This window comes from Lolium perenne, chromosome 1 (assembly GCF_019359855.2).
Source record: "Lolium perenne isolate Kyuss_39 chromosome 1, Kyuss_2.0, whole genome shotgun sequence".
Taxonomy (NCBI): domain Eukaryota; kingdom Viridiplantae; phylum Streptophyta; class Magnoliopsida; order Poales; family Poaceae; genus Lolium; species Lolium perenne.
The window spans coordinates 134,151,962-134,222,074 of NC_067244.2; the positions used below are offsets into that span (position 1 = coordinate 134,151,962).

Genomic DNA, 70,113 nt, shown 5'->3' on the forward strand with positions numbered 1-70,113 from the left:
GCACTAACCTATTAACGCGATGCCGAAGAGCCAGTTGCTGTTTTCTGCTGTTTTTGGTTTCAGAAATCCTAGTAAGGAAATATTCTCGGAATTGGACGAAATCAACGCCCAGGATCTTATTTTTCCACGAAGCTTCCAGAACACCGGGGGAGATACGAAGTGGGGCGACGAGGCGACGCCACACTAGGGCGGCGCGGCCCAGCCCCTGGCCACGCGGCCCTGTGGTGTGGGCCCCTCGTGGCGCCCCCTGACCTACCCTTCCGCCTACTTAAGCCTTCGTCGAGAATAACTCCAGTACCGAGAGCCACGATACGGAAAACCTTCCAGAGACGCCGCCGCCGCCAATCCCATCTCGGGGGATTCAGGAGATCGCCTCCGGCACCCTGCCGGAGAGGGGAATCATCTCCCGGAGGACTCTTCACCGCCATGGTCGCCTCCGGAGTGATGTGTGAGTAGTTCACCCCTGGACTATGGGTCCATAGCAGTAGCTAGATGGTCGTCTTCTCCTAATTGTGCTATCATTGTTGAATCTTGTGAGCTGCCTAACATGATCAAGATCATCTATCTGTAATGCTACATGTTGCGTTTGTTGGGATCTGATGAATAATGAATGCTATGTTATGTTGATTATCAATCTATTATCTATGTGTTGTTTATGATCTTGCATGCTCTCCGTTGCTAGTAGAGGCTCTGGCCAAGTTTTTGCTTGTAACTCCAAGAGGGAGTATTTATGCTCGATAGTGGGTTCATGCCTCCATTAAATCTGGGACGGATGAGAAAGTTCTAAGGTTGTGGATGTCTGTTGCCACTAGGGATAAAACATCAATGCTATGTCTAAGGATATATTTGTTGATTACATTACGCACCATACTTAATGCAATTGTCTGTTGTTTGCAACTTAATACCGGAGGGGGTTCGGATGATAACTTTGAAGGTGGACTTTTTAGGCATAGATGCATGCTGGATAGCGGTCTATGTACTTTGTCGTAATGCCCAATTAAATCTCACAATACTCATCATAACATGTATGTGCATGGTCATGCCCTCTTTATTTGTCAATTGCCCAACTGTAATTTGTTCACCCAACATGCTATTTATCTTATGGGAGAGACACCTCTAGTGAACTGTGGACCCCGGTCCATTCTTTTACATCGAATACACCCATCTGCAATACTCGTTCTACTGTTCTCTGCAAACATCATCATCCACACTATACATCTAATCCTTTGTTACAGCAAGCCGGTGAGATTGACAACCTCACTGTCACGTTGGGGCAAAGTAATTTGGTTGTGTTGTGCAGGTTCCACGTTGGAGCCAGAATCCCTGGTGTTGCGCCGCACTACACTCCGCCGCCATCAACCTTCAACGTGCTTCTTGGCTCCTACTGGTTCGATAAACCTTGGTTTCTTACTGAGGGAAAACTTGCCGCTGTACGCATCACACCTTCCTCTTGGGGTTCCCAACGGACGCGTGCTGTACGCGTATCAGTGCCCTACACATGTTATTTTTTCAATATGTTTTCATTCATCAATTGAAAAGCATAATTTAAATAAGCAATAAACGGAAAATAAGAGGAAACAAATACAATACTAAAATGAAAACGACTAGGCCCCTAGACTACCTGTCGCCCCTCGGGGCGGTTGACGATCTGGCCCCATCGTTGTCTCCCTCTCTCCTCTGCTTCTCCGACGCTGCCCGCTGCTCCATCCACTGCGCGCTCGCCAGAGCTCGGTGGCCCCCCGCGTCCTCTAGTAGTTGTTGTTGCAACGCCTCGTTGGCATTATCTTGGGCCTTCTTGAGCATCTCGAAGGACGCGAATAAAGCCCTCTTCTCTATCGCTTTCTCCTCTGGGTCAGGCCCGCTCTAGTCGTTGTCGTCTTCGTCCCTGTCAGACTCCTCCCCTACGGTCGCCGCCTCCCGGCAGTGTTGCTGCTTCGCGTCGAATTCCGCGTGGGCCGCCCGCTCCTCCTTTGCCTCCTGCTCCGCGTCAGCCATGAACTTCGCGTTCATCGCTGCGTCAATAACGTCGTCCACGCTATCTTCGTTCTCGTCGTCGAACTCGTCGGTGTCGGTGTTGTCGAACGGGGGAGGTGGAGATGGAGGTGGAGGCGGAGTAGCCTGGCCGCCGCCGGCGCTGCTCATCATGGCAAATGTGGTGGCAGAGGAGAGGTTGTGCGGTGGCTAGGATTCAGGAGTCGATGAGATAGCCGAGCGCACACCCCTCTTTATATAGGCCGAAGAAAGCCGAGGGGCGCGACACGCTTGGCAACGACATTAAATTCATTGGTAGAGGTGGTCGCCGCTGCTCAGCAGGCGAGACATCGCCATTAACGTGGCGCAGACTGCCGAAACGATGTCTCGTCGTCAGTACTAGCGCGTTTGAGAATACGCATCGACCTTGGTCACTGTCAGGCGGACCCGTGGGAGAAGCGAGCGGTCACGTGGCGCGACTGCGCAGCGTCCATCGAGACGCATCCGAGGCACATATTTGGACCGCGACTGCATCTCCACGGACGGCCCAATCACTATGTGTTGGGCCCGCTGAACCTAGGTGCGGGCATATTTTTCGATCACGTGGTGGAAAACGATAGCTCCATCTCCGTTTACATCGGGCCCTTAGACTAGTCCCAATAGGAGTATCATAAGTAGTATCATGCATGTCATGTTGGCAAAAATCTGATGTGGCGCACCAATTAATGAGGTGAGAGATGAGAGTGGTATCATAATATGATACGTATCATAGCACGTAAAACTAGAAAACTTAGTGGTAAACACATCATGTACACAAATTTGCATTGAGATTCTACAAAACATTAAATATGATGATACTATGATACTATGTTATGATCCTATGCATTGTGGAGGTAGTATCATAAACTAGTATCATGCGTATAATACTAGTGTATGATACTTCCCATTGTGACTAATCTTAGACCGCATAACAGGTAGGGTCGCGGCGATACCGAGTCAACAATCATTGATCAGCAGCTAACGCCTACTCTCTTTTTTTTGACGTGCGCCTACTCTTATTATTGGAAATACTTATAGTGTGTGTTACAATTTCACATTTCCAAAAAGCTCTGGTGCTACATTTTCCAGCTATTTTAATTGGTCCAACAATTCGCCACAGAAAATAAGTACATGGTTCAACGGTTGACTTATTTATATCCTATAAAATAATGTGACATTTTGACAATCTAGGCTAAACTTTTAGGTATCCTTAGTTCATGCTTAAGCTAGCGGTAAACATGGTTCATCAAAATAATCTACATTTTACTAGCATGTTTTTATAAATATGAAAATATGCAAGCAAGTGACTCCAACAACTCTTGCTAGGCGAATGATGAAATGGCTATATGTATGAGCATTTAGGACCTTGCAAGTAAATATAAGCCAGATCAGAATGCCCTTAATACCGAGTTGGGTGAGGGAAGACCCAATTATCCACCAGCAAAACTCAGGAAGAAGCGATAACTTTCAAGATGTTAGAAGTAAAATTGTATGACAAACTCTAACCGTCCTAGTTGTAACAATGACTTGCTAAGGCTCCACAAATTTTTATCGCCAAAAAAAAAGGCTCCACAAATTTGTTGGTTCCGCCACTGATTTCAGGCATAGTCCTCCTAGGAATAGAGAGTTGTGGATGCTCCTCTAGTTAGATGTCCCCACTTTGCAGTGACTAAGGTCCATGCTAATGTCTATCCCCTGCGCCGAAGGGAAATTTCTTCATCCAGAAAACCTATTTTTATTTTTCAGTGACTTGCTCTTCTAGAGTTGTTCAAGGTGGTTCCTTGGTCTGAGGAAGATAAAGATCCACAAGAGGTCTAGAGGGCAGGGGGGATGAAAGATGGTGGCGACAAGAAGCTATGTTCCAGGCCGCATGACACCCTGACCAATGCTCAACGTTGGTAGAAAATAAATGTCGATGTGAGAAATGCGAAAACCGACCTCAAGCATGTACCATTGGATGGTACAAATCTCACATTATGTGAGATGAGGTGACTCCTGAGTGGCTGATGGGAAATGACAAAACCGACCTCTAACACATAAGTTATCACGAAATGGTATTTTGTAGAAAACAACTTTCGATTTGATCCCTTTTTCTCGATACCATGTATCAAGAACGTTGGGGTTGCACTATTGAACACCCGAAATCAAGATGTTGTGGTGTCTCTCCTTGGTGTGACGACATGGACATATTGCAGGCCCTCAAATCGGGGAATCTAGCAACCCACGCCATGACCCGTGACATTGAGGCCGTCGAGGTCAACACCCTAGGTTGGGCGTTAAGCTTGGGAACCTCAACACCACTGCCGGACTGCCGCGCTTGTCCGTGTTGGATCTACACGCATAGTCGCTCAACGTCTCAACGCCTTGACCTAGAGCATTGAATAGGACAATTTCAACATCTCCCTTGTAGGGAATTGGGAAGAATGGTCAGATTCTATATTATTTTTCAGAAAGAACGAGTGGGCCACCGAATCAAGGCTGGTTGGATGAAGTGGCGTCAAGCTTCTGGCGTACTCTGTGACAAGAGAGTGCCACAAAAGCTAAAAGGCAGGTTTTATAGGACAGCTATCCGACCTGCTATGTTGTATGACGCTGAGTGTTGGCCAATGAAGAGACGACATATCCAACAGTTAAGTGTAGCAGAGATGCGCATGTTAAGTTGGATATGTGGCCACACAAAAAAGGATCAGGTACGAAACGACGATATACGGGAGAGACTTGGGGTAGCACCGATTGAAGAGAAGCTGGTCCAACATTGTCTCAGATGGTTTGGACATATCCAACTGACATGGGCATACCCTTCGGGTACCCATTATTAGTATACCCGGCTCGGCCCAATATGGAGAAGACTCAATATGGAGAAGGCCCAACAAAGCAACCCGAAGAAGTAGTCGACTAGGACTCTTGTAAAACCCTAGGCTGGTTGCATATATAAAGCTAGCCAGGGCACCCGAAATATGGGGAACAGATAGACAGAATATAGACAACATAGCTCCGCCGATGGCGACACCATGTAAACATACTGTGATCATATAGTGGATTGCTAGCAGCACGTAGGGATCCTCCACCGAGGGGACCCGAAGCTGGGTACGTCGTGTGCCTAATCTCGACCCCGGAATCTCCATCGTCGCTCTTCCCGAAAACCCTAGTCTACAATATGTAGGCATTGCCGAGGTATTCCCTCGTCAATTGGCGCCGTCTGTGGGAACTGGCGACGTTTGGATTTTGTTATTCGGGCGGGATCATCAAGTTCTTCATCGACATCAAGATTGAAGACAAAAAAAAAAAAAAAAAAAAAAAAAAAAAAAAAATTATATCGCATCTACTTCGCGAGCTACCACCACGGTGCAATCAGCAACTTGATCGGAACTCTGCTGGTTCCGTCCGTGTTCTTCAAGGACAAGGCAATCAAACGTGAAGACAACCTGTGGCCAAAACAGCACTCCACATAAGAAGAAAAGGAGAGAAGTTTGTTTGGCGCACCCGCATCAATACCATCAAACAACCACTTCGTGAAGAAAAATAGAGCTAAGTATTCTCACATGTATTTAGACTAGTACTACTGCGTAGATCTTTTGACTTGTCTGCATTATACTTAGGCAAAGATATAGCTAGATGCTCGGTCAACAAGATGGAACTCATGGCATGAAACGGTGCAGTCTAGATGTGCCGACGAAATCCCAATATAAATTGCTCAGATCGGAACAAGCTCCAGTTATCTCGGCTACGCGGACCCGACAAAGCATGGACTCGACATACTCGGCTGTTCACCGTCATGGATCCGCCACCTCGACTGTGTCATCTTCATCGAATACTTTCGGCCAGGCGCCGCGCGACTACATCGACTGTCTTTTTGTTGCGCAATTATTTCGACATCGTCATCTAAATCGACCAAGTCGGTTAGGATCCGCGCGACTACATCAACAATGTCAGCCAGACGTCGCGTGCCTACATCGACTTTGTTCGTTGCACGACACTGCCAGCAAAAGCGACTCCGTCCGCACCCGATCAACGAAGCTAAGTGTTCCTTTTTCAAGAGTCAATTATTATTTACTTTCGCTACACCCAAAATACCTGGGGGCTGTGCCATTACTTCTTTACCGCAAATATATTCGGGTACTTGGTGAATTTCTTTTCTTCGGCTTAGTGGAATTATCTTCTCCGGAATATATCATTCTTCGCTTCGATGGAATATATCATTCTTCGGTTCAGTGGATATATCTTCTTCACTCTGGATACATCTTTCTCGGCTCATTGGATTTATTTTTCTTCGCTTAGCGAATTTATCTTCTTCGGCTCAATGGATTTATTTTCTTCAGCTTACTCGGATTTGGCTACTTCGGATTCCTCTTATAAAGTTATCATTGGTTTCTTCTAATATTATACTATCCAATGAGTTTCCGGGTCAAGAGAGTCATCTTCTACGATTATTACTGGAACTATTTTCTTCGGGTCAATGGATTCATCTTGTATGGTTATTACTAGATTCTTCGGATCAATGGATTCATCTTCTATGATAATCAGCGAATTCATCTTCTATGGGTATTCTTTGGATTCTTCGGGTCAATGGGTTCATCCTCTGTGATATAGATGGATTTATCTTCAATATATGCTCTATATTTAATGGCGTAATCTTCAATATGGATTCATCTCAAATATTTCATCTGGGATTCATCTTCATATATTATTGTCTATGGCTTCATCTTAAATGGCGTCACCATATATGACGTCGCAACTCCGTCAAATTCTTTCGACATCATGGCTAAACACTCGGGGGCTCGACCATGACTTCGCCTCGGGTCGCAACTGCGACACAACATCTAAGTAACAATCATAACGTCACCTCACAGCTCGGAGGCTCGGCTATTTCTTCATCAACAATTTGGCGGCATCTATTATCGCTATTTGGTGGTTTCTACTTCGGTTCGACTTCCTCTATGCAGTCGAAGATTTCATCGCGCGTCGACTCCATCGTACCCAATAAAGCTAAGTGTTCCTTTATCTTACACAAAGTTGATTATCATTTACTTTTGCCGCACCTGATGCTCGGGGGCTGCGCGGCGTATATTCACTTTACATATCATTGAATCTAAGCATCTGACACCGCATGTGAAAAAGAGAGTCAAGGAAAAGATAGAAAAAGTTTGTTCATTTGTGCAGGAGAAAGCAAATTTCAAAGTATGTAAAAGAGAACCCGACGAAATTGTCTACAGTGAGAACTCGACAAAATTGTCTTCAAGAAAGGACAGAACCCGACGAAATCAAAATAGCACCCGATGGAATTTTCTTCAAAAGAGAACCCGACGAAATTTTACTCAAAGAGAACCCGACGAAATTGTCCTTAAGGAGGTTCCGAAGAATTATCTTCAACAAGGTCACGAAGAATTATCTTGAAGGAGGTCCCGAAAAATTATCTTCAAGCAGGACCCGAAGAATTGTCCTCAAGGAGGACCCGAAGAAATTTTCCTGAAGGAGGAACTCGACGAAATTATCATCAAGGAGGAACCAAAAAAAAAAAGAGAGAGAAAAAAAGGGACGGACAAATCTTCGGGTCTATTGACTCGTCATTTGTTCCGAGCAAGAGTATCGGCGATGTACCCGACAATATAGAAGAATCCAATATATGCGGCTGTCTCATCACGCCCGAGAAAAATATAGAAGAACCCGCAAAATGGGTCATTGCATCAGCCGAACAAGGCACTCGACAATATATTCTCAGAACGCCAAAGTTGCGATCAATTTCTGAATGCCGCAAATTTGCGAAGGTAAGACCCCAGAATCCGTTCTGCTGGGCGTGGCATCGCCGAAGACTGCGCTCTGCTACTTTTATCCGTATCAACAGATACGAAGAAAAATCCTAACGGACGCGTTAGGTACCCGATAAATATGACTGGGACTCGACAGAATGGTAAGACCTTAAGCGGCACCTGTCGAGTTAACACCAGTATCCCGAGATCATGTCCAGGGACGTGATCTTGAAGTAGGTTTTTGCGGATTGCCACAAGAGCAGTTAACTAGTACCTGATCCGTCAGATGAACTAGCCCCAATTACCATTATCCCTGTACAATATAGATATGGATGTCAAATAAAAATAGCAACGGCCTGGAGTTGATAAAAAGAGGGGCTGCGTCAAGTTCTTTGTCGAGTAGTACAACTCGAGCCTATGCCTAGGTGCAAGCACCTGCCCATAGGCTCGGGGGCTACTCTTATCGAGAGAATTGTTCACTCTCCCGATAAGATACAAGAAAGAGGAAAAATTGTGGTGTCGACTAAAAGCAAGTTGAGCCTACACCCAAGTGCAAACACTTGGTTGTAGCCTCGGGGGCTACTCCCATCGGGAGCGCTGGTCGCGCACCCGATAAATGTGAAAAGCTCAAGAAAGAATGACAATATAGCGGCATAAAGCGTTGAGCCTACAACCAAGCACAAACACTTGGCTGTAGCCTCGGGGGCTACTCCCATCGGGAGCGCTGGTCGCGCACCCGATAGAAAAATAACTTCGGCAGCATCTACGACAATCAAGGTTTGTAGACTCAACTCGATTCTATGACTCGAGTGGAGCCTACTCCCATCGGGAGCACATGGATTTCATCAAATCCTCCAGAAATATAGTTAAATTCTTTATCGAGTAGTACAACTTGAGTCTATGCCCAAGTGCAAGCACTTGCCCATAGACTCGGGGGCTACTCCCATCGGGAGCGCTGCCGCGCACCCGATAATTTCTGGAATCGTCGACATCATCTACGCTACACATGATCTACGACATGGACCTCGCCTTGTATGTCTTCGACTCCGGAAATGATAATGCTTGGAGTTTCTACGCAAGTCTTCGACTTCCCTATAAACTCGGGGGCTACTGACATGGGCATACCCTTCGGGTACCCATTATTAGTATACCCGGCTCGGCCCAATATGGAGAAGACTCAATATGGAGAAGGCCCAACAAAGCAACCCGAAGAAGTAGTCGACTAGGACTCTTGTAAAACCCTAGGCTGGTTGCATATATAAAGCTAGCCAGGGCACCCGAAATATGGGGAACAGATAGACAGAATATAGACAACATAGCTCCGCCGATGGCGACACCATGTAAACATACTGTGATCATATAGTGGATTGCTAGCAGCACGTAGGGATCCTCCACCGAGGGGACCCGAAGCTGGGTACGTCGTGTGCCTAATCTCGACCCCGGAATCTCCATCGTCGCTCTTCCCGAAAACCCTAGTCTACAATATGTAGGCATTGCCGAGGTATTCCCTCGTCACCAACGGAGGCCTCCGGAAGCGCCAGTGCATAGCATACGGATAAAGCGTGATGAGAATGTTAAGAGGGGTCGTGGTATACCAAACTTGACATGGGAGGAGTCCGTTAAGAAAGACCTGAAGGTTTGGAATATCGACAAAGATTTAGCCATAGATAGGGGTGCGTGAAAGTTAGCTATCCACGTTTCGGAACCATGACTTGGCTTCGAGATCTTATGGTTTCAACTCTAGCCTAACCCAACTTATTTGGAACTGAAAGACTTGGTTGTTGTTGTTGTAAAGAACGTGTCATTTCCGTCTAAACATTTTTTTCCTATAAAAAGACCAGATTTGTCATTTTTCAGGGGTGCGCTCAGCAAATCCTAATGCGCCAAGCCGACGCAAACGACCGACAGATCCCCCGCGTGTGCTCAGCAAATTCCTCTTTCTCGTTGCCGGTTGGGCCCCGAGTGACCCGACAGCGCCTTCACTAGTGGAGCCGCGTCCGCTGCTCCGCCCGCATCTCTCACCGCCCCAAAACCACACCCAGCTGGCGTGGCATCACACTCTATCCCACCGCACCCTGTCCTCACCGCGAGTGCCCGCACCGCCCGGCGACTCATTCCTCCCCCTTCAAATCGGATTCCCTTTTCTCTCTCTACTATTCCCCGTCTGCCAGGAGCTCCGTCTCGCGCACCGCCACCGCCACCACCGCCATTGGACCGGCCCCCGAGCGCCGCAGCGGCTGACCCTCGCGCGATGTTGCGCCACGCGGCGGCCCGGCGGTCGGCGCAGATCCGCCGCCTCCTCTCCACGTCCGCCCCCGCCGCGGGCGCCGGCTCCGCCCTCCGCGGCCCCTGCATCGTCCACAAGCGCGGCACCGACATCCTCCACGACCCATGGTACAACAAGGTACCCGACCTCTCCTCCCCGACCTCCCGATCCGCCCGCTCGCGCACCCGCCCGCGGTTCTCATGTTCGATTTCGTGTTCGCGCAGGACACGGCGTTCCCGCTCACGGAGCGCGACCGCCTGGGCCTGCGGGGCCTGCTCCCGCCGCGGGTCATGTCCTTCGAGCAGCAGTACGAGCGATTCAGTGAGTCCCCTCCCCCACTCTATCACTAGCGCCCCCACGCCCCACGGGCCGAATCTCCCGCCCGTCGTCGCCCGCTAACGCCCTGAACCCTTACCCGTGCTGTTACGCAGTAAACTCGTACCACTCGCTGGAGCACAACACCAAGGGGGAGCCCGAGTCGGTGGTCTCGCTCGCCAAGTGGAGGATCCTCAACAGGCTGCACGACCGCAACGAGACGCTCTACTACAGGGTGAGCCACCCGCTCCTCTGCTACAAATGGTGGACTAGGAGGCTTCTTTTTTTATCGTGAGCAGTGATGAATTGGGTGTTTGATCACGCGTTATGTTCCTGTAGGTGCTGATTGACAACATCAAGGATTTTGCGCCCATCATATACACTCCCACGGTCGGCTTGGTCTGCGAGAACTACAGCGGTCTCTTCAGGCGCCCCCGTGGGATGTACTTCAGCGCGAAGGACAAGGGGGAGATGATGTCCATGATTTACAACTGGCCAGCAGAAACGGTACACTTTCCAACAAAGTGATAGTAATACTTTTTGGTCACTGATGTAGCTGGCAGAGAAGGTTGAGATTTAAATGTTGCATCAATTTGATATCATATTGCGTTCATCAAATTGCAAATTGATGCTAACAGGGACTGCAGAGTAATTCACTTTTAAATCTATTGTCAGTTTCCATATGTATGCTTCATGCTTTATACTCCCTCCGTTCACTAATGTAACACCTTTTCAGCTTTTTTCGTAAATGCATGTATCTAGATGTGTGTTAGTGTGCATGCTCACTTATTTTGGTCCGTATCTAGTCCACTTTGAAATATCTAAAAGGTCTTACATTGCTGAGCATAGGGAGTACTATATATTTCTATCTAATAAAATATAGAAGTGTAATATAATTGCTCCCACTTCTGCTTGCTTGTCTTGACTTCTTCATGGGGTTGGCCGTTTCTTATTTCAGGTTGACATGATAGTTGTGACTGACGGTAGTCGCATTCTAGGCCTAGGTGATCTTGGTGTTCAGGGCATAGGTATACCTATTGGTAAACTTGATGTTTATGTTGCAGCTGCTGGTATCAATCCACAGAAGGTATATTAATGTGTTCCTTTCTGCTTGGATCATAAAAACAAATTGCTTCCATTATCTACAGGTTGTGTATGGCATTTCCCCCATTTTATATGTTTCCCTCCTGTAGGTTCTCCCAATAATGCTTGACGTGGGAACAAATAACCAAAAGCTCCTTGACGACAAGCTATGTGCGTAAGCTACATTAAATGTAACTTCTGAAGCAGTTCATATAAATGTTTTTATCCACTTTCGTGGCAAACACAGATGGGCATTCTCTGATTAAATCAAAAGTCTAACCATACTAGTTCTCTAGAACAAAAGGGTAGAAACTGATTTGCTGTTTGGAATAAATTCCTACATCATAGCATAGCTTATTAAGTGAGTATTTTCTTAGATTTAGGATTGAGGCAACCTAGGTTGGAAGGAGAGGAATACTTAGCTGTTGTAGATGAATTCATGGAAGCCGTTCATGCACGGTGGCCTAAAGCAATTGTGCAGGTATGTCTGTATGTGTGGTGTGGTCATACTTTGCTTGCTTACTCAATCATGCTCCGTTGCTAAAGTGGTAAATCCTCAGTTTGAAGACTTCCAAATGAAATGGGCATTTGAAACTCTTCAGAGGTATCGGAACCGATTTTGCATGTTCAATGATGATGTACAGGTAAGATGATTCCCCAACTTTGCTGTTGTGTAGTCTATTAGCACTGTTCCTTTCCTTCCAGTTATATATTATAATTTGTTGGTCTCTTCCTATTTGATAGGGGACGGCAGGAGTTGCTCTAGCTGGTCTACTTGGAGCTGTTAGAGCACAGGGTCGACCCCTAACAGACTTTACTAAGCAGAAAATAGTTGTGGTGGGAGCTGGAAGGTATGTGATACGTTTGACATGATTGCACATTTTCCTCAGTATATTTCATATAATCTGTTGCTTGTCAAAATTTTGTTTCGTCAATTCTAACACCTCTTCAGAATTCAGTGCTGGGTTAGGTGTGCTTAACATGGCTAAGCATGCAATGTTAAGGATGCCAGGGATCCATAAAGTTGGAGAACTGGGCGAAGGACACAATCAGTTCTGGGTCCTTGACAAGGATGTAAGTTTAATCTGTGCAAGCAAATACATGTTTAATGCTTTCCCGCTAGGCATCTTCTGTCATATGTGTTCAGCTGACATTTTAGCACTAAGTCATCATTTGTAAGTGTGTAATAGGTTGAGTACTTACGTGCCACTGTTGTGATGTACCATGCAGGGTCTTATTACCAAAGGTAGAAAGTGCCTGGATCCAGCAGTTGCTCGTTTTGCCAGAGGTTTTGGTCCTGAAGAGGTTGAAGATCTCCATGAGGGGGCTAGTCTTGTTGAAGTGGTATTTAAATTTTGTTAATATTTCTTTAATCTTGAGCTAAATCAATGTTATTAGCATGAAAGATTTCGAACTGGTTTTGTAGTTTCACTGATTCAGCTCATCATCAGGTCAAGAAAGTAAAGCCTCATGTGCTTTTAGGACTATCTGGAGTTGGTGGTATTTTTACCGAAGAGGTGCAATCTCTTATCTCATGAGTAATGACTGCTGGAAGCTGATGTCTATTCTTTTATTTGTTTCCCCTATTTACCAGTCCACTCATACCAACCTCAGACCAGAGGCTTGGCTATAGCTGCAAGTAGTCCATTTAACCTTACTATTTATTTCACCATTGTTACATATCTGCTCTTTAGCATGCTTCAGCATGGTTCAGAATTGTCTCATGAACAACGACAGCCTCAAATATGTGTATCTCCTGTTAGGTTCCCAAAACTGTCTACTTTCTGAACTTATAACATTAAATTGGCTAATATCATCTTAACAAGTGCTTAATTATACTCCTATATGATATTCTCATGTCCTACTCTTATCATTTTCAGAAATTGAGTTTTAACTTCAGGATTTTTTCATACTTCCAGGTTCTCAAGGCTATGAAAGAATCTGATTCCCCCTGCCCTGCAATATTTGCAATGTCAAACCCAACTACAAAAGGTTTACCCCTAATATTTAGCTTTTAAATACTCCCTCCGTTCACTAATATAAGATGTTTTGGGTTTTAGTAGATTCATCTAGTTTGGTATGTATCTAGTCTACTTTTAGTGTGGAGATTCACTCACTATGGTGTGTATGTAGTTCACTTTGAAGTGTCTAAAACATCTTATATTTGTAAACAGATTGAGTACTTGTAATAAGGACCTGACTAACATTGGCCTTTTCTCGTACAGCCGAGTGTACACCTGAAGATGTATTCAAGCATGTTGGAGAAAATGCAGTATTTGCTAGCGGAAGCCCTTTCAGTAACGTTGCTTTAAGTGAGTCATGTCTAACCTCCTTTGTATTGTTTGTGCTAAATTTCCTGTTGGTGACTGCTAATGGTATGATTTGAATGTCCTAGGCAATGGTAGAAAAGGGTATGCTAATCAAGCAAACAACATGTATCTGTTTCCTGGGTATGACAATCTTCTGTTTTTTTCTGGCCATTCTTTGGTTTTCGTTTTCACCTGATGTAAATTTGTGTGAAATACAGGATTGGTTTAGGAGCCCTTCTTTCAGGTGCTCGGCATATTTCGGATGGCATGCTCCATGCTGCATCTGAGTGGTAAGTCCTGTTTCATTGGATCATGTCATTAGTTTAACTGATGATATTCCCTTGCTTTACCTCATTTAAGTATCATTTGCGCAAGATGCAAACAAACTTGTAGGTGCTATTGCCATTTGGAGGCAAAGTGCTAAACATTTAGGTTTGCAGGCTTCAATTATAAGGCTGTTCACAAAGTGGACCCATGATTATTGATTTTTCAATTTACATTGCACAATGTTTGTAGTTGATTGTCACAATTGAGCTAAGTATTAAACTGATAATTGCTGGTGCAGCCTTGCTTCATACATCACTGATGATGCAATTCGAAAAGGAATCCTCTTTCCTTCAATATCAAGGTTAGCTCCTCACCCAGCTGTTGCCATTGCACTCTGTAACCACATGCCTTGTATTCTACCGCTGCTAACTACCACCCACCCACATTGCAGTATCAGGCACATCACCGCACGTGTCGGCGCTGCAGTCGCCCGTGCCGCTGTTGACGAAGATCTGGCTGAAGGATGTGCTGATGTGGATCCTAGAGAGCTCAGGAGCATGTCAGAGGTATGACATACCAAATCTCACATCCGTAAAGTTGCTTGCCGTTGTGCCTGATTTTCTTTATGTGCTCACAGTCGGACACAGTGGACTACGTGGCTCGGAAGATGTGGTACCCTGTTTACAGCCCCCTTGTGAATGACAAATAGAGTTCAGTGAACCACACCTGAAGAGATGTATCAGGCACATATATTTCTTCTGAGTAGTTACCAATTTGCTATCTTGATTTAGCCGCTCCACGTGAGAGTATTTCAGCAGATACTGCTGCCCAGCCTACGGAATGCTGTTGAGCCATTTATTTACATTGATAGGTCCGGCAAACATTGCTCAATTTTGAGACCCGTTGAACCATATAAGTTCATGTCTCGCCTTAAGGACTTCAATAAATATCAGATGCTGGGTTTGTTTCTGCATCTTCATTGTTAAACTAAATGAACTTCGCAAATTTGTTTATGAAATCGTTCAGCAGGTGTATTTTCTGAAACTTCTTCATGCTTATACTGAGCGCAAGTATCTAAAACACTTGGTTCATCGTATGCCTGAAACTCTCAGAGTGACAAGGACTTGCCGATATCTCAGCATGCATCAAGTGGTCAAATTGACCCAGCTTCAAGATTATTCAGTATCTGGGCCAACAAAATTATGCTTTGGCGTATTGTAAAATTTCAGTAATATCTCACCTAGTTCGAAATTATGGGATGAAACAAGATTATCCAGACTCTTCCTTGCAGCGTACGTGTGCCAGAAGTTTTGAAGATTAAAATATAGTGCCTACTGTGAATTGGAATGTGCTCCAGGCTTCCAGCTGGCCTAATTCGTGATAAGAGTTAGGGTGATCCTCACAATCAGTGACAACAAGGAAGAGATCGTTTGACATTGTCCTAATCCCATATTCTCAAATTTGCGACAATCGTCAAAAGTTTTATTTATATGTCGCAGTTGAAGTACAGACTTCACAGGTTCACTCCGGATAGGACGCTTCCGATTACCGAGTGGAGTAGACTGATTGAAGCACTTCCTTGCTGTTATCGCAAAGAGATTAATGGCCTTCCTAGTGGCTAGCTGCCTATGGTTGGAGTGAAACAGTAGGGTTTTCGACAAGTTGGCTACCTTGCGAGTGGAAGTCTGTCGTAAAATCTGGGTGGAGTTTGACCTTTGGAAGAAATCCAAGTTGTGTGAAGTGTTAGCTGAGGTAGAGTAAGAGGAATGGTGAGTGAAGCCGAACCTGATCGTCCGGGATCACGGCTGGCAGGGTGTCGGAAATCTTGTAAACTTTGAAGACACACAACTTGTGTGTTCTTGAAAATGTCGCTGTTGTCTTCAGAAAAGCAATGATCATGAAACCCTACAGATGGAAACTTTGTAACTCATCTTTGGACTATTGTCCGAGTTCATTCACATGACACCATTGAACTCTAAAATCATATAACTATATATAAATCTCATATACTAGTATTTCAGAAGCAACTCAAATATCACTGTAACATGTTGACCACTTCTAAAGATATGTATAACGGTGATATCTTAGCAGTGCCACTTCTAAAGATATGTATAGCGGTGATCAGTGGCGGAGCGTGGCGCAAAACAAAGGGTGGGCCAGTTGCATGTAATGTCGAACAATCGAATAAAAGTCTTGCGAAAAATGTAACTGTTAAATAACACATAATTTTCATCTACTTGTAATATATAATCTAATCATATTGAGCACATATTCAGATTTATTACTCTAAAGCGGAAGTATAAATACAAAACTCTAAGGTCTTGTTTGATACTAGAGGTTTTGTGGATATTAGTCGGGATAATTTTCTATAGGAATGGGTGAACCTTCACTGAATTTCTTAAAATCCTCAATCCACTAGATAGAGGTAGAGTATGAAGAATTGGGAAAAATACACTATACTTTAAAAAAATGTGAGAATAAATAGAGATTAAATGGCTCAGTAGTAAAACCAAACGTGATTTTGAAAGTAAGTGAAAGTTTAACATTTGGTGAGGATAATCCGCACAAATAATAGGCTAGTACTAGTATATGAAAGAATGGCTAATGTGTTTTTGTGTTTCATATTGTAAGGGTATATTGCCCCTATGTGTGGTTTTGGTAATTAATGACAACCCCTATGGACTAATGTTTTCATTGAGTTTATATGAAGGAATATTCCATAGGTACTACTGGTATTCCATGTGTTGGATTCAAGTATGGATGCCATGTAAATAAAGATACATCTTGTGTATTGGCATCAAGATCATCGATTTGAAGACATATATGTGATATGATCAAGAAGAAGAAATGGAGATGGAGTTCTTATGTGGAACTCAATATTAGCCATGCTCTATCTTAAGTGAGTATGTGAAGATACAAGGTTGAGTTGGGCAAGTTCAAGATGAGCATCTCAAGTGAATCACATGCTTGAAGCTTGCCATCCATTTGGTGATAATGGACTTGTGAAGATGTGCATCAATGAAGCTTTCCCATCATAGTGTATGGGGGAGCATTTGTGAGTCTTCACTAAGCAACATTGATCAAGTGAGGCATTCCGGTTTGAGTAGAGCTTGAAGAGTTATCATCAAGATCAAGCGGGATGCGCAAGGCAAAGGTATGGCCTTGCTAGGTTTTCCTTTTACCGGTCTCAAGATGGTTGTTGGGAGACCGGATTATAGGATAGATAGCCGCACTATCAAGAGGGGCTTTCGGTTGGGTAACTTGATCATATCGTCTTAGGGAGCTCAATCCTTTGCATACTTTGCATATCCTTATTGCTTCTTGGTGTTTCTCTGTGTGAGGTTCTTGAGCTTGTTGCTAGCTTTACAACAAGCCCAAGTTCATCGAAAACGGAATCCGCATGCATCTTCTATTGCGTTTTCGAGTTTGGACGTCTTCACCGTTTCCTGACGGTGGGAGACTCCCTCTCTAAAATCATCTAAAATGTTCTATGAGGAGTCTCCATATTTCCAGTTTTATTCGTCGTTTCTTGAGGGGTTCTATTCGTCGTTATCTTTTCAACAAAATTGGTTTCATGTCAATCGGAGTTCGGGAGCATTAGTTATCACAGTTTTTGTATAAACATGTTTTCCTGCTCACCCGGTCAGGGACCCGGTCGGACCGGCCCATGCGCCGGTCGGTTCCGGTCAGCCGCCCGGTCAGCCGGCCTCCCAACCGGCCTGCCCGGCGTGCCGACCGGTCAACCGAGCGCCAACCGGGCGCCAACCGGATGACCTCCTGGATGACACAAAGTGACCCCGGTCGGGGTCCGGCCTACCGACCGGTTTGGACTGGCTGGTCCGGTCTGTGGCCCGGTCTGACCGGGCCCTGGACCGGACGGCCCGGCCCCAGGCCCGGTTGACCGGCCTCCTCGACGGTTGACTCAGCCCAACCTTTCACCAACGGTTATATTTGCTCTTGGGCTATAAATAGCCCTTCTTCCACCTTGGGCTGAGTTAGTTCTTCCTATTCTCTCTCCTCCATTGTTGCATTTGAAGAACTTGCTCTCTCTCTTGTTCCCCCCCCCATGATTCTTGCTCATTCTTGAGGGATCTAAGAGAGGAGATCTAGATCTACACTTCCACCAATCCATTTCTCCTCTAAGTGAGGGAAACTCTTGGGATCTAGATCTTGGAGTCTTTTGTTGACTTTCCCCATTGTTCTTCCTCTCCAATCTCATCTTAGCATTTTTTGCTTGGGTGGGATTTGAGAGTGAAGGATTTGAACACCTCTAGTGTTATTGCTTTGCATCATTGCATAGTGTTGAGCTCTCCACCACGATTAGTTCGAGTGAGAGACCGTGAGCTTGTTACTCTTGGAGGAAGACCTCCTAGTTGGCTTGGCGGTTGGTGCTCCGGTGATCTCTTCAAGAAGATTGTGAAGAGGCCCGGGCTTCTCCTTTGTGGAGCTTGTGAAGTGGTTGTGGAGCTTGCCATCTCCGGAGCGGAGGAAAAGCTAACCATAAGGAAAGGGCCATTATCCTTCATGGGTGTGGTTCGGAGAATAGGGTGAGCCTTCGTGGCGCGGGGAATCCTTCGTGGGACCTCCACTCCTCCAAACGTGACATACCTTCTTGCAAAGGAAGGGAACACGGGAATACATCCTCGTCTCTGCGTGCCTCGGTTATTTCTATACGCGAGCTCTCTTTCCTTGTGATAGCCATCGTGCTTGAAGTACATATATCTTGCTATCACTTGTGCTACATATATCTTGTGCCTATCTTGCTTAGCTCTAGTTGCTATTGTTACACTTAGTTGAGCTTAGCATATTTAGGGTTTGTGCTTGTAAACTAAACGATAGTTTAATTCCGCATTATTACAAGACAAATCCGTAAGAGTTTTTAATTGCCTATTCACCCCCCCCCCCCCCCCCCCCCTCTAGGCGACATCTCGATCTTTCACATATCACTCTCGCTCGATTGGATGATGCAGTTCCAGCTTCGATGGCACCCAACGGCGCCATCACCATAGAAAATGTCCACCACGGTTTAAAATTGCTGCAACTTTTTTTTGCTGGATTGAACAGCGGGAGAAGAAATAGAGAGCTAGGGCATGAGGATTGGAGGAAAGAAGGGACCGGGAACTGTCAATCGTAGAACTCATCACATGGCCGGACGGGCCTGGCAAAAAGCTGAAGTGAATAAAATTTGCACCGTGAGAAGACCGGGCCGGAGCCCGGGATGGCCTCCACGACGCTCCGCCCGTGGCGGTGATATCTTAGCAGTGTCACGTAGGATAAACGTTGAGGTGGAGAAAAGAGAATGTTAAAAAAATGGTTTGCCTTCTATTAATTAAGAGAAGATCTCTTAGCATAATCCCTCTCACCATAAATTTAGAATATCTAATTACTAAAGATAATACTAAAAAATAACCCATTATACATCATGCTTTGTTGTTATATTCAAATTACCGGCGACGTTAAGATAACACGGCCTTATCAACCATTGTACATGCCCTATGGGTTTTAAATGGCGCCTATACGTGTGCCATATCATTCCCACATCAGTTAAGCTAGAAAAAATATGATGAAATTTGGAAAAATAAGCCATTTTCAGGAATATATTTTAAGGTATTTTCAAAATCAAAATCACGACCTCTTTATTCTGAAGACATTTGAGAGAAAAGGTTGGGAGAAAATTTAGTAATACAAATATAATATTTTATAATATCTTTATTATAAACAAAGTTTAAAATAGCACATTATTTCTTCGCTAATAGCGCACTATAGCACATTTTAACCGGCCATGCTAAATTTTAGTAATTTTGCTCGTTATGACGTTACTTACAAAATAGCATGTTATATCGCGCTAAAACGTTATAGCGTTAGCTTGCTATTTTTGCAGCCTATTGATACAAGGATTTTTGAGTTTTCTTTGTTAAGAAAAAAAAAAGAAATTTTCTTTTGTTTGTTGTGGTGATGAACGGTCAATCTGTTAATTCTTCTTCTGAATCGGAAGATAATATCGGTAATACTAATCATTCTTAATAAATAATTTATATTATATCATTGCCTCGTGAAATATTGCTGTTAGGTTTCTAAAAAAATTGAGGAACTATTTTTTGTGTGTGATTATGTATGTATAAATCTCACTTTTGGACTGAAATTCTTTATTTTTAAACTTTATCCGGTGCTATTTTCAAAATGCTATTTGGAATATAGCACGTTATAGTATGCATAGCATTTGGAGGATGGCGCCACTATTTATTTTAGCACGCTGTTCTAAACCTTGTTATAATACCAGAATACCAATAAGGTTTGACCAAATTTATGCTATGGTTTTTTTAAAAAATACGCCATCTAAATCTATACCTAATCTATACCTAATAATAAAGGAGCTAAGGTTTCTGCCAAAAAATTTCGTCAACGCTTTTTATTGGACCGTTTTGCCCTCGCACCAAAATACATAATACTGCAGTTGCCCTTACCGGTTCGCTAACTTGCAGGCAAACGTTTTCTCGTTCCACTGATCCGTCAAAGTTGGGCCGTGGGCGTGGTGGAATAAAAAGTCGGCCCAGTCTTTATTATGGTTGTCTCTCACGTTCTAGGCTGGGATCCACGTACCGTTCTGGGCTTAAATTCCTTGGGAGGCTATCAAGCTTCTCAACAACTCCAGTCTGACTGGGGCTCGATCGTAGACTCATGTTTAGTCCCACCCTGCTTCGCTACATCTATTTCCACATGTTTATATACGTTGAAAAATTGCAGAGTATCACGAAGCTGACCAAAGAAATCATGAAGCATCCCTAAAAAGGGGAATCATCAAGCAAATCGATGGGATTGTCGGCTGTGAGCTAATCAAATGGGGGCGGGATTGTCGGTTGTACAGTGCATCTGTAATTAAATTGGATGGAGGTGAGCTGATGCTTGCATGTCATTTAAACGGGAACAGGAGTAGGAGATACAACCAAAGGACTAGGATTTGTCGAGCTCCATGGAACAACCTCCTCGCCTCCTCATTGTCGATTTGGACGCGGGAGGATGTGCACCAACGAGATGATAGCGCCTCCACCTAACAGCGGGGATCATGGTATTTAAACTCAAAAAAGCTGCGCCGTGCGGGACTGTGGCCTCACGGGAGCCTAGGTACTGATGCCGTTGTGCTGCTGGTCTGGCCTAGATTTATTGGACTTAATATAACACGATTTTTTCTGTCAAAAAACAATGGGTATTCAGCTGAATACACATATGCCCGTCGGTGCCGGGGATGCATCTTCAAAACAGTAAAAGAAAATATTACTCGCTACGATCGACTAATCTGCATCAAAATAAGACAAGCTGATGGAATTTAGTGAGTGTGAGTTAGTTCAAAATAAATATGTATTTTTTTAAGAGAGTTATCCAAGTTGATATAAAAAGAGTAAAATTTGATGCTTTCGTTTGACTTCCAATGAATGGTCGATTTTTGCACAAAAAAAGGTCCTTCGTCGATTGTTCATCCAAAGTTAATTTGATCGATATATGGGTGCGCCCCTACTGCGTTCTTCGCGCTGTGTGGGGAAGGGCACGCTGTCCATAAGACGATAGAGAGAAGAGGCGGCATCGAGTGTCTTCAGTGCTTGAGCGCTGGAGGTTGCGTGACGAAGAGAGGAGACACGTTGCGTTGGGTCGATACGGGTGAGAGAGAGGCACCGGGCTAGCGGCATGAGTGTGTCGAAGAAAGTGGTAAGGACAAAGAGGATTAGGATTAGTGGAGAGCTTGACCGACTGGGCCTTGGGCCTTTGCTAGGGCAGGTGGGCCGCAAGGAAAAATGAAATGGAGAGGATTACGATGACAGGCTGCTGCATCGTGGGATGCATACCGGTGGGACATGAAAAATATATTTTCCGAGAATGGATAATAAGTTTACCGAGCAGGCAATGTCAGCTCTTACACATGGCCTACTACGGAGAGGGAAAAATAATGTGAAGGCTTGCCTCGAGAGAAACGACGTGGGTGATTGTGATTGCCATCGGCTAGGTGTTCACCAGTGTCACACATGATGTCAAAATATTTATTGAATAACAACCCGGTGCATCGCACGGGCACTTTTCCTATACCTAATAATAAAGGGAGAAGTGTTTCCTTGGTATGGTCCGTTTGTTTCCGTCGGTGAGCCTCAGCCAATGTTTTCGTCCGTCATCCTGGACTCCAGGCTTCATACGTTCTTGGCTGAATTTGTCGCGCAGAAGTTTCTGGAGACCGCGAGCACCACCAACCCGTGTGTGCCGTAACAGCTCCAATCTCATCCCTCTGCGGCTCTGCCCCACGCCACCCCTCCTCTATTTGTATAAGCGCTCTCGCGGATATTTTCCCTCAGTACTCCGTACTTTCCTGCTCTCGATTTCGATCCGCGCAGCTGATCAGCCAAGCCGTAGCCAGCCTCAAGGGCTCGCCAGGCGATGGCTACCTCCCACAACCGACTACTTGGAAAGCCTGGCAGAGATTTTCACGGCCGAGTTGATCAACGAAAGGACACGGCGACTCGAAGCCGAGGCTGAGCTTTTCATTAATCAGCAAGACGGAGGAGGAATCAGAAGTATTCCGCCAGCTGGTTAGATCGTGCGTGACAATGGTAATTTCGAGGTCGACAAAGTCCACCGAATCCCTCGCGGCACCTCGCCATTGTACGCGGCCTTGGCAGCTCCTAGCACCGCTGGAGGTCGACGTGCTGCCTCTCGCTGGCCAGAGGGAAGCTCGCCAGAAGCTGCGCCGTGCAAGCACATCATGTTTGTCGCGTCCTCGGCCTGTGGCTAGACAAGGCCTACGTTTGGAGGCAGGCCCTGCAGCCGTGTCGTGGAACGGCTCGTCGGCTCGCCCACGTACCCCAGATATGCTCGCCACACCAATGTCGATCAGCTCCGGCAGAGGCCTGTGCGTCGTCGGCGAGACGGTCGACGGCCCAGCCTGTTCCCGGTGTGCCCCGAGGAGACGGCGCCTCCGCCGGTGGACTCGCGGGGAGGGGCGGCCGCAGCGCATACGGACATACGGTGCCGCTGCTGACGTGCGGCACATGCCGGAGTGCCAGAACTCGGTACACTGTCCACCTTGAGTTTCGCACGATGGAAGGGCAGCCGCGCGGGGCAGCGAAGAAGTGTGTCGGGCCCGGTGGCGGAAGACGAGCCGGAATCTGGAGCAGTACATGAACATATCCTCTTACAGGAGCCTCTGTGATAAATTACCTGGTATATGATATTTCATATGGACAAGGGATAAGGTATAATCATGAGTACCTGTAACATACGATCAGATACCTAATGAATCTCCAGTTATTCTCCAAAGAGAGGCAGTACCGCAATAGGTTGTCGCGCCTGCGCCTGCGTCTGCGTGCAGTTTTTGCTGATGCATGCAGTAGATTTCCAGGCTTCCTTCATGGAGATTTGCTTTGCCAAAAGGGAAAAGAACCGAGCTGCCCTGTTTATATCCGTCAAACGGGTGTAGATGCATGCTGACGAGAATTGTTTCCTTCAAAAACAGATAGCTCGTGTGGTTATGTCTCAATGAAGCCAATGGGATATAACGAATGACTGAAATCTCTTTTGGCCTTAAAAAAAGCTATAGAGTAACTGTTTTATTAAGGGTTCTTTTTCCGAAACATATCCAGCTAAACCCTGGATTTCATGAATTATCAGGGGTAATATGTAGAGTACATATGGAGGTCGAAAAACGAAAGGTAAGGAAACAGAAAACAAGAGAGAAATAAGTGAGAAGAAAATAATGGTCAAACAAGGTGTTTAATGTGGCTTGATCATGATTTCACAATGCACGTCACTGACCGAAGCAAGTCAATCACAAGAATGAAAAGGAGGGATGGTATGAGGGTCTCCCTAGCGTAGACACCGGCGGTGAACAATAAGGATTCCACAAGCGTTTCTTAGAAGGATAGGAAATGACATCAGATAGGAGGGAGATCCAGTCGTACAAGTATACATCAAAACCCATATGCTCGAGGAGCACAAACAAATATCCCATAATATGACATCAAAGGCCTTGGTGAGTCTAGCCTTAAAAAGAGAGCTTGTTTATTAACCAAGATAATAATAAATGGACAAATTTTCAATGGTTTTAAAAATATCTATGAAAAATAACCCGTAGCAACGCACGGGTTTTGTCCTAGTACTAATATAAAACCCTTCTCTGATCGAAACCTGCATAATCACCATAACCGGCCTCCCCGCCAGCCCTCTTGCTCACAGCAGCCTGCAAAACGCCGCGGCGTCCCGGAACAGCAGCGGCTACACCGTCGACCCGCCGGCCGACCCCGTTCCGCGCTGGATGTCCGGGTCCCGATCCATCGTCCACCATACGTATGTCCCGATTTGTTTTCTGTTTCCAATCTACTCGTCGTCGTCGAAAAGGGGCGTTGATAGAATTAGTTACCGATGGGGAATCCTTGGGAACGAGAGGGTTCTGGTATGCAGATATCCATGTATTCTTCTGGATTTTCTAGCCTTTATCTGCTTTTGGCCTTTTGCACTCTTTGTTTTGAAGAAAGAAAACAGAAAATTGATCATAGCACGAGCTGCACGACGAGGACGCCTACATGAATTACTCGTTTCCCAAGGTTAATTGTTGTTCTACTCGTATATCGACCTTGTTCTGCTGCAGGTATGACGAGGAATGTGTTTCTAAGCTTACATCTGCACAAACTCTGCAAGTACCAGATGAATCATCCTGGAAGGAGTTCCTCAACTCTATAGCAACGAAGGAATCCGATACTTTCTGGTCTCGCCGGGCAGTTGCTGGTCACACTGCTGTGTTCTTGCCAGTATCGCGAAGCTACATTTCCACGTCTCCCGGGTCGTCCCTTTTGGTCCGGTTACGTCGTGATTGGAATTCGACGTTTTACATCAGGGTTGATCAGAATGGATCTTTCCACACATATCCTCCTGTGGGTGGACAGTTTCAGAGCTTACAAGAAGCGGACAATGCCATCGACCGCTATCTTCGTGACCGTCGGAGTCCAATGATGTAATATTTCTCAATTTTGTTCTAGATTTTTATCGTCTTCATTATCCCAATTTATGTTCATAATTGCAAAGTTGCAACCGATCATATTCAAACAGGGGTACACGTCCACATGCCTCTATGATGTAATTCAGAAAATATAAGCACAATTATATAGCATAACTATGGAAAAATATAGATGCCGCTAAGTTTGTCTGTAGGAAAGTTGACAAGTTCATAAAGAATATATTCATGGGCGGGCCCATGTATATTCATGGGTATTCAGGTGAATACCCAAAAAACTTGGCAAAATTTTCATATTATATGATACAGCCATAAACTAAGGTATACCATGTATCGAAACCATTTTTATGGTTGACACTGTAACGCAGATGGCTACAGGTGAGTACCGTCAGTAGCATGTCTTGGGTTCAATCTCCCATACGTTCACCTTTTTTGCTATTTCTCTTGGTAATTTCTTTTATTTTGAATACCCATTAAATAAATCCTAGGCCCGCCCATGAATATATTCCTAAGCTAATTTTAAATGTTCCAGTTCTTAAAGTAAAGGGTGCATTATTTTGTATCTAGCCTAGTTATGTGAGCTGTAATTTCTATAATTGTTTAGCCTTTAAGTTTTAACTATGTGCACATATGTAACTATCTTTTCTAATACTAAACAATGGTGGCAACCAGAGCATTAAGTCAAAAACAGTGTATAAGAGCACACTGAGCTGGGATCTAAAATGAAAGATGGGTTCTGTCTTTAAAAATGAAAAAGAATTAATCCCTTCGTTCACTAATATAAGATGTTTTGGCATGCTGATTTAGCTTGGCAGAACGTCTTATATTAGTGAACAGCGGAAGTACATGTTTTTAACTTGGCATGTAAGCACTTCATTTTGGTTCATTTTAGACGATTGCTAGCTTGATATATGTTAGGTGCAACTTGGGAGCTGTTCGATCCGCACTAACATCCTTCCATACAAACTAATCACCCTAGCTCTTTGTCAGGCTGATAACTTTAGCATAGTTTCACATATTCCCTACTTCTGAGAAAGTACAATGTACTGACCTCATAGAATGCTCCTTTATAAATTAGGTGCAAGGAGCTAGCTGGGGTTTCTCAAAAGGAGATGGCTATACGACGATGCCTTTACTGGCCTGACGGGACAAGGAAGAAACGTACAAAATCACAAGTGATTGAGAAAACTCTTGATCCGATGCGCTCATTGGTTCAAGCTTTAATGGACCAGTATAACGAGAATCACCAACCTGTGGGGTTTTGCTCTCCCTTCCTCCTGTCCTTATTACCTATGCCACTTCCAGTATTGGACTATGTCTTATTGTCTTATGCATGTAAAAATTGCTAATACGATTCATGTTCCTTGGTTTCAGGATCTTCCATATGAACTCAAAGAATTTCTTCACTGCCAGTATATTTCTGAGAGTAGTATCGGTAGCTACTATCATTTGAATTTCACTGCAAATAGGAATGGAGCTGAGGATATTGACCGTAGCAAAGACAGTATGTTCTTTGTTGAAGTCAAATTTATGAAAGGAGAACAATTAGAATTGGTGGTTAACTGTTTCTGCATGGTTGAACATAATGACAATGGTAATCTACGCTCTTATCTAAGATGGAGTAATTTTCAGCTATAATTTGTGGGTTGCACTAACTCGAACTTATCTGTTGCTGTTAGATATTGACATTTTCTAAGTCCACCTGTTTTTTTTTTTTTTTTTTTTTTTTTTTGCCTGTGTCTGTTTCCCTTCATGACATTTGTAATACCTCAAAACTGCTTCATGCTGTCATGTGTAATGGATGTATATACACATGTTCATTATTATATGTTTATGCCTGGCTGGGCATTTGACAGTCATACTAATTCCCTCTGTTATTTTTTTCGGTTGAAAATAGGTCACTGCTATGGTTGTATAAATAATGGAAGTGCTTACATGAAGCACCCCAGCAAGGATGATGCATACACTGGTGGTCACTTGGACACATATTCGTCATTTGGATATGATAGGAGTGACGCTGATAATTCTGATAACGTATGATGATCTATCTCCTAGTGAACATTTAATATTGTGTTTCTTCGTTGTTAATTACAATTGTTTCCCCCTCTTTTCAAAGGAGGAGGCTGAGGAGACTAGGATAAGACGTATGTACGCGGTAATGCCATATCTTGTTTTTGGTTTATTACCATTTGCAGCTGCATGATGTTGATTGCTCGATTTCTTAATCTTTTCTTGTGTATTTTCTTTAGGACTATGATGTTGAAGAACGTATTGTGGCTGAACTGGGCCTCGACAAAGACCCTCCACCTAACATAACTGAAGAAGATCTGAGGAGGGTGTTTGGGCGTGAAACATGACATCACCTTGCACTTTCTGGGACTCAATGTAGGAGTATGTATATTCGGATCAGCAGGTCTGTTAGTGTTTATCTTCCCAAGTTGTAGACCAAAGCGGCGTATTTCATGTTATTTAGGCGCAAGAAGAAAAGGATGCCCTAAAGTTGCATTGGGAGATTATTTGGTTTGCGACGGATTTTTGTTTATAACAATTTGTATTTAATTAAGAGAACAGACATGGGTGTGGAAGCTATCATTGACGTTCGTTAGCTTTGAGATTCGGAAAAAGTTAGAGCCTTCCATAGTCTCGTGCTCTGAGAGGAGAATCATAGTCCATAGATGTGCTGATGTGATGTGACCTGAAGACGTTGCTAGGTCCCCACACTGCCACTGTCGAGCGAGAACTATAGCTCCCAGGAAGTCTGAGCTCCCAGGAACTGTCGCTAGGTTCCCACACTGCCACTGCTGATGTGATGAGTATGCCAATGCTTGTCGCCAAAAATCTGGAACTGCACTTACCCCATGCTTTGCTCTCGTTCAGACTTCAGAGTTCAGATCGACCACGGCGGACGTACTTATCGCTCAACTACTTCGTTAGCCTGCAGCTGGACCGCCGCGTCGGCCGCGATGGCGGCACATATACCTACACGTACCTGGACTTCACGTCGCCGGCCGATACTCACCGTCGACGGCCGCACGCACCCGCAATCTGAATTTCATGTTAGCGGCCGATCGAGCTGCTTGCCCTCGACGGCCACACACCTGGACTTCATCTTCATGTCAGTGGCCAGGCTGACGGCCGTTGACAGCCACACGCTGCGCACCTGACTTGACGTCAGCGCCGAGCTGCTCGCCGTTGACGGCCGCACGCGTGCGTACGTGAACTCCACGTCGCCGGCCAATATCCTGCTGCTCCTTCGAAAATTCACATATTGACACAAATGAGTCTCTCCCGCATCACCACGTGCTACAGTCACAAATAAGAGGCTGATTTACTTGAATTGAGAACAGGTTGTGCTCACAAGCTACTTGATTTGAGAACAGGCTGTCCTCTACAATCTGTCGCATTTTGATTGTAAACTCTTGAATGGTACAGTTTGAGCTGAGAAGTCTTTATAACGACTGACTCCGTTGCCAAAAACATCTGCCTGCTGCAAATTGCAAACTTACTAATTGCTAACTGACGACTAATGAAATTGAAGAACTCGCACGGTCAGTACCCGAAGCTGAAATTTGATTTCTAATCTATTACACGCGCCAAGCGCGGACCCGGTGCTGCGTGATGTTTCGGCCACCATGTCGCTGGAACATCACCAGTGGCTCAGCACCTCGTCATCATCCTCGTCGACAGCTCGGTAGCCAGAATCTGAAGAAGAGTCGCCATTCTTCAAGTGAAACCAGCACAGCTGCAAACCTGTAGCCACCAGCGATCATTTTCTCTGCTACATGCTCCACCGCCCCGCCATGAAGAGAGTACAGTACCTAGAGGAGCGAGGCTTCGGGACACGTATGCAGCCACCAGCGACGTAGGTGGATGAGTGGATCCCTCCCAGGGGACGGTGGCGGCGGCGGCGTTGGCAGAGCCAGCTAGGATGGCGTAAGAGGAGGAGATGGGGTCGACGTGGAGGAGCTCTACCCGACAACGGTGGGGAAGGCAAATCCGGCTCCGCTGTGACATTCGATCTGACGTACATTGTTCCCAGCGTTTGGAGAAGGGAGACAAACGAACTGGAGATTGCAGGCTTTTGCCCGCCGTAGTTGCCCTCAAAAAAACGAACTGGAGATTGCACTGGCTGCGGAGAGCCAAGTGACGGAAGAAGTGCTAGTGAGGAAAGAGAATGGAGAGTTGGAGACGAAACTTTTTAAAAAATACACATAGCTCCAACGGGGCGATCCAAACCGCGCCCGCGCGTCCGGATGGGTCGAGCCGGACAAAAACGCGGCCCAACGCGGGGACGCACCGCAAAAGCGGACGGCCGCGGCGTCCGGAACGACGCAAACCCGGCCCAAATCTGGGCTAGGTTTGCGTGGCCGCGGATGGCACGCGCCATCCGCTCGCGTCCGGGCGCTGGGCGCCTCGTCTCCCTGGGGCCCACCTGTCGATGACCAGGGAGTCTATTAAATGGGGACTGGAGGGGATCTTGCCCTCCACTCCAGTCCCCACTCCACTCCCCGCAGCGAAACCGCCGCCATGGCCAAGCGACGGTTCGCTTCCGCCAACGACGACGAGGCGAGCGGCCCGCCGGCGGCTGCGGGCTGCGGGAAGAAACCGAGGCGGCCTCCACATCGGAGAGGCCGCCCGCGGCGGCGCGACATTGCCGCAACCGCCGCCTCTCTGCTCGAGCCGGCCCGAGTCCTCGGAGGAGGACCGGACCTCCGCGCCGCGCCGATGATCTCGGCGGCGGAGGAGGAGGCGAAATGGCCGCACCTCCATGCGGCCATTCGCACCTCCGAGATGGAGGAGGCGGCCCGGCGGGAGGTCGAGGAGGCGGAGGGTCGGGAGCTCTACGCCCAGGCCCGCCGGGCGCGACGGGAGGAGGAGGAGGCGGCGCGGCGGGAGGAGGCCGGGCGCCGCGCACGGCAGAGAGGCAGCGACGCCTCGGGAGGAGGCGGCGCTGCTCCGTGCGCCGCCGCAGCCTCGGGTGGCTCCGGACCCCCACTCGGCCTGGGAGGAGGCCTTGTGGTCTCCGTGGCCGGAGTCCCTGGCGCGGTCCAGCCACAACAGCGCGTCGCCGACGACGCCCACAGGGGCTAGGCGGCGCACCGGCGGCCACCGCGCCGCCGACCAAACCCTAATAGAGGGTTTTTTATATTAGTTTAAATTTAAAAGCCCATATAGGGGCTTCTTTTGTTAGTTTTATTTGCCCAAAATAGGGCTATGTACAAATTTGCCCAAAATAGGGCATATGTTCAATTAAATTTCGTTTAAATTCGCATTTTTTTTCAAATGTTTTTCTATTTCCTTGATTATGCGCTGCGTCCGCGCGTTGAGCGCAGCGCGCGACCCAAACGGACACGCGGACTCGGGCCGCTGTCCGCGTGTCCACTTGGCCACCCAAACGGCCCAAACCGAACGGCCCAACGCGTCCATTTGGGTCGCGTGGTTGGAGATGCCCTTACATCATCTCTGTCCAGGAACATGATGGTATGAACAACGGAGAGAGCACAGTGTCTACTCTAGTATCTAGGCTCTAGAGATGGAACAGAGTGATGGCAGGAAAAGGCCAGGTGCTCTTTACTTTGCTCTAAATTGCACGAATCTTTACGTAAATTTTAGACGGTAAGATAACTCGTGTACCCATCCTCGTGTGTACAAAATCCATTCACGTAGGAAAAGTAAAGATTACTAAGCTTATTTACGAAGGTTCTAGCTGATTTCTCCTTACTGTGCTCAAAAGTCACAACTAAAGTTACTGAATTCTTGGACGTGTAATCGTGTATACTGAAGAGTCGGAAGCGCAGGTATCCCAGGGGAAAGAGATGCGGGCTCATTTCTTTAGCCCGCATTAGCCTTGGGCTTTCTTCTCAGCCCAGTCCGTTGGCCCATACAAGTTAAGCCTCCTTTCTATTAAGAATTTCGGTCGAGCAGGTTGCGCCGTGCTGTGCTCTCGCGTTTAGTCCCACACCGCTGAGCGGGAGCGCACGGGAGGTGGAGAACCAGTATATAAGCAGACCCAGGGCAACGATTCAAAGCATACCTTTCTCGGCCTTTTGGCTAAGATCAAGTGTAGTATCTGTTCTTATCAGTTTAATATCTGATATGTGGGCCATGTGCCCACAACGATATTAAATTTATTTTTTGTGGGGAAGGGTCCACCACAGTAGCTTGCTGCTGGGGCCCTTGGGTGTCGCCCAGGCGTTGCACTGCTGCCTGGGCCGGCGCACCCCAACCAAATCAACTTAAGTTTCAACCTTTATGCTTAAACCATGATATTTGCTCTCACAGTGTGCTAACTTTGGGCATAAAGACTAGAAGAAATGGCTTTGTCTTACTAGATATGGACGTGCATATTGCTGTGGCAACATAAACAGAGACAGAGGTACACAAAGCCATAATTGTTGTGAGACTGCCAAGGTTGCAGTATTTCAGAAGGGGCTCGCCATTCTTCCTCATTTGTGTACACAGCACACCAAGCAACACATAATAAAAGCCTCGGCATTGCATTTCATTAACTAAACTTGAATGAACAATGTTATCACAAGGGACGTCAAATCTAACTCTTGCTTTGACACAAGTCACATAGGAAGATTCACTTCAAAGGACGGCTGTCATCTTCCAGGGAGTTTAGAATCGCTACCTCCAGCATGTCGACGTGCGCAGCACCCAACAAAGTACACCAATGACTAGCAAAAAAGCAAAGCGCATACAACTATTAGAAAGTCATGATAAGAGATAAACGTGGGCAATTTACTGTGTTGAGAAAGAGCATATACTATATCACATTTGAGGGAAAATTGAGCTTACCAGAATAACAAACAATATCACATTGAATATGGCAACCACCCGCCACTCTGTTTTCATATATTGCGCAACGCCAGCTCTGAAGCAAAACTTCACATAAGCACTGAGATTGCAATAAGGTTTGGCATTTCGAAGGTCGAATAGGAGATGAACAGCTTACTTGCAAGAATTGCAGTCATAACACCTTAGGGACTTGTCATTTTTGTACAGTTTGCAGTCGACGTTTGTGCTCACCGGATGGAAGCTCAGATCAAAGTTGGAAGCATTCAAAGCTGGATATCCACACCTGGCAATGTTTAGAGAAATACCGCAACCATGTCACACTCTGATGACAAACAATTACAGGTCCAGAATAGAATGTGCAAGGTACAGGGGGGGCATACTCAGCCGGTGGGCGGCAACAGCCAGATTCAATGGGAGTCAGATCAGCAAGCTTGTATTGTTTTAGAGTCTGCATCAAGTAAAAAAGATTCTGTATCAAGTAAAATGGTATAACTAAAATCACCGCAATAGGAATGGTAGAAACTTTGAGACATCACATCAGGTAAAATAAGGTATGCAGAAAAGGAGAGACCTTGTATCTTTTTGACAGGCTACTGCAATCATCCGATTTCACAAGGCAACTTCTAAGATGGGTCCATTTTTCAGTGTCGTTGAGCTTTAAAATAAAAAAGTCAAGTTATACCGTTGCCAGCATAGAATAAATTGCATACTGGAAAAAATGGAGGGAAACAAACTTCCCCACATACCTGTTTGATGAACCAAGAGCTATAGTCCTGAAGACGATACTCTTTATATCTGTATAGAACATGAGAAATGGCAACTGAGAACCCTATGCATGCAATGTGTTCTTTGCAGAAAGCAATTTTGTTCACAGTTCATGTAGTGACAAGCAGACAGAAAATCGACAAAATTGGCCACATAGTGCAAGTTTTGAACTTTTCATATGATAAGTGATACATTTCTTCAACTTGTCATTTGGCATTTGAATCATTCTATTAACATATAGTCAGATACCTAGCCCCAGCAACAGCATGTCCAGATCCAGTATTTGTAATGATAAACCTGCAACATTAGAAAGCAAGATGAGTTAAGAAAACATGCTACCACTAAAGTGGGCTACTGATTTACTAAGTCAAATGATAATAAAGCTCTATAATTAAATCCCATCAACTAATCAATGCACACTCAAGCAAAATTACAAATAAATAGTACAACCATGATTGCCACCAACTAAAAGTTTTGCTCGCGAATGAATCAGAGCAACTTACGCAAGCACAGTGAACACCATGATTGCCACCAGGACCACGAATAGCATTGTTAGATACTAGATACCCACATGTCAAGGCAACAAGTAACTCCAAAAGTACCAAGACAGCAACCAACATCAGTGGCACTGATGTGGCTGCAAGTTTATGCATCAAATGTCACGATAAGGATACTGTCCAGAGCAAGCACGAAATGTTCTTCCAAGCACCCACGAATCCCGCAAGCGACCTGCGGCATCGGCACTAAACCAGGTTAATAATGTGAAGCAGTATTGTTCACTGACGCGGTGGCCGGTGGGGATACAATTGGAGATAGGCATACATGAGAAAAATGACTCCTCCGAGAGCCATGACAGGGATGGTGAGGGACCGTCTGCATTCGTCGTTGTGGGTGCTCATCCAGAACCCAAAACCCACCACCAGTATCGCCAGCATCTGTTCAACAAAGAGCAATTGAAGAGCATCATAATGCGCGCCGAACAGGAAAAAGGAAGCCATCCTTTCTAGAGGGCCCGGCATTAAACTGTGTGGAGCACTATCCTTAACATTAAGTTATAGAGATTAATAATTCCAAAAGAAAGATGTTAACAATTGGCAAGGATGGATCATTGCGAGATGACAGGATAAGGATGCAATACAACTAAAAAATAATAATGGACAGAGACACACCAGATGGGAACAAACATGAGGCAAAAACAAGGGGAAGAGAAATGCTACGATTGTCGGTTGAAATTCAGAAACCAACCAGGCAGTTCAACTGGCTAGTACTCGAAATGTGCCGCGCCAAAATAATTTGGAACCCAATTCCGGAAAAAGCTAAGCATCCGAGAAAACAATGTGCAGTAAGCCGCTCGGGAGCCTCGGAAGCAGCGGCAGTTGGAAGCGGCTCGGCCGCCCATCGGGGAGCGAGAAGCACCGGAGCGGAGCAGGTAGGAAAAGGGAGGCGAGGAAGGGGGCTGACTGACCATGGTGAAGAAGTTGATCCACCTGATGACGAAGGTGCTGGTGCTGCTGCCCATCCCGACCCGAAGTCACTGGATTCCGGACGGGACAGAGACGGAGTTAGGACTGACGAGTGGAGATCTGCGAGTGCGCCGCCGGAGACAGCGAGACCCGGGTCGCGGCGGTGCGGCACCTTCCTGACGGACCTGCCCCTGCCTGCCCGTGTCAGCGAGTGCGTGCAGTTAAGCTTGGCACACGGGCAGAGAGAGAGAGTGAGAGATGGGGAAGCAGCAGAGTGGTCGCATCCTTGTAGGAACGATGACGTGTGGGGCAGAGGTGTCAGCCGGTGAGGGCAGAGGAAAGGGTCCTACTTTTGGTCGGGTTTGAACGGCGGCCGCGGCCCCTTTTGCCATTTCCCCTTTCGCACACAGCACAAAGTTATGAAAAATTCAGCGACGAATCCTGAGAAATTTGACCCGCAACATGTATGCCACGAATTTTGGGACTAAATTTAAAACAAGGAAGTTCACTTCTGGTCCTTAAATTGTAGTAAGAGTTCACTTTTATTCCCACAACTTCTCTTCGGTTTAAAATGAACCTTCAACTCACAAAACCATTCACTTTTGGTCCTTGCCCCACTTGAGCCGGACAAGTATTTGCCACGCTTCCTCCACTCCCGGGGTGGCTGGTCGCCTTGGTGCCGGTGGTCGTTGTTCCTCGCGCCCATGGCCGGTGGTTGGCGGCTGGCTCCTGGTCCTACCTAGCCTCATGTTGCGGCAGATCTCGCACGGTAGATCTGTTCCTAGGCCGGGCCGCTGCCCTTCTTCCATGGGAAAGGACCTCTGCTTCTCGTCCTTGGCGCTGCGGATGTGGTGAGGACGGATCGTTCCGATACTGCGTGGGTTGCACACCTGTGTTGCTCCTGTGAGCGCTCCAGGAGAAATCTCAGACTCGAACCTCTCGGCATCGTCTTCGTTCCGCTGATCCTCTCTGGAGGCATCACCTTGGAGCCTTACATGTGCCAAGCGGCATCGCCTCGGGTCTTCTCGCCGGCCTTTGGATTGTTTCCTTGCGGACGAGGTTTTGGTCAGGGTGGCCCAGGCAGTGCTTCAAGATGTCCCGGGGTGGCCTCGGCTTGCGTTGCCATTCGACCATGAGGCGACACATCGATGTCTGTCTCTCCATTATCGGTTATCCGACGCCCTTCGACTGTGCTTGGTCTCGGCGGCACAACGCCCATCGGCTTCACTGATGGCTACACCGATGTCGTCAAACGGTCTCGCTTATTCGACGCCCTTCTACCGTGTCGATGAAGATTCTTTGTGTGCTCTCCTCCGCTCTCCATGTATTCCACTACATGCTCCTAGGGTTACTTGCCTTCGGTGTTAAGGTTCTCATCGAAGATCCTCCCTGCATGTTGATTTGAGATATTCAAGGTGGTGTATTAGTTACGACTTTAATTATGTATGTGCCTTGTGGTGGGACTCGATTCTGCATCTCCCTTTGACCTCGGGGTCAGCCCAACGGTGTAGCCGCCCCATTCTCGGCTACCCTACGCCCTTTGATGGTGCTTGGTCTCGGTTTTGCGGGTCCTTCGTCGTCGCATCTCGCTCGCCTTGCCAAGTTGTGGTGGTCGTCCCTTGAGGTGATGTCGTCACGGGGGGTCGGTGGGCTTCGGGTGCTAACCTCCCCTTCCTTTTGTGTTCTCTTGTTTCTAGTATGTTTGTTTTTGTTTTATTTGTCTTTTACTCCCTTCTACCCATTGCAATATCTCCAATTTGTTTGTAAAACATGGGCACGCTAGGCTTCTTTTGATGGAATACAGCAACCGATGGGCCCCTACGTCAACCTCGAAAAAAGTATCTGCCACGGGTTTAAAATAAACCTTAAACTCGATAAAAAAGGATGAAAAGTGAAGTTCTAAAAAAATTAGAGCCAAAAGTGTGCTTTCCAAGAGTTCAAGGAGGAAAAGTGGACTTTGTTCAATTTAAAATGCTAAAAGAACAAAATTTGACATATATTGTCATTTAAAACTAGGTCTTTTTTTAATTCTCTGAAGATAAATTTGGACTGAAAATCACGTAGTTGTATAGACATGTATTCTGTCTAATGAGAGAAAATCTTTTAAAAGATGCGAGTTATTAAATTCAAGTGTAGTGCATAGTATATCTAAATCTGAATGTATTTAGACACTAAATAGCATCTAAATACATCCAGATTTATGGACTGAGCTAGTATATGCTTTGGGGAATCTGTGTTCCATTCTCCTCGAAACATGTGATTTTGAGAACCTACCACCCTATGACAGTGGGCGGATGGGGAGGCAACACAACCACATGACAGGACAGGCGGATTAAGGTACTCGTTTAAATTTGAGCAACATTTAAATGCCTGGGAAGCAACATTAAACTGAGGCGAGAACAAAGATGGCGCTGACCTCCTGTGTGGTGACTGAAAAGGCTAACAACGATTAGGGCCTCTTCCGAACGGAGGATTCCAAAAAATGCTGTGGATTTCGCCGTAAAGATTTTCTAAATGTGGAAATATGAAAACAACATGATATTACATGAACCAAAAACTAAGTGCTTGACACGGAATTTCAAAACTATGTGATATATTTTTTAAGAACAATGTGATAATTAATTGAAAAATAGATAGGATTTTTCTCAGAGCCAATGCTTGAATTCATACAAAACTTGCAAGAAACTATTATATCATCTGAATTTCATTACATACATACAATCATATGTTCAAATCACCATATGTAATAAAAAAATCTTCTGGGTTGCACTACTTTAAGAATTCCACAAGTAAACATTATTTTCAAAAGGTAGACCGATAACCAATATTAGTCTTTGATAATGTCGTTCATTGCATACACGTGGTCGTCTTAAAGTCCATTCTCCAATGTACGTTTTAAATGGTATAGCACCAAAAACCCCACAATGATTAAAACCCTTCAAAGATGAATCAGATTTAGCATCATGACATTTCGCTGACTTAAAATGCCAAAGTTATCACAGGTTTGACAGTGGCATCCCTCAGGTTCGAACATTTGGTTGTGATTTTATTGTACTAAGAAGTGGAGGAAGTAGAATGGAAAAATTATATCAATTTCTAGCTCTCATAGCTGAATAATGGACTAAACAGAAACACACGCAACTATGACAATGTCAAGATAAACAAGGTTATTCTGAATACAAGGAAAATACTCAGGTTATCGTCTACACCAAGAACATAAGAAACTGATAAAAGGGAAACAAGTTAAAAAGATATACTCCTAGTACAAACAGAAAAGGAAAGCAAAGGAAAGCAAAGAAAAGAGCCGCCATATGATGATACAAACTCAAGCAACAGAATCCCAACACAACCAGAATTTGAACAAGAAAATAAATGTATAGGCAATCTTGAGCAGATGCATGCAGCAAGAAATAATGTTTGGGTTGACCCCACTTCGCAATCTCCAAGCAGCCGAATGTGCATCTCCACAGTTAAAATGATTAGCACCCGTGCCAGCAGAGAACGCTTCTCCACTGATAGAAGTAGAAGCTTGGATGCATCACCAAGGCACGAAAATAAACCCTGTGTATGAAAAGGGTGCATCCCTTCTTATCCAGAACAGCAAAATCTGCAATCTAAAAGAGCGATATTTGAAGCATGCTTCTTACTTGATGAGGTGCTATGTACATCTGGTATACTTGCCTAATGATGTTTTCATAAAAGATGTGCTTCTAATACTGTTAAACTGATCATTGGCAATATTCTGCCAGGTCAATCTGTGGAGGTATTGTTTTTATTTCTGTGCCAAGTTCTTGCTCAATCCTATACCTGCAAAGAAGAAAACAGAACAGCTTAAGACATCTCGGTACACTAGGTAGAAAAGAACTCCCTTTTTTTATCAAGATATCCTAATAAACCACTTCAGAAAAATATCCTTACATGTTGAAGCGGTCCTCATAAGTGATTAAGTTCACTGCCAAACCGAGGTGCCCAAATCTCCCAGAACGTCCAACCTAGAAAAATGTGAAAAGGGTGAAACTTTTAGAACTGAATCAAGCTATAAAATATACAAGTAGTGGGAGGAAAAGCTGTTCATAGTCTTATATTATTGGAGGTTATTTGTTTGTATAATAAATAAGAACTAGACATAGCAAATAAAACAGTAGTGACACAATAATAAATGTCAGACATATTTTCAGCAGATTTAGTATCAGTACAACGACTCTGACGTTGCCAAAAGGAATTTTGTGGGGAGGGCTGTGGTGGGCTCCCAATATCCATAGCAATCAAGGCAATAAGAAAATCTGGACAAATGAGTTAGTATTCTCTATCAAGGTTAAGCACACACAGGTTTACATGAGCCATGCATGCATATACGGAAAATTACTAGATCAGAGAGAGAGCCTGCATTGAAAATATTAGCATCAGAAACCATATGTTAACCAAAATATCAAACTGCTGTGCAGAAATCATGTACTCCCTCCGTTCACTATTTTAAGATGACTACATACTGCCTGAAATGAGTGAACATACACAAACGAGCCTAGAAACCTAAAACATCTCATAATAGTGAATGGAGGATGCATAATGCAAATAAACTTACTTACCCTATGCAAATATGTTTCAGCAGTCTTGGGGAAGTCAAAATTAATGACAACATTAACAGCTTGGATGTCAATTCCTCTGGTAAAAAGATCTGCAGCCAAAATAATTTCTTAAGTGAAATGATCTTCATAGCACTTTATGGTAATAATGTGCGAAATAGTGATGCATTATTAGAATGTGTATGCCAATCATAGGCCTGAAGCAGTACAGCACAACTAAATGTAAGATTATTATAATTAAGATAGTATAAATCAATATACACATCAGTCAGATTAGTTATTTTCAAGTACTCCTTGGACATGTGAACAACTTAAACGTTTTTTTAACTACATACGTACAATCCCATTTTGTCCCTCCCACCATCTTCAAGCTCAAGTCTAGGGATGGCAATGGGTACCCATGACCCGCGTACCCGTCGGGTAAAAACCCAATAGGAATACGGGTTTGGGACAAAATATTACCCATAAGTTTGTAAATGGAAAAATATCATACCCATCGGGTGGAGTGGGTACGGGTATGGGATCATAGAACCCATACCCGCGTACCCATGTACCCATCTAAAATTAACAAGTAGGCCACTGCAATATTCTAAAGTACTTAATTTTTTCCCTAATCATGCCTTCATGTTGCTAGGCTAAATCTCACGCTTCCCGGTCTCACAATCGTTGGTAGGTTAGTGAGGATTAGGCCCCTATTTAGGATCGCTTCACCTCTTGTCATATTTTTTTAATCAATTCGATGTGTTCTAAGCGCGGGTATTTTTACTCGCGGGTACCCATTTACCCTGTCGGGTCTCGGGTATGGGAAAAACTTGTACCCGTTGACGGGTATGGGTACGGGTGACGGGTAAGAATAAAGGTGATGGGTACGGGTATGGGATGGCTCTACCCGTACCCATACCCTGCGGGTGCCATCCCTACTCAAGTCAATATTCCAGATAAAACAGATATTATACTCTGTAAGTAGACGTTAATGAATTGAACATGAACAACTTTAGCGGGTTTTTTTAACTACCCTCGTACAATCCCATTTTGTCCCTCCCACATCTTCAAGCTCAAGTCAACATTCCAGGTGAAACACAGAAATTATACTCTGTAATGAGACGTTAATGAATTGAAATGCTATTGTATTAAGTAGAATTACTTTTAACGCAAACAAGACTACGTGTCTACGTGGGTAGACTAAATTATTGCTTATTAAGACTACACAAGTTAAGGACAAAAAACAAATGACAGGTTCTAGTGCAAAGAAGACTACAATGCCGACTAAGGCGGTTTATATCCAGCGGAGGCCTCCAGAAGCACCAGTTAATAGTGGGGTTCTAAAGGGTACGGAAAATATTAGGAGGGGCAGAGGGCAACGAAAGTAGAATTGGGAGGTGGGGGTAAACTGAGACTTGAAGGATTGAAATGTACCTAGAGAGTAGCTCTTGATAGGACTGCATGGAAATCAGCAATCCATGTGCTGGAATCTTAGTTTGTACTTTATTTACTCCCTCCGGTCCATATTAATTGACTATAATATGGGTGTATCTAGACATATTTTAATTCTAGATACATCCATACTAACGACAAGTAATATGAATCGGAGGGAGTACTTTATTTCCTCCTTTTCACTTTTTGGTTTACATATGTTTCTATTGGGTTTCTATCTAGCCTATCCAACTTGCTTGAGGCAGAAGGCTTTGTTTTTGTTGTTGTTTTAGTGCAAAGAAGATTACAAGAGTAGACTAAAATTTTGATTCAAGACAAAATGAGTTGGCAAAAAACAAATTAAAGTTCACTTTACTGTGTCCAAAACTTCAATTCACAAAGGGTGTGCTTTGGAGGCCAGCTGATGACAATTTTATTATCAACAAGGTAATGCTGGGAGAGAATAATAAAGCAGCACAAAGATATGCTCATGAAGTGAAAGAAGACGGTAAACGATTTGAAGCACCTAGTATGAAGAAAGCATATAAAACTGTAAAACAAGATAACAGGCGATTAAGGGTATTTGCTAAAATAGTGGAAAATACTATGAAGGCAGAAGGTGGGGGAGAACCTGTGCACACAAGGTTTCTGCAAGCACCATTGCGAAAATCATGAAACACTCGGTTTCGATGGTCTTGCAACATTTTAGCATGAATGTAGAAGCACGAATAGCCAAGCTCAGTGATTTTCTTAGCCAGTAGCTCAACTCTATTAACAGAGTTGCAGAATATAATAGACTGGTTTATTTGAAGCTGCCAAGAGAACACAAGAAGGTAGAATGTCTCAGACTGTCAGTATATACAGGAAACAACAGGTACCAAGTTTTTGTAATATGTACCTTTGAGAAAAGTGTGTTCAGACAATGAACTTTTTGCCTTTCTTCTACAAAAGCATAGTATTGTGAAATTCCTTTCAGTGTTAGTTCATCCATCAGATTAATAACATAAGGCCTAGGCAGATATTTCTGCTTGAAATCCTTGACAGTTACAGGAAAGGTTGCAGAAAACAGCAATAGTTGCCGACTAGCTGGAAGGTAGCGAATAAGTTGTTCCACGGAAGGCTGAAACTCAGGAGCCAACAGCTTGTCTGCCTGCATTACAACAGGTCATAATTCTTCAGAAGAGAAGTACTTGACTTGCTCTAATAAGCAAATAACAAAAATACAAAGGCCAAAGATGTTCCAAAAACTACAGGATTTTACAACATCTTTAAATCGGCGGATTAGTAAATGTACGCTACTTAAGGAATTGAGGGCAATTAAAAAAAGGCACTGACATGCATAGAGCCAGAACAATAAGAAGACATGGGAAGAATTCAGTCTTTTTCCAAGACGGGTAAGATTATATGATGCTGCTGGCTAAAGTACCATAACTTAAGATCAATTAAGTAATGAGAAGGAATAAATGAACAAAAGATAAGCCCAACAAAAGTAGCATACTTCAAATCTGTGATGTACATATAGATCAACAAAACAGAATCTGAATTTTGTGGTTTTCAAATGATACCTCGTCCATAATGAGCATTGAACACTCGTTCAGCATACAAATCCCCTTCTTGGTAAGGTCCAGTATCCGTCCAGGTGTCCCAGCAAGTAAATGAACAGGTTGGTACAAACGCATAATGTCGTCCTTCAAGCTGGTTCCTCCAGTACTCACCATAACTTCAATATTCAGGTACTTCCCAAGCTCTTTGCAAACTTGTGAAGTCTGCAGGGCTAGTTCCCTTGTTGGTACCAATATAACAACTAAAGAACAAAATTCATGAAGAAAATAGAGTTAAGTTCAACAAATAGTGCGTAAAGTTTTAGTTCACAATAACATAACAATTAACTAAATAAGTGAATGCCAAATTAGCACCCACAAACATTATCCTTGGCAAGGGATTTGAGTAGGTGGGTGGAGAGTGATTAGCTAATCAGCTAAGTAAATGGCTGTCGTCGCATTACATTAAAATTTGAGTCCATATTTCAACCAGAGAATGCTGGAACATAAATTGTTTACTTATCCACAAAAAACAAGTTAAATATTTAATACCTTTAGCAAACTTTGTCCACCAATATATCTCTATAAAAATAATACATTCAACATACTCCCTTCTGTTCCACAAAAAACTTCTCAACTTTGTCTAGGTTCAGATGTATGTAAACATATTTTAGTTATAGATACATCCGTATCTAGTATCTAGCAAAAGTTAAGAAGCTTTTTTTTGGAACAGAGGGAATACCAAATATTTAGAAGATCGTACAGATTTAAGCAATTGAGTACGCATTTTGGCATACAAGATGCAACAGCATGAATGCTAGAAATAACAAAATGATCTTGTGGCAGAAGATGGATACGCTATGGAAATATAAGATTGGCCAGGAACATGACACAAACTTTTGACCAATTGTCAATTGTATTGCTATACACAAAATGGAAAAGTATGGCTTAGATTAATTCTTATAAAACAAACACTAGGAGTGGCAATTCACCTTGTATGGCATTTTTCTCTGGGTCAATTTTTTCAAGTGCTGGAATGCAAAATGCAGCAGTCTTGCCAGTGCCGTTTTTCGCTCTTGCAAGAATATCACTTCCAGTAAGAGCAATTGGAATGCTCTCTTCTTGAATAGGAGATGGCCTTTCAAATCCCTTCTCATATATTCCCATCAGTAGTTCGCGCTTCAAAAAATAATCTTCAAACTCGTTGCCTTTTGTTGCAGTAACATCCTACGTAGAACATCAAACATGTTGTATCAGTACACTAATGTTTGCAGATTGGTGCTATTCAGCACCTCTCACAGAATATTGCCCAGGCATAATTCTATGATGTCATCAGCAAATAATCACCTCTGTCCTGAAACGAGTATCTGGAGCTGGAATATTCAACTGTGCCTTCCAATCTTGAGAGCTGGAACAGCCAAAGGAAGATCTTGTTAAATTAAAAGCGCCAACTAATTCATTTGAATGCAAATCTTGTTATAAACATGCTAACTAATGACATGACAAACTGGCAACTGAAGTATTCCTATGGTGCAGAGTAGAACACCAGCAGTAGGGCACCAAGATGAAAACACAGCCCATTTGCATAAACAAAGCGCATCCAATCAGGGGGGGCAATCAATTGCAATAGAACAGAGGAGCGCAGTGCAATATTTCACCCAAGTTATTCCGTTGACAGCCTATACACGGTAAGAGTTAAGCTTCTACGGGCGATACAACAACGCAGAGCACTGCCTAGTCTTAAGGGACACAACCTAACCATGAAATCAGCTAATCCTCCCCCAAGCCCCCAGCCACACCAGAAAAGAATCACATCCGCGCGGCACAAACCCTAGCAATCGGCCATAAGCAGCGTTCGGAGAAGGACCTTGGCCGAAGCTGCGAGTAAAATGGTCCGTACCTCGTGTCCACGGCGTCGAGCCGCGGCGCTGCCCTTGCCGCGGCCTCTCCTGATGCCTGGGCCGCGGCCTGGTCCCGCCGCAGCCACTGCTGATGCTGCTGCTGCTGCTGCTGTTGCTGCTGCTGCTGCGAGAGCGAATTCCTCTGCTGGTACTGCTGCTGTTGCGGGAACGAATTCCTCTGCCCGTGCTGCTGCTGCTGGTGGTGGTAATCATGGTGCTGCGGGTGCGGGTTTCGGCCACCATAATAGTTTTGGTTTCCGCCGCCACCCCCACCGCCGTTACCTCCACCTCCACCGCCGCCGCCGCCGCCGTTACCTCCACGGCCGCCTCCGCCGGCGCCGCCGTAGTCGTAGCCGGGTGGGTACCGGGCCCTCGGGTGGTGCATGGCGGGATCTAGGGTTTTGGAGCTGGGGGCGAGGAGGCGCGAGGGATCTAGGGTTCCGACGGTTTTGCCCCTTCCGGAAGGCGTGGGTCTCGCTTTTGGGCTTTGGACGAGGTGGATCCGATCCGGAACCGCTCGGTTTCGAATTGTAGACTTCGGGAGGACTCAGATATTTTTTCTCAAACTTTATTTAGGGGAGCACTGTATGGCAGTACTTCCATTCTCGGAAATTTTCAAACAAAAGTTGCCTTCTGAACTTGATTTTCGAAATTAACCCATATATAACATCTTTGTTATAGAATTTTCAGAGGACTACAATTTACAATTGAGTTGTTTCGTATATGTGTGCAATTTGGATGTTCGTACTGCGAATTGCTCTTGTTTTTCACTTGTTTCATAGGGAGTTTCGCTGACTACAGCTTATTTCTGAGGTATCTATACACTAGGATGTAGATGTCATGACATTGCAATCTTTTTTATATATTGGTTGGGTTCTTAGAGATCAAAGAGGTCACCGTGTTTCTCGTACCAACGAGGAAATCGTGTAGCGTCCAATCGGAGGGTTTTTTTGTTTTTTTGACACATACTCACGGTGATGTAAAATTGACAAGGGACTAAGAACTAAAAAAATATTAAAAGGAAGATTTAGAGTGTGAAAAAAGATGTCGTGTGAAATAAAAGGATCGAACCACGATGAGCTACTAGTTAAGGTCTTGATGCCCTTTGCTACTAGATATTAAAGGCTACTTGTAAATTATTCTCTAATCTCAAGATTAAGGTGTTTTAAAGGATGGTTCTAATTGGTTGCAAGGAATGTGACAAAGCAATAAGTAAAACGTGTTTTGAGAAATGGGTTGAAACTTAATAAGATAAAATGTTCTCGGAGATTATTAGATCCACCTCTAGCATTATGATTCATGCTAATCAAGATAAAATATAATTTTAATCATATTGTGTGTGGAGAGAGCTCCATAACAAGATGCGCCGCGAAAACCATCGGTTATCACATCTCTAAATAACCATTGTGGCTAACCTTCTGCAAACCACACATCGACTATCGCAATTAAGGTTTTTACCTCATGGTTATCGATATGAGCTTGGTGAGTAGTTTTTACCTCTATCCTCCTCATCCATGTGTTAAAATGACGATTTTCATTTCTCATTCACTTTACCACAATTCAAAGGGTAGTTCCCTCTCGGGACCATAAGGCAAATATTACATGGTGCACACCATATAATATCAAGAGAGAGAACTAACACATTTTAATACTTAAAGCCATATATCATCTTAGATACATCTTATTCATGCTTGGGTTTCTCCATCTCCCTAAGAACAAAAGGGACTACTCATACATGGAAACAATCAAGAACATCATCATACTCTTATGGATGGGATGAAAATAATGGAATGAATTCGAATACAAATTCACAATAGCAATCAAGATTACAACTATGGTTGAAGGAGAATGGGATTGGTGATGGTGATGGAGATGCAACGGTTGATGATGAAGGGGATGATGCCTTGTCCTCCGATGATCCACGTAGCATCCCGGATGATGTCTTCTCCAAAAGTTCCTCCTCTAGATCTGTCCACGGGCGGTGTTTATGTGTTTATCGAAGTTGTGTGTCTCAGATCTCTCTGTCGTATGTGCGAGATGAAAGTATATTTGACGAGATGGTGCTCCTGACAAGCCGTATGAGCGGACGGTACGGGCGGGCTCCCCCGTACCGATGCCCGCTAAACTTACTGGAAGTTTTCCTCGCATCCTCCTTTCGCCCAGGTGCATAATTAAGTTATTAAATGATTTTTATCACACGAAAATACCATAAAATGATAGTTTTTATTGATATTTAATTACTGCCTTGTTATTTTGAGATGTTGCGTAGACAAGCATAAAAGGGTGTGGTAGCGTACAAAAATCTTATTGCTACTCAAAGATATCTTAGTGAAATAACAGTGTAAAACATGCTAAAAATGCACTCATCAACTTCCCCAAGATAGACTCTTGCTCGTCCCCGAGCAAGATAGAAGCTCAATGGGCAGAGTCATTTTTGTTCATGAAGCGTGAGTTGTTAAAATAAATGAGGAATTTTTAAGAACAAGGATTACAACATCGGATATAGAACTAGAGAATGAATCACACCATACTATTCTCATACTCAAATGACTTAGAGGTCTCCACACCTTTCAAGTTTGATAGTAATCATGAATACTATTTTCTTCACATACCATAAGATCATGAAGCTTAACTTTTATATGAGAACTATGAGCAACACTTTTTATTTTATTTCCTTCTCTTTTAATAAATAATTTGATAGCATGATACTACTCTCACAATCATTTTCTCCTTCTATTTTTTTCTCTCACATGATTTAACCAATGATCATAATATGTTTCATAGATAATTTTATTCTCACATTCTATCAGGACTTTTTGGTGTGAAAGACCTTAAAAGCATTACCATGATGCAAGTACAAATAATACGCATCCTAGTTCATACATCTAATACAATAATCATGATTCAGTCATACTTCAAATATAATAATTGCTCACAGTTCATAGGATAAGAATCCTTCACTCTCCAAGGGAAATTAAACAAGCACTAATGCAATCCTTATCGAAATTCGAAACTAAATGCGTGCGGAAAAGTAAATATGGGAATGAAAGATGAATTACAATGTGTTATAGATCTCCCCAATCTTGGAATCAAGCCAGGTGGGACCAAATAATCCTTGCGATTATTTGATACCGTTGCAGCTTCAAGGTGGAGGGATTGTGTTGGAGGCAGCTGCACGAAGCTTCCTATTCGCCTCCTCCAAAGCAGATATGTGGCGGAGAGCTTTCTACAGTTCAGAGCGCGTGGAGTTCATTGCATCAGTAATTACTTCTACTACCCCATTGATATCCTTCTTGTTCTCCAGGTCTTGGTGTTGGCGCACTATGTCCCGGTGTAAGAGCTCATCCTTCTAATACTTCTCCAGCATACTAATGTGTTGTTTAGTCCTCGTGAGCGGCTTGCTTGGTGGAGTTGGTTCATCATTGAGTTTAAAGTCCACTCCTTCATTGGCTTGACGCTGATGCAAGCGTTCAACGTCACCTTCTTTGTCGTGGAAATGTGAGCGGTGATCTCCTCATAAGTTCCTGCATCAACACCATTATGCTTACGTTTTGGTGACGTGTAGTTGGTGGAGATGAGCTTTAGGGACTCCACACGCCCTTCATGTGAGGCTTCTTAGTCTCCTCCTTGTCTTCTAGCGTCACCATGTGATACGTCTGAAAAGTATCTATAAATTTTGATGCTCCATGCTTGTTTTACACCAATTCATATATGTTTTGCTTACACTTCATTGCACTTTTATATGATTTTCGGCACTAACCTATTAACAAGATGCCACAGTGTTAGTTCCCTGTATTCTGTTGTTTTTGTATTTCAGAAAAGTTGTACAAGAAATATTCTTGGAATTGGACGAAACAAAAGCCGAAGTCAATATTTACCGAAACGAAGACAAAGTCTGGAGGGGGACGAAGTGGCGCCACAGGGCGGCCACACCTGTCCTTGGCGTGGCCTGGCCTAGGCCCGCGCCAAGGCATGGTGTGGGCCCCCTAGGTACCCCACCGACCTAAATCCTCCGCCCATTTATACATCTTCTCAAGAAAACCCTGGATACCCGAGCCTCCATCCATGAAAAGTTCCATCGTGGCCGCCATCGCAGAACCCATCTCGGGGGGTTCTGAAAAAGCTCTTCTCGGCACCCTACTGGAGGGGGAAATCATCGCCGGAGGCATCTACATTGCCATGCCCGCCTCCGAAGTGATGCGTGAGTAGTTCATCCCTCGACTATGGGTCCATAGCAGTAGCTAGATGGTGTCTTCTCTAATTTGTGCTTCATGTATAGATCTTGTGAACTGCCCTACATGATTAAGATCATCCTTATGTAATCCTACATGTTGTGTTTGCTGGGATCTGATGAATATTGTATACTATGTTGAGGTCGGTTATATATTCATGTCATATGTTATTTGTGATCTTGCATGCTCTCTGTTGCTAGTAGATACTATGGCCAAGTAGATGCTTGTGACTCCAAGAGGGGGTATTTATGCTCGATAGTAGGTTCGTGCCTCTATCAATATGGGAGAGTGACAATAACTTCTAAGATTGTAGATATGTTGTTGCTACTAGGGAGAAAACAACAATATTTTATCCGAGGGTAATTCTATTGTTTACTTTACACACATTGCTTAATGCGATAATCTGTTGCTTGCAACTTAATACTAGAAGGGGTCCGGACGATAACCGAAAGGTGGATTATTAGTCATAGACGCAGTTGGATTACGGTGTATGCATTATGTTGTAATGCCCAATCAAATCTCATAGTAATCATCTTATCATGTATGGTCGATATTCTGTCAATTGTCCAACTGTAATTTGTTCACCCAACATGCTATTTATCTGTATGGAGAGACACCTCTAGTGAATTGTGGACCTCGGTACTTCCTTTACACTGATAAATTCATCTACTACAATCTTGTTCTGTTTACTTTCTGCAAACATCTATTTCCACTCGATATGTCTAATCCTTTTTGTTCAGCAAACCGGTGAGATTGACAACCTCACAACAAGTTGGGGCAAAGTACTTTGGTTGTGTTGCGTGCAGGTTCCACATTGTTGCTGACGCTGGTAGTGCGCCCTGCCACTAGTCAGCTAGCAACACCTTTAGAAGTCACGCCTTTCTCCTACTGGTCGATTAAACCTTTGGGAAAGAATGAAATCTTTGGTAAAGAATTGTCCCACTCATGGACTGACTACTTGGATGATCATCCAAACTTTTTATGCAGTACAAAAAAAATCTTCAAGAAACCTCCTGGATTCAGCTGCTGGAGGTACCTTTATGTCCATTACTTTGGGGTTGCAACTAAATTACTTGATGATATGATGATAAATTATTCTGAATGGCACACTGAGAGAGCTCCACAAGGTAAGAAGGTAAATTTTGTCGAAGAATCCTCCTCCTTAAGTGATAAAATTGATATTATCATGTCTATGCTTGTTAATGGTAAAGCTCATGTTGATCCAAATAATATTTCGTTAGCTTCTTTGGTTGCTCAATAAGAGCATGTTGATGTGAATTTCTTTAAAAACAACAATTTCAACAACAATGCTTATAGGAATAATTTTGGTAGCAACAATTATAGGCCATATCCTTCTAATAATGGTAATGCTTATGGCAACTCTTATGGTAATTCCTACAGAAATAATAAAAGTGCACCCTCTGATTTTGAAGTCATGCTAAAGGAATTCATTAGTAAACAAACTACTTTCAATAAAACTGTTGAGGAAAAGCTTAGCAAAATTGATATTCTTGCTTCTAAAGTTGATAGTCTTGCTCATGATGTTGATTTTGTTAAATTAAAAGTGTCTCCTCATGATGTTAAATATAATAAAACTTTGAATGCCATTCAAGTTAGAATTGATGAAAATGTTAGGATGTTGGTGGAATTGCATGCTAGGTGGGAAAGAGAAGATGAAATTTCTAGAAATAACAATTTGACTAAAGTTTATACAATCACCACCAGCAATAATGAAGTTTCAAATGCTAGCCACTCTCCTACTATTAATGGTAAAGTAAATGGAATAGGAAAAGTCCCTGCTCCTTCTACAAAATTGCCTAGAACCACTGAAACTGCTCCTAATAAGTGTGCTGAAATTTTTCGGAGTTTGAGAGACAAGAGTTCTTTTACCTTTGATAATAATGAGTTTGATTTTGATGATTGCAATATATCTAAAGTAATTAAGTTCTTACAAAATATTGCTTGAAGTCATAATGCTAGTGCTATGAATATGGCTTTTACAAAGCATATTACAAATGTTCTCATGCAAATTAGAGAGGAGAAATTAAAACGCGAAGCCTCTATTTCTAAAAAGTTAGAAGATGGCTGGGAGCTCATCATTAAGATGAAAATAGATGGATTTTATTGCAATGCTTTATGTGATCTTGGTGCAAGTATTTCTGTTATGCCTAGAAAAATCTACGATATGCTTGAATTGCCACCGTTGGAACAATGTTATTTGGATGTTCATCTTGTTGATATTGCTTCAAAGAAACCTTTGGGGAGAGTTGATAATGTTCTTATTATGGTTTACAATAACCTGGTCCCCTTAGATTTTTTTATTTTGGATATTGAATGCAATACTTCTTGTCCAATTATATTGGGAAGACCGTTCCTTAGAACTATTGATGCTGCTATTGATATGAGAGATGGAATTGTTAAATATCAATTCCTACTCAAGGAAGGTATGGAACATTTCTCTCGGAAAAGAAAGAAGTCACCTTATGACTCTATTATTAGAAAAATTTATGATGTTGATGCTTCTTTGATACGTCTCAAACGTATCTATAATTTCTGATGTTCCATGCTAGTTTTATGACAATACCTACATATTTTGTTCACACTTTATATCATTTTTATGCATTTTCTGGAACTAACCTATTAACAAGATGCTGAAGCGCCAGTTCCTGTTTTCTGTTGTTTTTGGTTTCAGAAATTCTACACAGGAAATATTCTCGGAATTGGACGAAACAAAAGCCCAAGGCCTTATTTTCCACGGAGTGTTCCAGAACACCGAAGGAGAGACGGAGAGGGGCCACGAGGTGGCCACCCCACCTGGCGGCGCCGCCAAGAGTGGGGGCGCGCCCAGCTATGGGGTGGGCCCCTCGGGACTCCACCGACATCGCCCCTTCGCCTATATATTCTTCCGTCTGCGAAAACCCTAAAAGAGTCGACGATATTCCACGAAGAGTTCCGTAGCTGCCGCCATCGCGAAGACAAGTTTCGGGGGACAGAATCTCTATTCCGGCACGCCGCCGGGACGGGGAATTGCCCCCGGAGTCACCTCCATCGACACCACCGCCATCTTCATCGCCATTGCTGTCTCCCATGATGAGGAGGGAGTAGTTCTCCCCCGAGGCTGAGGGCTCTACCGGTAGCTATGTGGTTCATCTCTCTCTCCCATGGTGTGATCTTTATGTGATCATGAGCTTTGTATCACTATTAATCTATGTGCTACTCTAGTGATGTTATTAAAGTAGTCTATTCCTCCTCCATGATGTAATGTTGACAGTGTGTGCACCATGTAGTACTTGGCGTAGGTTATGATTGTAATCTCTTGTAGATTATGAAGTTAACTATTACTATGATAGTATTGATGTGATCTATTTTCCCTTTCATAGCTATTGGTGACAGTGTGTATGCTATGTTAGTACTCGGTCTAAATTGCAACGGTCTATTATGCACTCTGGAGGTTACTTTAATATGAACTCCGGACGTTGTGGAGCTTGTTTATTCCGGCTTGGGGTGTGCTTTTGTAGCCCTACACAATGAATGGTGTTTGTTATCCAACAAGAGAGTGTTTAAGAGTAGCATTTATTTATTTAATTATGTGATCATTGTTGAGAGTGTCCACTAGTGAAAGTATGATCCCTAGGCCTTGTTTCTAAGCATTGAAACACCGTTTCCAACAAGTTCTGCTACATGTTCGCTTGCTGCCATCTTTATTTCAGATTGCAATTACTACTTACAATCATCCATATTACTTGTATTTCACTATCTCTTCGCCGAACTAGTGCACCTATACATCTGACAAGTGTATTAGGTGTGATGGGGACACAAGAGACTTCTTGTATCTTAATTGCAGGGTTGCTTGGAAGGGATATCTTTGACCTCTACCTCCCTGAGTTCGATAAACCTTGGGTGATTCACTTAAGGAAAACTTGCTGCTGTTCTACAAACCTCTGCTCTTGGAGGCCCAGCACCGTCTACAGGAATAGAAGCGTGCGTAGACATCAAGCTATTTTCTGGCGCCGTTGCCGGGGAGGTAAGGTAAAAGATATTCACATCCTCCGACTACTAAGCTATTTCCTAGCACTGTTGCTGGTGTGTGAGTGCTCGAAGTTATTTCCTTTAGATTCTGCAATTATATCTTTTTGTTTCTTGTTTTTATTTTCACTAGTTAGGCTTAATGGAAAACAACAAAAAAAATAGAGATCTTTATGAATTTTATATTGAATTAGGACATGATGTGTTTGAAGAGAGAATTAAAAAACCCATGGAACTTTGTTTGCAAAATAGTTGTAGCAATGTTATTAGCATGAACTCTTTGAACACTATTATTGCTAATGCTATAGAAGAATTTAAGCTTGGGGAAGCTAGTTGTGATATTTTTAGTCCCCCAAGTTTTGAGGAGAAAATTTTCTTTGATGATACTTTGTCTCCCATTTATGATGATTATAATGATAGTGGTATTTTGGTGCCACCTACTATGGAGGATAAAGTTTATTATGATTATACCATGTCTGCAATTTATGATGATTACAATGATGGTTGTGATAGTTTTACTCTCACTATTACTAATAAAATTGATTATGCTTATGTGGAGAGTAATGATACTTTTATGCATGTGAATAAGAATGCTTTTTGTGATAGTTATATTGTTGAGTTTGTTCATGATGCTATTGTAAATTATTATGAGAGAGGAAAATATGGTTGTAGAAATTTTCATGGTACTAAAATACCTCTCTACATGCTGAAAATTTTGAAGTTACTCGTGTTTTATCTTTCTATGCTTGTCAATTTGTTCTTCATGAATTAATTTGTGTACAAGATTCCTATGCATAGGAAGCGGGTTAAGCTTAAATTTGTTTTGAATTTGATTTTTGATGCTCTCTTTTGCTTCAACTCTTATTTGTTGCGAGAGCATCATTAAAATTACTGAGCTCATCTTAATGGCTATAAAGAAAGCACTTCTTGGGAGATAACCCATGTTTTTATTTTGCTACTGTTTTGTAGTGTCTTGGAAGTTGTTACTACTGTAGCAACCTCTCCTTATCTTTACTTCATTGCATTGTTGTGCCAAGTAAAGTCTTTGATAGTAAGGTTGATACTAGATTTGGATTTCTGCGCAGAAACAAATTTCTAGCTGTCACGAATTTGAGTAGGTCTCTCTGTAGGAAACTCAGAAAAATCTGCGAAAATTCATGAGTGATCCTCAGATATGTACGCAACTTTCATTCAATTTGATCTTCTTCATCTGAGCATGTTAAGTGCCTCAAAAAAATTCGTCTTTACGGACTGTTCTGTTTTGACAGATTCTGCCTTTTATTTCACATTGCCTCTTTTACTGTGTTGCGTGGATTTCTTTGCTCCATTAACTTTTAGTAGCTTTGGGTAATGTCCAGAAGTGTTAGAAATGATTGTGTCCTCTCTAAACATGTGAATTTCTGATTATGCACTAACCCTCCAATGAGATTGTTTTGAGTTTGGTGTGGAGGAAGTTTTCAAGGGTCAAGAGAGGAGAATGATATAATGTGATCAAGAAGAGTGAAAAGTCTAAGCTTGGGGATGCCCCCGTGGTTCATCCCTGCATATTTCAAGAAGACTCAAGCATATAATCTTGGGGATGCCAAAAGCATCCCCTTCTTCATCAACAACTTATCAGGTCACCTCTAGTGAAACTATATTTTTATTCCGTCACATCTTATGTGCTTTACTTGGAGCGTCTGTGTGTTTTATTTTCGTTTTGTTATTTTCATTCTCTGAATAAATTCGGATCCTAGCAATCCATGTGTGGGAGAGAGACATGCTCCGCTTGTTCATATGAACACTGGTGTTCTTAGCTTTACTTTTAATGTTCATGGCGAAGGTTGAAAACCGCTTTGTTCATTCAGAAAATGCTTCATGTGGTAATTGGTATATTATCTTCAATAATTTGATACTTGGTAATTGTTTTGAGCTCTCAAATAGATCATGTTTAAGCTCTTGCATCATGTAGTTTGAACCTATTAGTGGAGAATTACTGTAGAGCTTGTTGAAATTTGGTTTGCATGATTGGTCTCTCTAAAGTCTAGATATTTTTGGTAAAGTGTTTGAACAACAAGGAAGACAGTGTAGAGTCTTATAATGCTTGCAATATGTTCTTATGTAAGTTTTGCTATACCGGTTCATACTTGTGTTTGCTTCAAACAACCTTGCTAGCCAAAGCCTTGTACTGAGAGGGAATGTTTCTCGTGCATCCAAAACCTTGAGCCAAAATTTATGCCATTTGTGTCCACCATAACTACCTACTATGTGGTATTTCTCTGCCATTCCAAGTAAATTGCTTGCGTGCTACCTTTAAAATTTCATTCCTTGTCTTTGCAATACATAGCTCATGGGAAAGTAGCCTAAAAACTATTGTGGTAAAGAATATGTTGCTTATGTATCTTATTTCTTATAAGTTGCTTGTTGAGCGGTAACCATGTTTCTGGGGACGCCTGTCGAGGGTACTCCTCGCCAATGCCCTCCGATAGCGGCTTAGGGTTGATGGAATCCTGTAGGCTGACACGAGACATCGGTTCATAGACAAGCGGGGAGAGCGATTTACCCAGGTTCGGGGACCTCGATGACAAGGTATTAACTTGTCAATGCCTACGGATTGTAGACTAGGGTTTAGTTGGAAGTAGAGGGCAAGTAGATCTCGAAGGTTTCAGCTGAAAAGTACTCGACGATTATGAAACTAGGGTTTGTAAACAATGATTCGATGATTTCTGCGTCCCTCGACTCCCCCTTATATAGGAGGCGGAGCCGAGGGATTCGTCTGTACTACTATTAAACAAGCAAACATAAACTTTCTTAGAGGCACCCCAATATGTGTACCTACACAGATTAGTACCAAAGATTGGCCCACTTAACGGTGATCTAACCACACAGATTATTTTAATTAATTATTCTGGGTGCGCTTAACAATTAGTTTGGCGGAGCAGGCCGGGGCAGACGAAGGAAACAGGAGAAAATAAACTGGCTGATTCCTGCCCCCTCGATCCACCCCATGCCCCCGTCCTTCCAAGTTCCCACGCGACGTCCATGCCCCGACGCAAAGATCGCGCCCGGGTTTCCATGTCGCGCCAGCAGTGCTAGGATTCACAGGGGAGCCATGGCGTCGACGGCCGGGGCGAGCATAAGTACGCGTCGGCGCTCCACCGGAGGACACACAGGGTGACCTCCGCGCTGGCGCAACCGGCGCTGGAGTGGACCCTCATCGCGCTGCTGCTCATCAACGGCCTCCTCTCCCACGCCGTCGCGCGCTTCGCGGCCTACTTCGGCCTCAGCCCGCCCTGCCTCCTCTGCACCCGCGTCGACCGGCTCTACGGGGCGGCGCACGAGGACGATGACGAGGCGGCGGGTGACGCGCGGTGGCTGCGGGCGTGCTCTGCGGCGCCCACTCAGCCGAGATCTCCGGGATGGGTGCGCCTCCGCCACGGCCGGCTTGTCGCCGAGGCCGCCGACATGTGCGAGGGTGCCTGTCTTCTTGGAACAAGAAAGAGAGTAGAGACAGTGCGGGGAGACCACGGTGTGCTCCTGCCGCAAAGCTCTTGTGGAGGGAATTCCTTCGCGCGCTACACATCCAAGGGAAGATCCTCTGCTGTACACGAGAAGACAATGGGAGAGGAGGAAGTAGCAGATGTGCGATGAAGGTTCTAATCTTTCCATGTCTTCTCTTGGATGATCAACTTGCAGTTTCTCCATCGACGACATTATAACACTTATCTATCATGTCTTCTGTGTCAGCTACCACTCGATGAAACATTGGTTCACTTATTCTTTGAATGCCCCTTTTGTCTTGCTTGCATATTTTGAACATGGCTTGGGACCTTTCTCCTAAACCGGTACATATGTGCAGGACTGTTGCAGCAGGTGGTGTGCACCTCTTTCACTGAACTTTGGGTCACCGAGCATGATGCACCTAGAAGAAAAGAAAGGAGAAACTATTTGGGAGTATCGGATTGATAAAGCAAATGTTGATAGTAGTGGAGATCAGCTAAGGCCACCTCAAAAATATTTTCTTCTAGATATTTTTTATAGTCTTCATTTATATAATCTCTAACAACACTTCGGTGTTACAACTATGTAACTTATTTATTATATGAATTTGATTTAAGAAAATAGACTCAAGCATTGAGTAACCAGACCTCGCTATATTTTTATGATTTTCTGAATTTTAAGTACATTTAATTATTAGTAGGGTTCGTGCATTGCTTTCGACAAGTGCTGCAGTACAACCACCGACCACAGCAGAGTAATAATAATGCCTAGGGTCGTTTCCAGAAGTATAGTGATATATCATGTTGGAGGAAAGTTGTGTGTGACCTAAAGAAACTATTTTACATATAGAGAGTAGAATTTCTTCAGACGCGCGTGCGCGTGCATTGCTACTAGTGCCGTACAAGTTACAGAGTCCGGGAAGGTTTCTAACTCATCCCGCAAGATTACAAATAAGACTTTCTATTACAACTCTAGCTTTCCTTAATAATATCTTGGGCTTCCGAACCTTCTTATTCTTCGGGTAATGGGCCTTGATAAACCGGGTACTATCTTCGGCAGGCCCATTTGGGATGCCTATGTCAGTAGCCCCCGAGATTTTGCTTGAATCGCAGAGTTAAGGAAAATCTCCACTGTTTATTTTTATTCGACAACTTCAACTTTTCTATATTTCTTCTCATAAACTTTTATATTATACAGGGATAATGGTAGTTGGGGCTAGTTCATCTGACGGATCAGGTACTAGTTAACTGCTCTCGTGGCAATCCGCAAAAACCTACTTCAAGATCACATCCCTGGACATGACCTCGGGATACTGGTGTAAACTTCGACAGGTGCCGCTTAAGGTCTTACCATTCTGTCGAGTCCCAGTAAAATTTATCGGGTACCTAACGCGTCCGTTAGGATTTTTCTTCGTATCTGTTGATACGGATAAAAGTAGCAGAGCGCAGTCTTCGGCGATGCCACGCCCAGCAGAACGGATCTGGGGTCTTACCTTCGCAAATTTGCTGCATTCAGAAATTGATCGCAACTTTGGCGTTCTGAGAATATATTGTCGAGTGCTTTTCCGGCTGTTGGAATGGCACATTTTATCGAGTCAAAGATGACTTATATTAATCTCCCGATGGGAGTATATGCAGAGTTATTTATAACTCGAAATATACTCTTTTTGCTTTGCTATTTTTCTTTTTCTTTTTTCTTTCTTCTTCTTTCTTTTTTTTTTTTTATGATTTCATCGGGCACGCGAGCAGCGTTCCCGATGGGAGTAGCCCCCGAGGCTACAGCCAAGGACTTGTACTTGGGTGTAGGCTCCACGCCTTATGCCGCTATATTTTCTTTTATCTCCCGAAGTTTTATAATTTCTCGGGTGCGCGAACAGCGCTCCCGATGGGAGTAGCCCCCGAGGCTATGAACAAATATTTGTATTTGGTCATAGGCTCACGCCATTTCTATCTTGTCCTTCTGGATCTTTTTCTTTTTTCCAAAGTAGCCCCCGAGCATTTGATCAAAAACTTGTATTTGATCAAAGGCTCAGCATTATTTTCCATGTCGCCTTTTATGAAATTGTAGAGTCGAATTTCTTCCTCTGCCAAGGTGACGTTATTGCTAACGATAGCCACGATTGCGAACCCAAAATCGCGAGAAGCCTTCTCCCACTGCCTTGCGGGCCCAATTGATCCACTATCTTGACACGTCGTGTAAGTGGGGGACACACGTCCTCCGCTTTTTCTGGCGCACGTACCGTAACTTCCCCAATGTTGAATTACTTTTTTACCCTTGTTGCCACGTGGTTATCATCTGCCACACATTTTCCTTATCCAACGGTCCGCCGGTTCACCGCACCCCTATATAAGATCTTCTTCTTCCTCCTCGAGCACTTCCGCTCGCGCCGTCCTCCTGCTCTCCTCTGCAAACCTCCTCCTGCGACCCACAGCCACCTAAGCTCCTCGTCTCCAAGCTGCGAACCTTGCGCCATTGTTGATGCCACCGCGTCGATTGACGAGGCACAGCACGCCGGAATCCTCCATGGCCGCCGTGGATCTGGGGACGGCGGAGTGGGAAAGATCGAAGATTTCCACCCAGGACATCAACATGCTGAAGAAGCTGGGGATCAGCAAGAAACCCAAGGCACTGTGCTTCCCCAGTGAGGAGAGCTACCCAACCCCTCCAATGGGGTACCGGGTAAGTTTTGTCGACCACCTCATCCGCGGTCTTTCCGCCCCCATTCATCCTTTTCTCCGCGGACTGCTTTTTATCTACGGTCTGCAACTCCACCACCTCACGCCAAACTCGATTCTTCATATCTCCATTTTCATCACCCTTTGCGAGGCCTTCCTTGGCGTCCAGCCTAACTGGGCGCTATGGAAGCGCATTTTCTTCTGTCGCCGTAATGGCTCTCCCAATGTCGCCTATAATATAGGCGGCGTTGTAATTTCTGTTCGGTCCACTGTCGACTACTTCGACGTTAAACTCCCTGACTCAGTTCAAGGATGGCGCAAGAAGTGGTTGTACATTCAGGAGGAGAACCATGGATGTGCTGAGGACAACATCCCTCCTTTTGATGGTGCCGAGAAAATCTTTCGCCGCCACTCCTGGGACGCAGAGGCTACCGAAGAAGAAAAGGCGTCGACAGAAACCTTGATGGCTCGCATCCACGAGCTGCAAAATACTCGCGGCAAAGAGCTATCGGGTATCCAAATCACTGCATACTTTCTTAGGACTAGAGTGCAGCCACTTCAGGCTCGCAAATATCCTCTCTGGAAAGATCTTTGGCGAGAAGGACGCAGATCGGCTGTCGGTGGATTTGGAGGTCGAAGACTTGGAAAAACTTGTCCGAAAAATCTCGTCTCTCAGCAAAAAAGATCCTGTCCCTTCTTCTTGTCGTGTAAAACCATTTAGCGCCGCCAATCCACTTCCCAAGGTAATCTTTGTCGATTGTCTTGTTATTGCTTTGCTATCTTTATTGTAACTCCTTTTCTGACATCTTCCCCTGTTTTATTTTTATTTTGTACAGAACCATCCAGACCTTGTCTCGCTTCCTCCTCTTCCTGAAGGTGGAGAAGTCGAAGAAAGGGCCATTGTCCCTGATGACAACCAAGAGGCTCCCTCTTTTGTGAATGAACCCGTGGATTCTCTAAAATCCGCGGGATCTTCTGAAAAAGATGCTGCCTCCGAAGGTACTGCGTCGGCACTGTCTCCTCCTCCTGCTGTTTCTCCAAAAAACAAAAGGAAGAGGAATGATGTCGAAGATTCCGGCACCTCCAAAGCCGAAGAAGTTGATCCTTCACGTCAGAAGGCAACTTATGATCCATATCTCGAATCCCTCGTCAGCTCGTAAGTCACTTTGGTTTCCCCTTATTTCTGTACTCGAAGTTTTTTGTCTTATCTTGCTTTTTATGCTGTCGATCTTTAATCACAGTGATGAGGACGTAGATGTACAAACTCTTGACGTGGCTCCTCGAACGAGCACGTCACATACTTTAATTGTTTCGGAGACGCCAGTTGAGGGAGAAGAATCCTCGCCTCCTCAACAAAACGTCGTCACCACCACTCCTCCTTCAAGCCCTCTTGCTCCTTCACCAAAAAGGACAAGGGTTGAAATGATCGTGGAGCCTGCCCCTCAGTTGGGTAGCTCTTCTAATCCGCTCTTAGATGATGTAAGTTTTTTGACTTTCTTGCCAATATCTATATTTCCTCTGTTTGCTTCTTTATGCCTTCATATTTTTCTCGTACCGATGTTTTCTTTCTTTGTTCTTCTTTGACAGCCCATGATCAAAGAGCTTGTTCGCATTGGATCCCAATTCATTGGGTACCGTGAATATGCCAGCAGGACTGAAGGTAACAACTTTTTTGCTGCCATTGTTTCTAATCTTCTTGCTCCTATTTTTGTCGCAATTTTGACGGTTCTTTTTTATTTTGACAGAGAAACTTGCAGAGGCCAACAAGCTTGCCGACACTCTTGCTCAGAAACTGGAGCAAAGTGAAACGGCTCGCAAGAAAGCCGAACTTGATGCTAGCCAAGCCAAAGCAGAGGCTGATGAGGCCAAGGCAAAATCTGCTAGTGTCGAAGAACTGCAGAAGAAACTTGAGGATGCTGAAGCTGCTTTAAACGAGCACAAAGCCGCACAGGCTACTCGTGAAAAGGGAATCCTCAAGCGCTTGAACACGCAAAATCGTTGCTTCCTCGGTAACTTTGTCAATCCCTTCTATTTTTCTTAGGACTTGCCTTCTTTTGTTTTTACTTGCTGTCGACTAACATATATTTTCTATGGCAGGTCAAACAAGCCAAGAGTTTGATCTTGAGAATCCCACCAATGATCCTCTGCTTGACGCACTTTCTTATCTGGAGTTTCATGGCCAAGAAATTCGCGAAGGCGTGGTGAATGCTGACGCAGGATTGTCGAAGCTGTTCCCCTACTTCTTCCCCAAGAAAGAGGAGCCCAAGACTTTCCTTGCCCTTGCCAAGGACTTCAATCCACCGGAGGATCTTGGACTGAAGATTCGCCAGGAGAACATGAAGATCGCTGTTGAGAGCACTGTCGCCTTGGTCGCTGACAGCCAGCAAACTGTTGACTGGATGAAGGTTGGCGACACTGAGCAGATAGAGCAAACAAAATGGCGATCGTTGATCAAGGCAGCCAAGCCCAACACGAAGAAAATCCTGGCCTATCTCGGGATCAAGCCATCTGCAACTCCTAGCTCATCAAGGTCGGAGGTCTAGTTGAATGCCTTTTCTTTTTCTTTCCTTTGCTTTCTCTATTTCTTTTGCTGTTGTCGCCATTTTAGCTTTGGCGACAATTATCCTGTTAGTCCCTTTGGAGAACTTCTTTTGTAATGTCCATGTAAACTTTCCAGAAATCAATGAAATTCCTCTTAGCACTATCATTGATCCTGGGACTTTCTTTTCCAGTTAATATTTGATAACTATTCGACCAACCCTTGCTCTGCCGATGCTTCACCTGCTTCTTCCTTCTCGAAGAAAATGCTAGTCGATGATAATCCCCTCGAAGGTTCTTCAAGCAAACATTTGTCGGAAGATTTGCAAGAACTTCGACAACAACTTCAATCCATGAAGAAACAAACTCTGGCAATGATGGAACAATCTCGAAAAGCATCTGAAAAAGAGAAACTTGCTCTCCAACAAGCCAAAGAAGCTATGGCTGCCAAGGATGCTGCTGTGTTGGAAGCTAAGGCAGCCACTACTCGAGAAAATAGCATGCTCGAGCTGATGTCTGAAGCTAGCACAGATATGTTAGGTATGTTTTTTCAACCTCGTACTGCCTCTTTTTTGCTTTACTGTGCCTCCCCTTAAATTTCTTGCCTTGTCGCTTAATAGGCTCGGTTCTTGATGCTTCCGCCGAAGACCAAAGAGTCAACGAGAGAACGAATCTTCTCGTCAATCTTTCCCTTAACCATGGGTGTCTGTTCTGGCCACCTGAACGAACCCAAAGCAAATTGTCGAGTTCCAAGATCGTGCTTGCCAGGTGCGCGAATTTCTCAATTTTTGCACGACAACGTTAACCCTTGTTTACAAGACTTTATTTCCTCGAAATGAAGTTCCCAAAACTCTTCCTGAATTGCTGGAGACATTTAGAGATGCTCCCCGCATCCATAATTTTGTGCGAGCTCAATTGACTGCTGGAGCAAGGTTCGCCATGATTATGATAAACATTTGCCATCCAAAGTTAGACCTGACGAAGATTGTTGCTGATTGCCTGGCCAAGAAATCACGGCGAAAAAATGATATTGACACAATCAATGAGATGGTAACTCCTGTGGCCAAGTCGATGATAGATGAGCTTCTTCGGATGGACTCAGAATTCTTCGTCTAGGGGTCCTATGCTGAACATAAGACAACCAGAGGCTTGTCCATAGATAGTATTTTAGGCTTTGAATGAGTTGTACTATATTGCAAGACATTGTGTCTGTATCTTTTTTGATTTCTTTTTTATTTCCAAAGAGATTTGTTGTATATTGTAAAGTGATCTATATTGTTGGAGCCCCCGAGCCTCTGGCTAGAGTTTGTACTGTTTTGCTATCTCGAAGATTTTTCCTCTTGTCATAAGAAGATGTCTTTATTTTTCCATTGATAAGTTGCGAGGTTTTCAGACCAAAGCAATGAGTATACTATATTTATAACTTGTTAACTTCCGATGTTATATTTGGCGAGGTATTATTGTACCAAGGCGAAATATTTCGGTAAGCCTAATTTATCTATATTGTACTTATTTTGAGATTTGAAGGCGTTAAGCCCCCGAGCGTGTCGAAGAATAAGAAGTATATCTCCACTATCTTTATTATATTGCAGCACCGCGAGCCCGCCTCATTAAAAACCTTTCCGGCCCCACTTGGTGCCCCGAAAAGGAAAAGAGTGCGTCTGAAAACTCGCGGGCGTTTCAGTACATTGTATTTTTACAGAGGAAGACTATATTTCAACTCTAGGCGTAGAACCGCCTGAGCTGCGCCACGTTCCAGGGGTTTTTCTCGGGAGCCCCTGTCTTCTTGTCCTTGATCCTGTATGCTCCTCCGTCGATGACTTCCGTGACAACGTAAAGCCCCAACCATGGTGATTCGAGCTTTTCAGTACTTTTTTGATTTAACCGCAAGACCAAATCCCCGACCTGAAAAGATCTTGGCCTTAACCGTCGACTGTGGTAGTTTTTGAGGTCTTGCTGGTATTTGGTGACTCGTGAAAGTACTTCATCTCGAGCTTCGTCGAGTACGTCCATATCATCCTCCCGAGCTTTTTGTGACGTTTCTTCGTCATACTCTGTTACCCTTGGAGAATCATGCTCTATTTCAATTGGTAATACTGCTTCGGCTCCGTGGACGAGAAAAAACAGAGTTTCTTGTGTCGCCGTATTTGGTGTTGTTCGGATGCTCCACAAAACACTTGGCAATTCCTCTGGCCAAGTATGTCGAGCTTTTTCAAGCGGTCCTAGCAGGCACTTTTTGAGGCCGTTGCAGATGATTCCATTGGCTTTCTCGACTTGGCCATTGGTTTGCGGGTGCCCAACTGACGCAAAGTGCAATTTAATGCCTACTTCTGCGCAGTACTCCTTGAATTCCTTGGACGTAAAGTTTGAACCGTTATCTGTAACAATGCTATGAGGCTCTCCAAACTGAAAAACGAGGCCTTTCACGAACTTTATTGCTGACGCTGCATCTGGTGAATTTATTGGCTTCACTTCTACCCACTTGGTGAATTTGTCGACAGCGACCAGCAGGTACTCATATCCTCCTGGCGAAGCTTTGTGCAACTTGCCCACCATATCAAGTCCCCATTGGGCAAAGGGCCACGACAATGGTATTGGTGTTAATTCTGCCGCTGGAGAGTGAGGTTTTGCGGCAAATCTTTGGCACGCGTCGCAGGTTCGTACTATTTCCTTGGCATCCTCGATTGCTGTCAACCAATAGAATCCTGCCCGAAAAACCTTGGCTGCAATAGCTCGACTACTTGCGTGGTGGCCACATATTCCTTCGTGTACATCCTTCAAAATTATTCTTCCTTCTTCGGGTGTGACACACCTTTGCAGGACGCCTGAAATACTTCGCTTGTATAACTCCCCTTTGATCACTGTGAAAGCTTTGGATCGTCAAATAACTCGCCTTGCCTCAACTGGATCGTCGGGTATTTCTTTCCTGAGGATATATGATATATATGCTTGCATCCAAGGAACTTCTACCATCATCACAAGCTCTTGGTCCTCTTCGTCCTCCGTGGTTTCTTTGAGGGGCGCCGAAGTTTTTTCTTCCTTTGTTTTTTTCTGCACCTTTTTCGGCTTTGTGGATCTCTCCGCTATTTCTTCCCAAAATACTCCTAGCGGGATTGGGAGGCATTGCGACCCGATGTTTGCAAGAACGTCGGCTTCATCATTGCTCAATCTACTGATGTGATTTACCTCGCACCCATCAAATAGCTTCTCGAGCTCATTGTACACCTCCTTGTATGCCATCATGCTATCATTGACTGCGTCACATTGGTTCATAACTTGCTGAGCCACCAATTGTGAGTCGCCAAAGATTTTTAGTCGAGTTGCATCGCAAGCTTTCGCCATCTTCATCCCGTGTATGAGGGCTTCATATTCTGCTTCATTGTTGGATGCGTTAGGGAACGTCATCCGAAGGACGTATTTTAACTTGTCGCCTTCAGGTGATATAAGTACCACTCCTGCGCCAGCTCCTTCTACTCTCTTGGACCCATCGAAGTTCATGGTCCACGTTCTCGACAAATCTGGTGGTCCCGTGTTTTGCAGCTCCATCCACTCTGCAATGTCTGGCAGAACTTGCGACTTGATTGCCTTTCTTTTTTCATACGTGATGTCCCGAGGGGAAAGTTCTATTCCCCAAAGGGAGACACGCCCTGTAGCTTCTGGATTGTTCAGTATATTTGAAAGTGGTGCTTCGTTGACTACTATTATCGGGTGTGCCAAAAAATAGTGGCGCAACTTCCTTGCCGTTGCAATCACTCCATATGCTAGTTTCTGGTACTGCGGGTACCGCTGTTTGGAAGGCGATAAAACTTCACTGATGAAATATACCGGCCTTTGCACTCCATGGAGTTTTCCTTCTTCTTCTCTTTCGACAACTAGCACCGTGCTAACCACTTGGGGCGTGACTGCAATGTATAGTAGGAGAGGTTCCTTTTCCTTCGGCGCCACCAAGATTGGTGGTGTCGAGATTGTGCGCTTCAGATCCTCGAAAGCTCTGTCGGCCTCTTCATTCCACTGGAATTTCTCTCCTTGTTTTATCAGAGCATAAAATGGTAACGCTTTTTCTCCCAGCCTGGCGACGAATCTGCTCAAAGCTGCGACGCGCCCAGTTAGCTGCTGTATTTCTTTCAACTTCGTTGGCTTCCTCATTGTTACGATAGCTTGTATTTTGTCGGGATTTGCTTCAATCCCTCTTGCTGAAACTAGAAACCCCAGAAGTTCTCCTGCTGGGACACCGAAAGAACACTTCGTCGGGTTCAGCTTGAGGCAGAATTTGTCGAGGTTGTCAAAGGTTTCCTTGAGATCCTCGATTAGCGTCGCCCCCTTTTTTGGCGTTATGACGACATCGTCGATGTATATTTGCACGTTTTTCCCAATCTGTGTCGCCAAACACTTCTGCATCATCCTCTGATATGTTGCTCCCGCGTTTTTCAGACCAAAGGGCATTGTTCTGTAGCAAAACACGCCATAAGGTGTGATGAACGCTGTCTTTACTTCATCTTCTTCTTTCAATCTGATCTGGTTGTAACCAGAGTATGCGTCCAGGAAGGAAAGACGTTCACATCCAGCCATGGAGTCGATAATTTGATCGATCCTCGGGAGGGGAAAGTGATCCTTTGGACAATGTTTATTGAGACACGTAAAGTCGACGCACATGCGAAGGACCTTAGTGTTTTTTCTTCGGCACCAACACAGGATTTGCTACCCATGTGGCTTCTGTGTGCAACTCCTTGATAAAACCAGCTTCTCTTAGTCGATCGGTTTCTAACAGCATAGCCTTGCGATTTGGTTCCGAAAAACGTCGCAAAGGTTGTTTGATTGGTCTCGCTAGTGGATCCAAATTTAGGTGGTGCTCGGCAAGTTCCCTGGGTAATCCTGGCATGTCAGCTGGACACCATGCGAAGATTTTCCAGTTCTCACGGAGGAACTCGACGAGCGCGTTTTCCTATGCGAGGTCCATGTCGTTTGCGATGGACGTCGTCTTTTTCGGGTCTGTCGGGTGAATCTGAACCTCCTTAGAGTTTTTCTCGGTATTGAAAGTTGATTCTTTATTTGGCCTTCCAACGTCTGGCAGCACGTCGTAGTCAGTCATACTTCTTGATGCCAAATACTCAGCTTGCATCCCGAAAGTTTCTGATATCCGATGAAAATCCTTGTCGCACTTATCGGCTAAGGTGAAGCTTCCTTTGACTGTGATTGGTCCCTTAGGTCCAGGCATCCTCCACAACAGGTATGTATAATGTGGTACCGCCATAAATCTAGCATATGCTGGTCGTCCCAACAAAGCGTGATACTGCGACGGAAAATCCACAACTTCAAACTCCAGCTTCTCGATTCTATAATTCTCTCGGGTTCCAAACTGAACATCGAGATTAATCTTCCCCAGTGGATAACTTGGTTTCTCCGGTGTGATACCATGGAACCTCGTGTCTGTTGGCTTCAAGTTTGCTAGGGATATATTCATCTTCCTCAATGTATCTGCATACATAAGGTTTAAGCTACTGCCGCCATCTATGAACACTCGAGAGACATCAAATCCCGCAATGACTGCTGGTAAGATAAGTGCTGACTGCCCTGGTCGAGGAACTTGTTGCGGATGATCTGCTATGGTGAAGCCAATATCTTGCCCTGACCAATTAAGATACTCGACTGTTGGTGGAGGCATTTTTTCTGCCATGAAGACCTGTCGCGAGATTACTTTTTGAGCCCTATTGGATGGCCTTCCCTTCTGAATCATCGACACCGCTCCGTTGGAGTTAGGATCAACGTAAGGTGGTGGTGGAGGTGCTGCCGCTATTCTGAGCTGATGTCGATTGTCTTCTGTAATCGCGGGAGGAGGTGGCAAGTGAATCTCGCTCCTGGGTTCTCGAGGATTTCTCTGTGCTGCTCGAGCGTTAGCATGCTCTGCCCACCTTAACATTGCCTGGAAATTGCGACAATCTTTCTGTAGATGTCCTGACTGTCTTTTCCCGTTGCTATCGAGGAAAAAATGCATCTGACACGGCCCATTCATCATCTCTTCAGGAGACACGAAAGGCCTCGGGAACCCAGGCCCGCTATTTTGCCTGTTGTTTCGAGAGTCATCTCTGTTGTCGCCTCGCTGCTCATTGCTTCTCTGATAATCATCTCTGTTGTTCCCTCCGGTGTTTGCTCGAAAGCCTGCCGAAATTTGTCCTGGGGCATCATAGCTCGAATGCACGCCGAGGAAACCGTCGCCTCGGTTGATAATTTCGGCCACGGTCCTCTTCTGGCGACCTGTGCCGTTTGTTGTGAACAGCATCTTCTCCATCTGCCCATCTGTTTGCTATTTCCATTAACGCGGATACTGTCTTTGGGTTGGTCCTCCCCAAGTCTTCGACAAAATCTCCACGCCTGATTCCTGCGACAAACGCATCTATCGCTCTCTCGTCAGATATATTTTCTGCCGAGTTTTTGATGATGTTCCACCTTTGGATATATTTTCTCATTGGCTCGTCTGGCTTTTGTCGGCATGCTCTCAACTCCTCTAATGACGCAGGTTTCTTGCACGTGGACCGGAAGTTCTTAACGAACACATCCTCGAAGCTTTCCCAGATGTCGATAGATCCTGGGGGGAGTTTCTTTATCCAAGATCGCGCGGCTCCACTCAAATGCACTTGGATGCTTTGCATAGTTGTTGCTCTGGTTCCTCCTGTGAGCTTCACCGTCTCGAGATAATCAACTAGCCAATCCTCTGGATCTTGAAGGCCGTCGAATTTTTTGAAATTATCAGGCAACTTGAATCCCGAAGGTACTCGAGTTTTCCGCACTCTCCTCGTGAAGCACGGCAAACCACACATATCCTCGTCGTTTAACTCTGGGGACTGCCGATGTTCCCTTCTGCTTTGTCGCGCTCTGTCGACCCTTGCTTGTGCTGCCGTATCTCTTGCTCCACTTGGTCCTTCAGGAGCTGCTGCTGCTGCCGCAGGTCGTGGACTATTTTGCCTTGCTGTTCCTTCAGGAGGTGTTGATACAAACGCCGTCCCCATGGCTCCAACTCCTGCTATCGCCATGTTATACAGTGTTTCCCTTGGATCTCCTGGAGGTGGTTTAGATGCGAGGATAAAAGCGTGTGTCGCCATATACCCAGCCTCTGGTGTCTTAGGGATGATGTTTCCTCTTGTGTCTATCGACATAAAAGACATGTCGAGGTTTTGGACTAGGTGCTCTCTTTCTCCTTCGGGTATGTGTTGTAACCTTGATCTTGCTCTGTTCCGAGCCTCCCTGTGGTTATCACCCGAAGTTCTAGATTGTCGACTTAGCTCTGCCCTTCTCCTGCTGGATGCAGAAGCTGCCTCCTTTCTTCTGTTTAACTCAGCTGTCTGTTTTTCCAATTCCCTTGCAGCTCGTGCGAGCCTATATTGATATGCTTGTAATTCCTCTGGCGTGGCTGTGGTGGCCATTGGTTACGAGCCGTCCATAGCTCTCGCGGCTCTATCCCATGCTGCTTGCAGGAGTCGAACTCTGTGTCGCGGCTGTGGCCCGACGTATTTATTGCCCAGGCCTCGTCGCAGATCGGAGGGATCGACGTATGGATTTCTCAGATCGTCGAAAGCCTCAGATGTTTCCTCTTGGTCATGGCTTGGCTCTCCAATGACATAAATCTGATGATATTTTGTATTCAGATCTATGTTGGGTTTGGTGACACCATCGTTGAGATTGGTGAAGACCTTGCCCACTGTAGTAGATTTGTCGATGAAGTCGTAGCGTAAAACCTTTGCTTGAGCCATCGCTTATATATGAGTCCGCAGATGACTCAAACGACATGTCGCTGAAGATCTTGGCGAGTTTCTCTCTTGCCCTGGTGCTGATGTAGCGTGATGACGAAGTTTCTTCTTCTCCTGATTCGGTTGACGATGTATAGCTTGAAAAATCGGAATCGACCGCCGACGATCCCGACGAAATCAGAATTTCGACACGATACGATCCTTCTTTCTCGATGCGAAAGTAAAACCTTCCGAACGTCATCTCCATAGGCTCCGCCAGATACGCATATGCATCCAAACGGGAGGGTGGGTGAGGAACAAAATCAACAGAACCAGTAGCGATCTGTTTACCTCGATCCATTGCGTTGCTTGCGATTGATGAAGTCGATGATCTTGCGGTTGATGAAGTCGATGATCTTGAACGTGCCATCGAGACCAGATCCTTGACGCCTCTAGTTCCCATAGACGGCGCCAATTGACAAGGTATTAACTTGTCAATGCCTACGGATTGTAGACTAGGGTTTAGTTGGAAGTAGAGGGCAAGTAGATCTCGAAGGTTTCAGCCGAAAAGTACTCGACGATTATGAAACTAGGGTTTGTAAACAATGATTCGATGATTTCTGCGTCCCTCGACTCCCCCTTATATGGGAGGCGGAGCCGAGGGATTCGTGCCGTACAAGTTACAGAGTCCGGGAAGGTTTCTAACTCATCCCGCAAGATTACAAATAAGACTTTCTATTACAACTCTAGCTTTCCTTAATAATATCTTGGGCTTCCGAACCTTCTTATTCTTCGGGTAATGGGCCTTCAGTAAACCCCGGGTACTATCTTCGGCAGGCCCATTTGGGATGCCTATGTCACTCGATGAGGTAAAACCCTTACGTCCTGCCTGTCTGACCTTTGATTATGAAAACAATGGGTTACAATGGGGTGCCGAATAGCTCGGCTGAGATCTAGTCGAGATTGCTATTGCTAGGGTTACCTAGCTCTAAGCTTTTCCTGGCTAAGATTGCTAAGATTGATTGTATCCCTCGGCAGCCCCTCTCCTGGCCTTTATATAGGAGGCCAGGTCTCAAAGGTCCTAACCGAGTACGACTAAGTTTATAGTATTTTTAGATCTAATCTTTCCTTGTTGACCGCTTCCTTGTCTTGCCCGCCAAGGTTTCTTCCGGTGCGCTGTCCAGGTGGCCCATCTAGCCTTCGGGTGTCTTCATGGGCCTCCAATTAGTCAATACAGGATAGGGCAACGTCGATTACTCGAAGGGTAGTGCCCACGTCAGTAGCCCCCGAGTGTCTAGCCGAAAATAGTTCGGGTAGAGACTAATGTATGTCTTCTCCTGATGTTCTTCTCCTGATGTTCTTTTCCTGATGTTCTTTGCTCATCTTGAATTCACTCCGTCTTTCTTTTATCGGGTGCGCGTCAGCGCTCCCGATGGGAGTAGCCCCCGAGTCTAGGTACGGATGCTTGTAATCCGTGCGTAGACTCAAGTTGTACCACTCGAATATTCTCCTCTGTCGATGTTTTTCACAGGTCTTCATCCGATATATTTTCTTTATACAAAGGATAATGAGTAACGTGCCCAACTTTTGTTGGTTAACTGCCGATGGCAAAACAACGTTACCCTACACAGAATCAAGTCCCCGGGCATGATCCTGGAGTGCAAAAAACTTTTATTGGGTGTGCATCATGCACTCCCGATGGGAGTGTCTGGGTGCAATCGCTTGTAACCGAGTGCAGACTCAATCCTTTTTCCTTCGACTGCTCATTCTGTCGAGTCTTTCTTTTATCGGGTGCGCGTCAGCGCTCCCGATGGGAGTAGCCCCCGAGTCTAGGTACGGATGCTTGTAATCCGCGCGTAGACTCAAATCTTTCACCCAACAACTTTTCATGTTTCCTTCGAGTGCCTCTAATTTTTTTATGACGTCATAGTTGTGGGCCGATTGACGGGATTTGACTTGACGTGTAACTGCTGTGGGCCAATTGATAGGA

General features: G+C 44.5%; 4 protein-coding genes and 1 non-coding gene across 7 annotated transcripts; 3 read left to right on the plus strand and 2 right to left on the minus strand.

Moving 5' to 3' along the window:
- Positions 1-9,882: 9,882 nt before the first annotated feature.
- On the plus strand, positions 9,883-14,989 carry LOC127302967 (NAD-dependent malic enzyme 59 kDa isoform, mitochondrial). Its single transcript, XM_051333706.2, has 19 exons — positions 9,883-10,161; positions 10,248-10,344; positions 10,455-10,573; positions 10,678-10,845; positions 11,297-11,425; positions 11,532-11,592; positions 11,799-11,902; positions 11,982-12,065; positions 12,166-12,272; positions 12,381-12,495; positions 12,652-12,765; positions 12,873-12,938; positions 13,341-13,413; positions 13,647-13,733; positions 13,817-13,871; positions 13,949-14,020; positions 14,296-14,358; positions 14,449-14,563; positions 14,635-14,989. Exons 1-19 carry the CDS (start codon positions 10,009-10,011, stop codon positions 14,704-14,706), a joined length of 1,854 nt encoding a protein of 617 aa, XP_051189666.1. The 5' UTR covers positions 9,883-10,008; the 3' UTR covers positions 14,707-14,989.
- A 9,204-nt stretch (positions 14,990-24,193) lies between these two features.
- LOC127294517 (uncharacterized) lies at positions 24,194-27,538 on the plus strand. Its single transcript, XM_051324379.2, has 7 exons — positions 24,194-24,320; positions 24,622-24,984; positions 26,063-26,237; positions 26,359-26,578; positions 26,882-27,018; positions 27,101-27,139; positions 27,234-27,538. Exons 1-7 carry the CDS (start codon positions 24,289-24,291, stop codon positions 27,339-27,341), a joined length of 1,074 nt encoding a protein of 357 aa, XP_051180339.1. The 5' UTR covers positions 24,194-24,288; the 3' UTR covers positions 27,342-27,538.
- A 3,476-nt stretch (positions 27,539-31,014) lies between these two features.
- LOC127328016 (U2 spliceosomal RNA) lies at positions 31,015-31,210 on the plus strand. The gene has a single exon (XR_007868927.1). It is a non-coding gene; the product is annotated as a U2 spliceosomal RNA (small nuclear RNA).
- A 194-nt stretch (positions 31,211-31,404) lies between these two features.
- LOC127302997 (tetraspanin-10) lies at positions 31,405-34,286 on the minus strand. Its single transcript, XM_051333739.2, has 11 exons — positions 34,016-34,286; positions 33,373-33,485; positions 33,225-33,279; positions 33,054-33,109; positions 32,800-32,847; positions 32,532-32,580; positions 32,357-32,440; positions 32,166-32,233; positions 31,943-32,068; positions 31,786-31,861; positions 31,405-31,664 (listed from the first exon to the last, which is right to left on the minus strand). Exons 1-11 carry the CDS (start codon positions 34,067-34,069, stop codon positions 31,590-31,592), a joined length of 804 nt encoding a protein of 267 aa, XP_051189699.1. The 5' UTR covers positions 34,070-34,286; the 3' UTR covers positions 31,405-31,589.
- Positions 34,287-37,165: 2,879 nt separating this feature from the next.
- Positions 37,166-43,960, minus strand: LOC127302975 (DEAD-box ATP-dependent RNA helicase 12). 3 transcript variants are annotated; one of them, XR_007853214.2, is made up of 10 exons: positions 43,451-43,959; positions 42,898-42,958; positions 42,543-42,777; positions 41,575-41,813; positions 40,908-41,159; positions 40,641-40,821; positions 38,600-38,688; positions 37,932-38,005; positions 37,661-37,820; positions 37,166-37,574 (listed from the first exon to the last, which is right to left on the minus strand). XR_007853214.2 is itself a non-coding variant. In XM_051333721.2 (10 exons), the coding sequence occupies exons 1-9, from the start codon at positions 43,834-43,836 to the stop codon at positions 37,742-37,744; spliced, it is 1,596 nt and encodes a 531-aa protein (XP_051189681.1). In that variant the 5' UTR covers positions 43,837-43,960; the 3' UTR covers positions 37,166-37,620; positions 37,695-37,741. The 3 variants fall into 3 exon arrangements, 2 of the variants coding, with proteins under 2 accessions (XP_051189681.1, XP_051189675.1); XM_051333721.2 differs by having other exon boundaries at positions 37,166-37,620; positions 37,695-37,820; positions 43,451-43,960; XM_051333715.2 differs by having other exon boundaries at positions 37,166-37,627; positions 37,695-37,820; positions 43,451-43,960.
- Between the last annotated feature and the right edge of the window lie 26,153 nt (positions 43,961-70,113).

What these genes read in the sequence shown, in the direction of transcription:
- LOC127302967 (XM_051333706.2), top strand. Translation starts at nt 10,009, where the DNA reads ATGTTGCGCCACGCGGCGGCCCGGCGGTCGGCGCAGATCCGCCGCCTC. An exon ending in ACGAGACGCTCTACTACAGG is followed by an intron (nt 10,574 to 10,677) that starts GTGAGCCACCCG and finishes ATGTTCCTGTAG; the next exon opens with GTGCTGATTGACAACATCAA. An exon ending in GGGCTAGTCTTGTTGAAGTG is followed by an intron (nt 12,766 to 12,872) that starts GTATTTAAATTT and finishes GCTCATCATCAG; the next exon opens with GTCAAGAAAGTAAAGCCTCA.
- LOC127302975 (XM_051333721.2), bottom strand. Translation starts at nt 43,836, where the DNA reads ATGCACCACCCGAGGGCCCGGTACCCACCCGGCTACGACTACGGCGGC. An exon ending in AGAGAAAAATGCCATACAAG is followed by an intron (nt 41,814 to 42,542) that starts GTGAATTGCCAC and finishes TTTGTTCTTTAG; the next exon opens with TTGTTATATTGGTACCAACA. An exon ending in CTGAAACATATTTGCATAGG is followed by an intron (nt 38,006 to 38,599) that starts GTAAGTAAGTTT and finishes ACATTTTTCTAG; the next exon opens with GTTGGACGTTCTGGGAGATT.
- LOC127294517 (XM_051324379.2), top strand. Translation starts at nt 24,289, where the DNA reads ATGTCCGGGTCCCGATCCATCGTCCACCATAC. An exon ending in CGATCCATCGTCCACCATAC is followed by an intron (nt 24,321 to 24,621) that starts GTATGTCCCGAT and finishes GTTCTGCTGCAG; the next exon opens with GTATGACGAGGAATGTGTTT. An exon ending in ATAACGAGAATCACCAACCT is followed by an intron (nt 26,238 to 26,358) that starts GTGGGGTTTTGC and finishes CCTTGGTTTCAG; the next exon opens with GATCTTCCATATGAACTCAA.
- LOC127302997 (XM_051333739.2), bottom strand. Translation starts at nt 34,069, where the DNA reads ATGGGCAGCAGCACCAGCACCTTCGTCATCAGGTGGATCAACTTCTTC. An exon ending in TTTCGTGCTTGCTCTGGACA is followed by an intron (nt 33,110 to 33,224) that starts GTATCCTTATCG and finishes GTGGGTATCTAG; the next exon opens with TATCTAACAATGCTATTCGT. An exon ending in CATGCTGTTGCTGGGGCTAG is followed by an intron (nt 32,581 to 32,799) that starts GTATCTGACTAT and finishes TGTTCTATACAG; the next exon opens with ATATAAAGAGTATCGTCTTC.